We start from the raw sequence: 72089 nt of genomic DNA, 5'->3' as shown, positions 1-72089 counted from the left end.
GAATTCTCCTATAATAATAGTTAACACACTAGCATAAATGTTGTCCCGTACAAAGCACTGTATGGACGAAAGTGCCGAACTCCAGTATGCTGGGTAGAAATAGGAGAAAGTCAATTATCAGGACCCGAGATTGTTCAGGAAACCACCAACAAGATAACCCAAATCAAGGAAAGACTGAAAACAGCTCGAGATCGCCAGAAGAATTATGCAGACAATCGACGCAAGCCGCTGGAATTCCAACTTGGTGATAAGGTACTATTGAAAGTTTCTCCTTAGAAAGGGATAGTTCGGTTCGGTAAGAAGGGAAAGTTAAGTCCAAGGTACATAGGACCATTCTCAGTTACTCAGCGAATTGGACCAGTTGCTTATAAATTACAATTACCAGAAAAGCTAGCCGGGGTACATGATGTGTTTCATGTATCTAATCTCAAGAAATGTTTATTTGACGAATCCTTGGTAGTACCTCTTCAAGATATAGAGGTAAATGAAAAGTTAAAGTTTGTTGAGAAATCTCTTCAAATTAAAGATAGAAAGGTCAAGTTCCTCAAGCACAAGAGATCGGTGCTGGTCAAAGTAAAGTGGGATTCAAAAAGAGGACCTGAGTACACATGGGAACTGGAATCAGAGATGAAGCGGAAGTACCCTTACCTATTTCAGTAAATCTTGAGGACGGGATTTTAGTTAAGGTGGGGAGGATGTAAGGACCTTCAAAAATGTCCCACAACAATCCGTAAGTAGAAACCCAGACCCCTGAAACCCTAATCCTTATGAAAAATCAAGAAATCAAATTTTATTAGTTGGTCACGAGCCGCGTAAGAGCTAAGTAGAGCTTCAAGGCCACGTGTCAGACACGTGGCAAGCCTACCTCATGACACGGCAGCCCTAGCCGTAGCTAGGAGTGGCCCTCGCGGGCCGCGTAGGATTCTCTTCAGGCTTACGCAGGCCGCGTAAGACTCAAAAATCAGCTATAAATTCAACGTTGCATGCCCAGTCCATTCTGCTCGCAAATTTCCATCAAAACAGCTTCCATACTATATGAATTTTACATTTTAGTGGTGAAACGCTGCTACGATAAATGGAGTAATAACTCGATCACTACTATGATACAATGTCCGGTCGATTGAAACCGATCCGATGGATGTTTAAGTGCTGCCCGAATTTGGGCTATACTTTGTCATTCGTTGTGAGGGTTTTGATTTCGTGAGATTATCGTAAATGTTGTATTAAGTTACTAACCTAGTTTCGTGTGCATTGTTATTTAACTAGGTTACCAGACTTAATCAGTAGGCAAAACTCTGTCCAACTAAACTTGCAATGTGAGTCATTCTCTTTTTATCAAATTGCTTTACAAAACCCTAAATGTTTTCCAGTTATACTTTGCAGTGATTAAGTCTTTGCTAATCTTTAATTACTTGCAGTATGTGGGGGTTTTGTGCACATTACTACTAATGATTTATCACTCATAGGTGGGCGAGCCTAATTATTGATATGTCCACAGTCATAGATCCGGTTGAGTGACAACTGGACCAGATAATTATAACATAGGGACAAATGTGAAAGCTCTTAATGCTGTAAATTGTAACAATGTATCGTTTTGTGCAAACTGAATGACTCGCCAGTATTTCCCCGCTGATAAAATTTTTTTAAACATGTTTCAGGTGATTTACTTTGAACCAGGAAAAGTGTCGCGTAGCACTACCAGCTTGAAGAAAGTGGCTCAGTAAATAAATAAACATGTTTTTGTAAACAGGGGAATTTCCCAGTGAAATTCCTCTATTGTAAATTACGGGGTTTGTCCCGTAATTTGAAATAAAATAAATGGGTGTTTTCAGTTTAAATGATCCTGTTAAAAATTTCCGCTGCCTAATTAAACACCAATACCACGGGTTTCTGTCCGCGACTTCTGAATCGGGTGAAACCGGGTCGGGGGCCGTGACATTACGGACAATGATTCTAGATGAAGCACACAAATCGAAGTACTCTATACATCTGGGATCAGATAAAATTGTAACGCCCTGCTTTTTCATACTTTCCATAATTAGAAAGCTCGCCTTGTAATGCTATTTTTGGAAATCTTGTATTATTGTAGTCGTCTTTTCGTTGTAAAATCCGAGACTTGGATCATAAATAAAATTCGTATTTCTTTAAATTCACCATCTACATATTCATACATGTTCATACGTTCGAATTCATTGTACATCGAATCCTTATTTGTAATTCATATTTATACGATACTTATTCACGATGCATGTCTATGCTTGTCCTTAAATTGTTGATACCTAAAAACCCCTAATAATATGCTTATTATACAATGATTAATCATCTAATATGTGACATATACTTGTCACTTACAAACATGTTACATACTTGTACATTACACTTTTTACCTAGTTAAATCATATTTTATGTCATATTTCACCTTGTTACAAGTTAGAGGAAACATTGTTGCATATTATTACACAACTTAATTAACAAAATTACTCATTATAATGTTTTAAAAAAATAAAAAAATAAAGAAATATGGCAGCCCCAATTCAGCAAAATTCAGCCCCATATAGTTGGGTTTTGTGGGCTAGTTTCAAGGTGTAACCCCTTCTAAACACTTACAAAGCCCAACCCATTGAAACCCTAATCCTTCCCCCTATAAATACCACTTATAACCAGCCTCCCTACCACTTTTGGAACACTAAAAACTCTCAAAAGTTCCTCCAAACCGTAGCTGAAAGCAAGGGTTCGAGCAGATTGACACCCCTTCACGAAAATGAGCATAACTCACTCAATTCTTATCCGATTCACTCGATTCTTTTTCCTACTACTTTGTATTGACCTTATCTACGTTTCCATTTTTCACAGTAAATAAGTCCCTGGAACTCCAGCAAAAAGGCTCCAAAGTCCACTGATTGTTTTTGTTTTCATGAAATCCTTGTTATTTCTTACCAAACTTGAGTCTATCTCATCTCAAACCTATGTCCTAATGCTTACAACACTTTAGTGGTTGGTTAGGCTTAAAAACAAGGTTGAGACACTTAAAAATCAGAGGATTAAACCTCATAAACTTGGTGTTTTGTTTAGGGTTTTTAACCCACAAGTCATGTCAAACTTTGTCTTTGATACATGAGTGATTATGGAACAACTTGGGTTGTCCAAACATACAATCCTCACATGATTTGATGATTTCTCTTAGTTAGTGTGTATATTTCTTATTCTTTATTGTATGTTCATGACCCTCCTTGGTTGTTTTTTTTACATCAAGTGTAGTGGTGAACACATAGAGGTGCCTAAATGGAAGAGTTGATCTTCCTACCTCCTACATGATTTCTATGACATTTAGAGGTACCAAAATGAAGATTTTAATCTTCTACCTCATGCTTGAACTATTGGACATATATTATATAACCTAAATATATTATTCGAATAATCGAATCTTTGATGATGAACTAGTGTTCATATGTCGGGGTACTAGATTACATCATCCTAGACTATGATAACTTGTCACGATTCTAATGGAACCTTGTTCCATGAAAACATCTAAACTCCTTTGAGTTTCCTAGTGTCAAGAACAAGCATCATATGTACTAAATGATTATTTTCCATGTTATTCTCATATCTTATTTTTATGTTGTTTTAAACACCGAATCTCGACTCTAAACATACTTGAACTTTAACCCTTATACATTCGGACTCTAAATCTCTACTCGTCAACAATTGAATAATCGGAAAGCATATGCAAGCCTTGTGAGTATACTCGTATTTCCCCCTTTTTACTTTTACCACTTTTGGGGTATAGCATGTTTACTTATCAAAAACTTACACATGAACATTTTGCCTAAACACATGAACATTCCTATAACATGCTTGTATACGTGATGGCTTGATACTTTAAACTTGGGTGAAACTTATGTGTTGAATTTATCATTAACTTCGTACGAGCCAAACCGTGACATATGTAGCGCTATAGGATTAACGACCCGCCCTTTATCATCGGTAATGTCATGAGCATATTGCGTTTCCTTGGTTTGATATGTTAGACACATGCCATGTTTAAACGTTTATCTTGAATCACATGCTTGCTATGAGGAATTGTTTGAAACTTATCTTTTACTATGTATGTATCAAACTTGTATACTCGCCTTTGCTTTTGCATTGAATTGTATTTTAAACATGTTACAGGTTGATGATGACGATGCTATGAAAAGAAGTAGCGTTGATGCCTAGATACACATATAGACGTTAGGTTTAATATGTCGTATCAATTTTGCTTATGTTATCATGTATTTCTTTTGAAGTTGTTGTTACTTGAGTTTATGTAATGTTGACAATTGAAAGTTATGAAATGAAATGGGAATTATTTAATTATCGTCGCAAATAGTGTTATGATGTCTCGAGCAATCTTCACACTTCGTCTCATCCCGATGTTTCCGCCATTGGTTGGGGTGTGACAGATTGGTATCAGAGCCATAACTATAGGGAATTAGGAAAAGTAGGAATGCTTTAGCCTAGTCTATAGTTTTAGAGCCTTATTCTTATGTTTTACTTGAAACTACTTGCATGCTACCTTATTTGCTCTTATTCATTCTCTTTTGATCTTTTAAGCATATATGGCGCTTATGTGTTAACACTTGACATGCTATACTTGCTTTATTATGTGCTAATACATGTTTTATTATCCCACTCATTATGTGCTATTCTTAATATGCTTCATTGTGCGTTTATATTTGTTGTTTATTCCTTTAACATACTCTTTCCCTCATGCATTTTACTCGACTATTCTAAATCCGTAAACACTCGAGACGAATTCACCAAAATAGGCGTGAAACCCACAATTTGGTGAACGACTCACAATCTACCTATTCTTCTTTTTACACGAGATATCGCCATTAAGCTAGGAGTGAAATCCACATCTTAATGTTAAATCTCAAATTTCAAATTCTAGTGGACCCTCGTCAACATGTCGAAATTAAATTTTGACCTGACGAGTACCAACCACACTTAGGATACGAAATTGTCAAGTTAGGGGTGAAACCCGCACCTTGTTGACTAGTTCCACTCCTTGATATTTTGTTTTTCATAAATCCCGCCAAGTCTCGAAATTTCGATTGATTTGGGACATGTAGTAACCGGAAGGGTAAATACCGTTAACCGACTTGTCGGCGAGAGTATTTTACCTATTAGGTCAAAGCATGCTCCTCAAATTCGAAAGACTTTTCGACCACTTTGGTTAGTCAAAGTTCCGTTTTGGAACCATCCAAATTTTGATCAACATGTGTTTCTAATATTTATTTTATACGATGCAATCTTTTAAACTCGAGTATACTTTCGATTTCTCTTTTCACACACACAACATATCGAACCTTTTCCATACATTTATATATATGCATGATTTCATATAATTTAAATTCATATTCCTTGTAACGACGAGTGGAGACATATCATTAAGATTGGAGTGATTTCCTTACCTTGACGATTAACTCCACTCCCCTTTTCTAAAAAAAAAACGACATCACCAACGAGTTAGGGGTGATTCCCTTACCTAGGTGATCGTTACCAAAACGTCTCTTCAAAATATCTTATTATGCAAACTCGATCATATTTTATACCCAAATTGTTTATCATTATTCAAAATACCCACTCATACCGATTTCAAAATGCATTGTTTTATCAAACGTACTTCTTATTCTACAATCTATTTTCACTCAACTCATATACGCGAAATTCATAATCATGTCTTAAAACGTTTTATTGCTCGAACTTCAAAACCTTACGAAATGCTACCTATCAATTTAATCGGCTCAATGAAACTCTTGCCCATGAACTTCATATTCGACTTAATCACTAAAACATGCTCACCTTCTACTTTTAATCAAAATCCAACCAACCTTTCTCAAATACTTATAAGATCTTATAGAAGTTATATGATTGTTTTACCAAATACCCTTTTCAACATCAACAAATCATTTGTTAATTTTTTTAATCACTAAGTCCTTTTGCTAAATTTCTCTTCTAAGGATCCTAGTTTTCACAAGAACCTCCTAAATTCATAATTTCTTCTTTGATGAAACGAACTTACTTTTTAACGAAAACCTTTTTCCTACACCAATTTACAAAACACGTGGGCAAGAAGACTTCATAGGGACCGACCATTTTTCGGATTACGTAAACCCTTTTAAACAAAATCAACATTTCTATTTGTTACAAAATACGTTATGCATAACCAACGAGTACTTTATGTTCCTTTACATATACAAACTATATTCTACCTTTCAAACCAGGCTCAATCTAATTTTGATTCGATAAACTCAACGTTTTATTGGAACAACTATACATGCACATCGTCATACACGTTTTAGTCGATATCTCGCGATAACACCATTTATATCGTTCGTATCTACATACTTAGCCTTTCTAATCCGCAATGCCTCAACGTACACCATATACGCAATATTTATTTTTCATACCTACACCTATGTTCATACGTTTTATGCTTGTACTCATACATATACTACTTATACGTTTTACGCTTCTGCTTGTACACATACTACTTACACGTTTTATGTTTATGCTCACACATACATGCGTATTCATACTTAAACTTATGCTCATACTTTCATCCTTACTCATGATTCATACATTCGTACCTATACGCGAGCGTAACCTGAGGGATTCGCTTGCGTGGGTCCCACACATACTTAAGCATGGACTTGCTTATATACTATATTCTTGTACGTACACATTCTAAACTTTTTATGTATACCCCGATTCATACACAACTAGTACAAGCTATGCGGATCATGCGACGATCAAAATAATCACGGGTGCACACGGGATTATAGTGATAGGCGTATGAGAACCATAGAGTGTGCTACTGCGTATGGTAATACACGGAACGTAACATGACACCGAAGACGAAACGGACGTAACATGGTCAAAACATGGTGGATACGCCGCTCGTACTTCCTCTATAGAAGTGTTTTCACCATGTTACCAAAATTTCGTAAAACGTGCCATGGGAAATTCAGTGTTTTACAGACCTCTTGGACCTAATACAAGCTTTAAGCAACTCACAAACACATTATGCCCGATTATCCATGACGAGACTTCATCCTTAACATGCTACTTTCATCTATCTAATGCCCATATCATTCGTATACTTGCGTTCATTTAGTGTCAATTGTTCGCCCCATGCTCCTATTTCCTTCCTTTCATACGAACCTCGTTCACAATCAAGCTCGTTTAAGCATTCAAATCCTAACTTATCTTATTACCCTTAGAACTTTCTAATTTTTAGCTATTTCGAATCGTTTTACCTATACCTGTTTACCCCTGCTTATGCCTCAAACCAATTTCGGCTCGACAAATCATTTTACAAACTTATCTTTATCTTCCCGAAATATCGTACTTTTCAAAACGTTTCAAAATCTCAAGTCTCGAACTGTTACCAAAACTCTTTAAATCTACCTCTTAAATAAATTTCGGGACGAAATTTCCTAAAGGAGGGGAGACTGTAACGCCCTGCTTTTTCATACTTTCCATAATTAGAAAGCTCGCCTTGTAATGCTATTTTTGGAAATCTTGTATTATTGTAGTCGTCTTTTCGTTGTAAAATCCGAGACTTGGATCATAAATAAAATTCGTATTTCTTTAAATTCACCATCTACATATTCATACATGTTCATACGTTCGAATTCATTGTACATCGAATCCTTATTTGTAATTCATATTTATACGATACTTATTCACGATGCATGTCTATGCTTGTCCTTAAATTGTTGATACCTAAAAACCCCTAATAATATGCTTATTTATACAATGATTAATCATCTAATATGTGACATATACTTGTCACTTACAAACATGTTACATACTTGTACATTACACTTTTTACCTAGTTAAATCATGTTTTATTTCATATTTCACCTTGTTACAAGTTAGGGGAAACATTGTTGCATATTATTACACAACTTAATTAACAAAATTACTCATTATAATGTTTTAAAAAAATAAAAAAATAAAGAAATATGGCAGCCCCAATTCAGCAAAATTCAGCCCCATATAGTTGGGTTTTGTGGGCTAGTTTCAAGGTGTAACCCCTTCTAAACACTTACAAAGCCCAACCCATTGAAACCCTAATCCTCCCCCCTATAAATACCACTTATAACCAGCCTCCCTACCACTTTTGCAACACTAAAAACTCTCAAAAGTTCCTCCAAACCGTAGCTGAAAGCAAGGGTTCGAGCAGATTGGCACCCCTTCACGAAAATGAGCATAACTCACTCAATTCTTATCCGATTCACTCGATTCTTTTTCCTACTACTTTGTATTGACCTTATCTACATTTCCATGGGTTTTTCACAGTAAATAAGTCCCTGGAACTCCAGCAAAAAGGCTCCAAAGTCCACTGATTGTTTTTGTTTTCATGAAATCCCTGTTATTTCTTACCAAACTTGAGTCTATCTCATCTCAAACCTATGTCCTAATGCTTACAACACTTTAGTGGTTGGTTAGGCTTAAAAACAAGGTTGAGACACTTAAAAATCAAAGGATTAAACCTCATAAACTTGGTGTTTTGTTTAGGGTTTTTAACCCACAAGTCATGTCAAACTTTGTCTTTGATACATGAGTGATTATGGAACAGCTTGGGTTGTCCAAACATACAATCTTCACATGATTTGATGATTTCTCTTAGTTAGTGTGTATATTTCTTATTCTTTATTGTATGTTCATGACCCTCCTTGGTTGTTTTTTTTTTTTACATCAAGTGTAGTGGTGAACACATAGAGGTGCCTAAATGGAAGAGTTGATCTTCCTACCTCCTACATGATTTCTATGACATTTAGAGGTACCAAAATGAAGATTTTAATCTTCTACCTCATGCTTGAACTATTGGACATATATTATATAACCTAAATATATTATTCGAATAATCGAATCTTTGATGATGAACTAGTGTTCATATGTCGGGGTACTAGATTACATCATCCTAGACTATGATAACTTGTCACGATTCTAATGAAACCTTGTTCCATGAAAACATCTAAACTCCTTTGAGTTTCCTAGTGTCAAGAACAAGCATCATATGTACTAAATGATTATTTTCCATGTTATTCTCATATCTTATTTTTATGTTGTTTTAAACACCGAATCTCGACTCTAAACATACTTGAACTTTAACCCTTATACATTCGGACTCTAAATCTCTACTCGTCAACAATTGGATAATCGGAAAGCATATGCAAGCCTTGTGAGTATACTCGTATTTCCCCCTTTTTACTTTTACCACTTTTGGGGTATAACATGTTTACTTATCAAAAACTTACACATGAACATTTTGCCTAAACACATGAACATTCCTATAACATGCTTGTATACGTGATGGCTTGATACTTTAAACTTGGGTGAAACTTATGTGTTGAATTTATCATTAACTTCGTACTAGCCAAACCGTGACATATGTAGCGCTATAGGATTAACGACCCGCCCTTTATCATCGGTAATGTCATGAGCATATTGCGTGTCCTTGGTTTGATATGTTAGACACATGCCATGTTTAAACGTTTATCTTGAATCACATGCTTGCTATGAGGAATTGTTTAAAACTTATCTTTTACTATGTATGTATCAAACTTGTATACTCGCCTTTGCTTTTGCATTGAATTGTATTTTAAACATGTTACAGGTTGATGATGACGATGCTATGAAAAGAAGTGGCGTTGATGCCTAGATACACATATAGACGTTAGGTTTAATATGTCGTATCAATTTTGCTTATGTTATCATGTATTTCTTTTGAAGTTGTTGTTACTTGAGTTTATGTAATGTTGACAATTGAAAGTTATGAAATGAAATGGGAATTATTTAATTATCGTCACAAATAGTGTTATGATGTCTCGAGCAATCTTCACACTTCGTCTCATCCCGATGTTTCCGCCATTGGTTGGGGTGTGACAAAAATGTACCAAGACTTAAAAGAATTTTATTGGTGGCCCAACCTTAAAGGGACATTGCTACCTATGTCGGAAAATGCCTTACATGCGCCAAGGTTAAGGCGGAATATCAAAAACCTTCAGGGTTGCTGCAACAACCAGAAATCCCCGTATGGAAACGGGAACAAACCTCGATGGACTTCATTACTAAGTTACCCCGAACCACGAGAGGTCACGACATAATTTGGGTAATTGTAGATCGACTTACGAAGTTCACACATTTCCTACCTATCTGTGAGAAGGATAACACTAAGAAGCTAGCCGAAATATATCTTAAAGAAATTGTGGCAAGACACGGAGTGCGTGTATCTATCATATCAGGCCGAGACGCTCAGTTCGTGTCAAGGATTTGGCAATCATTCCAAAAGGCCTTTGGATCACAACTAGATCTTAGTACAACCTTTCACCCTCAAATGGACGGCCAAAGTGAACGGATAATACAAACTTTGGAGGATAAGCTACGAGGCCGCATCAAGGCGGCTCGCGATAGACAAAAGAGCTACGCCGACAAGCGACGCAAACCATTATCTTTCGAGGTCGGAGACAAGGTATTGTTGAAAGGCTCGCCTTGGAAAGGCGTAGTAAGATTTGGTAAACGTGGAAAGTTGAACCCATGCTACATTGGGACTTTCGAAATCCTGGAAAAGATTGGAACTGTAGCTTCAAGTTAAAACTACTAGACGAGCTCAACAGTGTACACGACACGTTTCACGTGTATAATCTCAAGAAGATTCTTACTCAAGAAACGGTTGTCATCCCAGCGGACGAGATACACATTAACGAAAAAATTTAAGTTTACCGAAGAACCTGTTGAAGTTACGGACAGGAAGGTCCACAAGACATGGAGGAGTCGTATAAAACTTGTTAAAGTTTCTTGGAACTCGCGTCTTGGTCCCGAGTATACGTGGGAACGTGAAGATCAAATCAAGTCCAGGTACCCACATTTGTTTCAAGGCTCCCCTGCAACTGATAACATGACTTGAATTTCGGGACGTAATTCTTTTAACGGGGGAAGAATGTGACAACCGGCAAAAATAATGGTAATTCCGTACAACTTAAACCCTTGACTTAACATTTAATTGCGTTCATTACGATTTAGTTATTATGTGATTAGGTCGTGTAAAGTCTAGCAATCATAGGACATGGTAAAAAATGTTAAATAATATCAATACATTCGCTGGGTCGCGAGAAAATTGGAAACTATGTCCAAATATGTTGGCAAAATGTTGAAAACACTATTCACCGGAACACACTATTCATGCCAGCAAGTTCCGAAAACTGTCCGACCGAGCGATGAATGACATGAATGCACTTTATAGCTGAAAAATAAAAATCCCTAATTAGGGATGCCAAATACTTAAACGCCTTAACTTTCCAGTAAATGCACATAATTACGATTTGTCCGTTCCGCGCTAAACGGCAACAAAATAAAATGTCCGCGACACTAAAATTCAACAGTTTAACGTCCGTAGGACTTGTAAATAATATATTACACCCTAAATAAGCTTTGGGATATTTATGGGATATCCGAAACACAAGCTTCCGGTACTACGACGGTACACTCACAACTTGTCCGATTTCGCGCCGACGAACTAGTTAGTGGTAATTTTTACCACTCTAATGCCTAAGCTAACAATCTAGTGAACTAGTGAGCTATCTTTTGGCGTCAAAAATATTGTCGTGACATTAATGGTACAAGAACTTATCTAATTCTCTAAACCCCTACACATTTACAAGCAACCAAAACCCTCATCTTTGCTCTCTTCATTCTCGGCTCAAGAACACCCCATTAACCCCACCTTCATCCACACTAAAACACCCCATGTTAACCTTAATTTAACCATTTCAAGACCATCTAAGCAAGGTTAAAGCATGGAGCTTCATTAGGGACTTGATTGGAGCTTAACCTTCTTCTTAATTTTCCATTAAGCTTGTGCAAAGTTGTAAGCCCATCATTTACCATTTTTAAGCTTATTATTATGTACAGATTATAAAAGTACTTGTTAATCATCTTGAAGATTAAGAAAAGTCAAACTTAAAAACCCTAATAACATCTTAATAACCTACTAAATATGAAGTATTATGTGATGATTATGTGTATTAGTGTTGAATAGTTAGTATGATCAAGTTGATTTGGTTAAAGTGATTTAAACGCGTTTTTAAAACGTGGGAGAACGCCATAGTTTAGGGGAAACTATGGCGAAATTTTCTAAAAATCTAATCGCGATTAAAGTGTGATTAACGGGGTGATTAAAAGGGTTAAACATGATTAGTGACCTTAATCGTCATTAAGGAAGTTTCAATGAAAAGGGTTAAGCCCTAATCATCCAAGAGTTTTTATAAACACACACACACACACACACACACACACACACACACACACACACACACACATATATATATATACTAGTCCGGTACCCGTGCGATGAGGCGGGGGCGACACTTTGCATTGAGACCCTCGTTTCTGGTAGTTTTCTTATTCGTATAATATTTATTGTAGCATCATTCTGTCACACCCCGGCCGCGTAAAACAACAAATCGCGGCGGAATTGTCGGGGAGTGTTGTAACAGAATCATGGTTTCAAAACACACGGAAATTTGAAGTTTCGTTTTATTAAACATTAAATATTTACATCGTCTGGAAATCTAAATAAACAAGTTTATTAGGTTACTAAGGCCTCGTCCAGTCCTAAGTGAGTATGCATCCTAGCAATCAACATCATTCAACAATACCTGAAACATATGTGAAAACAAAGTCAGCAAAGAAATGCTGGCGAGTACATAGGTTTTGTGAGAGTGTCAGATTCATGGCTCGTTTATACGTTGGAACAAATTGTGCAACCTCGTTAATTGTCATTAGAAAGCCTTGTTTTGTAAAACGTTTGTATCGTAAAATGAATAACCGAATCAAAATAGTTTGGTTATAATTTATAAACCTCGAAGCCATGAATCTTAACCCAAAACATTTGTTTTCGTAAACCAAATCATAAATCATTCTCGTAATAAAATTCGTATAGTTTATATCGTTTCGAAAACCTCGTTTGTGTGACATCGCTTCCAATTGTTTACCCAAATTGTTTAATTCGTTAAACATCGCTTTAGTCGCTTAAATCATTCTCGTGTTAGATCGTGAAACCACTTTTGGTCGTCTCGCTAATAACATTCAAACCTGTGTGACTCGTTTATTGTTCAACTCGTTTTCGCATTAACAAACCTCCAAAGGGTAAGTTAACAATCATCAAATTCAGTCGTTACCCACCTAACCCACACATAACCATGGGTCCGGTCTGATAACGGGATTTGTCGGATCCTACGGTACCACCTAATACTGGTCAGTTTGGCCGAAATTAATGAATGTCATTTGTTATGTAATTACAACCAACAAGCTCGTTCACATTATCGAAATCCTTATTAGTTTAATATAAACCATCTTACTCGTTGTGAAACCATCGTTAAAACATCGAAATCATTTTGATACATATGAATCACCCCAAAACAATTGAAAACAGTAAAATAGGGGAACTATGTACTCACCTTCGGGTGCGTTTTTAAATGTTAACACTTTCCCTCAATTGTTTATCCGCCCTAAATTAAATAAGAATGATTTTTAATAATCAAAAACCACACTTTGACATGCAAAATACTACTTAGGTCATTTCTGTTTTAATATATATGAAACTGGTCTGTTTTCGGACATTTAAATAAAATGGTTAACTTATTTAAAAATTCCCAAATTTTTAAAGAACATCTTACACGAACCAAATATTCTTGTGTAAAAATATCGGGGTCTAGTTCATTACCACTATTTTATAAAAATTCATTTTCCTTACTGCAAATCAGATTTGTTACTTTCTGATCGCAGTCTACGGAATAATTCACTAAAAATTAACCGTAAGTCCGTTTAATGTAATTCCAGTTGGAGGATCACGGCGACAACAGTGACCATCTACAGTACAAATTTCATGATCTAACCCTACACAGAATTCTGGTTATGACTGAAAACAAGACGCACATTTTCAGCAGAAAAAAATTCAGCTTAAGCTGCTGTTACGGAAAGACACTTTAAAAATAGTAAACGGAGTCCAAAAATTATGATTCCAGTGTTATTAGAACCGTATTTTATAATAACATATTATAGAGTTAAGAAAATCAAGTTTATGTTAAGTTACGATGCGGTTACAGCCAGTTAAAGGCGGCCGGAAAAGCAGATCAGCAAGCTGTTTTCAGTCTTTGAACATTATAAAGTGTGTTCGATTGATTCCGTTAACATATTTAGCGATCACAACAATACTTACAGCAGATTATTACTTATATATTACAGATTTATCATTCAATATCATATTTCATTCATCATTCTAACACTACTTCAACATATGTTAGATGATGTTCAAGATTTGGATTAAGTTTCTTTAGAGTTCCTATCTTTTGATCTTTAACATCATTAACCACCTAAATAACAAGTAAAATACAAGGATCTTGTTGATGCACGGAATGTCTGTTGACTGCGTCTACAAAAAGTCTGAAGTCAAGATTGGTCAACAGGGGGTCAAACTGTAAATATTATGTAAAATAGAGTTAGGTTCGCTTGTGTATATAGGGAAAATGATTGTACATCAGCTAGACAATTACAGTATGCTAAAGATTTGGAAAGACAAAATGAGTTAAACAGTCTCACTAACGATGTGTCGATAGGTTTTCGTACATTTAGTAGATTTATTCGGGATATAAACCTAAAATTTCAAACTGGTGAAATTCGTGGGGAACACTACTTGGATATATAGGTAACCCCTGAAATCTCGTTTGAAAGGTCTCGTATTCTGATATACTAGGTGTTTGTACTCTATGATGTCTGGGGTATTATTCCGGGACTTCTGCTGAACGGTAGTTCTAACCTAGTCCTTGGCTAATACTTTATCCAAAAATCTTGAAATATAGCATGAAGCCCTCAGCTGATTAGACAATAAAATTGATAATCAGTTGTTGTAGCTAAAAAGATCCTCTAAAGGGGACACACTGCAAAGTCGAAACTGATATCTGTTGGTGCAGTTGTCTGTCGACTACATCTTCGTTCGAGTCTTAGGGCAGAGCTGATTGTATAGTGAACAGAAAAAGAGAAAACTTGTTTTAGACATGATCGCTTATATGGATTAGATGTTGGACCGCTCATAGTGACTTATTCTTGGATCGCTTGAGTGGTAGTCATGTGGATCACTCATATGGACTTGTCCATATGAGCGGCCCATAACTCCTATATATATGGACATATGAGCGGTTCCAGTTAGACAGTTAGAAGTCCGTAGGTGTGTGTGAAAAGGCGAAGCTCTGCCCGTTTGTCTCCAAGTACTTGTAATTTGACAGTTAATCAATAAAGGAGACGTTAAATAGTGAAATCAAGCTTTACGAAGACTAATTCAATGAATTCCGCCTCTGGATTAGTCTAAGTGCTCTTCTGAACGACTCATCGGGTTAGAATTCGATCCTACAAGTGGTATCAGAGCTCAGGAGGAAGAGTTCTTACCGTTTAGCTCGATTTTCGCTCGAAATTCTCACTTCTACACCTTCTTTTTCTGATTCGAAGAGATTTCACGGTCGAAATTTACTGAAAATCTCAGGGATTGTGCGCAATAGTACCGTGACAAACCCTGGAAAGTTTCAGATCAAAATTTGAAGTTTAAGTGGGTCAAAATTGGATTTGAAATTGTTGGACCGCTCGACCGAACTGCTCTTGGACCGCTCATTAGAACAAACCTTAGATCGCTCATTCGGACGGATTAACCTTGGATCGCTCCAAATTAAGTACCTTGGATCGCTCATTCAAACAAGTGGGATCGCTCGATCGAACAAGTTCTTGAATCGCTCGAACGGATAATTCCTGGTCCGCTCGAACAACAAGTCTGAACCGCTTATACGTTTGATTGTGGATCGCTTATTTGGACCATCAGGAACCGCTCGAAAGAACAATCTTGGCTCGCTTATTTGGACATCCCTCATCTGGTCCGCTTGTCTGACCAATTGTTGATTCGTTTTTGTGATCACTAAAGATTTGTCGGGATTTTCGTTAAAATGACAATGAGGTTTGATGAGCAGGAAAACAATGATCTTGAGAGAATGAATAGTTGGTATCGAGGATATTTTAATAGTTCTTATCAGAAAATATCAAAAGAAATTTGGTATGAACGTTTCAAAGTTTTTTTGAGTAAGAAAGATGAAAAATTGGATGATTTGGAGAAACGTTTTGATCGTTTGATAGACTATTTGAAGGAAAATCAAATAGTGATATCAGAAGCTGAGATGGTATCAAAGTTCGCTAATGGTTTATCAGTTGAATGGGATGATTGTTTGAAAGATTTGAAAGAAAACTCTAATTTTTCAAAATTAACTATGAATGAATTCATCGGCGAACTTAAAAATCACGATTATGAAAATCATCAAAAAAAGAGAGAAATATTGGATAAGATAAAAATAAATTTAGAAAATTTGAGTTTAAAAGTGATCAAAGAAATAAACAAAAGAATCAATGTTTGTTTGAAAACAAAAGGAAATTCGATGTATGATATGAAAAGAGGCTGTTATATTGATGATAATAGAAATCCTCTTGATCTTGTTACAATCTTTGGTACAGGTACATATAAGATAGAGAAAGAACAAGTGCCGAAGGTTGAAGAATCTGTGATGAATGAAACTTCATGTTCTGAAACAGTATGCTTCGAATGTGACAACTTCAAGACTGATAATGACAAACTCTTGAAGGATGCGGAAAGTTTGACATCGAAGGTCAAGAAGTTGGAAGACGAGAAGCAAGCTGATATTAAACAGATTCTTATGGTTCAGGAAAATTGTGAAAAGTTGAAAATTGAAAATGACAAATTGTTAAGTAATCTGAACAGTTTGACATTGGAAAACAAGAAGTTGAAAGAAAATGAAAAGGTTTTTGAAAGCAAACAGAAATCATCAGAAAATGAAGATTTCTGGATAAAATTGGAGAACAAAAATCTGAAAGCTAATGAAGTGAAAATTCAAGAACAGATAAATGTTTTGGAAAATGAAAAATATGTTCTTGAAAATTTGAAAAATGAAAATGAAAATTCTATCAAGTGTCATCTTGAAAGAATCTCTCAGCTTGAAAGTGAAGCTGAGAATTCGAGGAACAGAATTGATGAACTTGAAAAGAAGTTGATCGGTTTTGTGACTTCATCTGACAAGTTGAATATTCCTTGTCCAAAACCAATCAACTCTGTTCCAATAAGTGACGATGTCACAAACTTTGACTCTGTCAAAGTTGAAGATTGTGATGTAAAATCTGATGATGAACATGTTAAAATTGAAAAACAAAAATTGTTTTTAAATTTAAAAGAAAAATTTCAGAAAACTGTTCTACAATCAACTGAAAAAGGTGAATGTTCTAAACAGAAACCTTTGAAGAAGAAAGTGGAACAGAAACAAAAAGATAATAAAAGTTCATCAGATCGATCATCCAATCAAAAGAAAAAATTACAAAAAGTAAAATGGCAAGATTGAAACTTGGAAATGGGTGGATGTGGGTGTGTGATGGCTGCCGAACAAGAGGGAAGGAGGGAGAGAAGATGAGATTTTTGTGAAGTGTTGTGGTTAGTGAAATGGGTGACTTATGGTCTTACTTATAGACCTTGTTAGTGTTTTAACCATAGGATCATATGTCTACTAGATATGATACACAAGCTTAATAAAATAATCAAAGTGGTAAGAGGGTGTCCCCTCATGGGACCGAATTCGGTTGGAATGGGGGGGGGGTTGGTTTGTTTCTAACTAGATAGTTTAGTGATTTAGATTAGTTAGGAGGTTAAACTATTTATTAGTGTGTTAACTAATATAAAGGGTGTTAGGGTGTTCGGGGACCCTAACTAGCTAGAAATAATAAAATAGTGTGTGGCAAAATTTCAGTGTCCCGGGTAATGTCCGGTTGTCCGGTTAAACACCGTTCCGTTAAAGTGTTTAATTATGTACTGGGTATTTTATTTAGCGTTCAAATCCCGATTTATGGCGTTCTAATTTATTTTTATTATTCTATAAAAATAAACTCGCCAAAATATTACTGAAATAAATTTCAGTTGCCAAGACTGGCTGCGTTGTCCGCCTTTCGCAATAAAAGCACTGTGTCGCGCATAAACACGCGGTACGCGCTTAAACATGAAAAATAACGTTTTAAGCATTTTAATTTATTTTTCAACACGAACCTGATTAAAATAAGATTTTAATCATAATAAAATATTTGTGGGATTTAAATATTATCCGGGTGGTCACCAACGTTCGTTTCGCGGTTTTGTCGTAATTAGTTCTTTAGTTCAAATAAACATGTTTTCGCCATACCGAATCCTTCGAAACTTATTTCTAAGTTATGTAAGGGATATTTAGGGTATGTTTGCTTACGTCACAGTTCCGGAGTGTATGTCGCGTTAAACTGATTGCGTTTAAGCACCAGTTCGCGTATAACCTTCCAGAAAGTGATTTAAAGCTTGAAGTCAAAATCGAATCAAATTGTAAAATCATAAAACACAAGAACACATATAATAACACCAAAGCATATTATTTTATTTATAACCAACATTGTTTTACATTATACAGTGCTTACAGAACACAGTTGTCACAGTCTCCCCTACTTTAGGAAATTTCGTCCCGAAATTTTATTTAGAGGAAACTTGTGAAAGCTTGAAACATGAAGTCAAAAAGATGAAACAACACCGGTTAGGGTTCCGAACTTCTAGTAACTTTAAATAACATTATGCTTGCAAGGTAAGAGGGACACTTATATACAAGTATATGAAGCGTCATTGGTGCGTCCACCGTACCTTCATTACATTGTTCATGTTTCGTTATTGTTGTCACTATTGGTTCTTACACATGATAAATCTTACTATGGTTTCCGTGCACTGAATTTTTATAATTATGTACACGTCCATAATTACGTAATTCCTTGCATAGTCCACACAGTGCATTTAATAAGGTGTAGGGGAAAAACCAAATGAATGAACCTGTGATGAGTGTGACTGGGCCACCATAGGGTCCTTTCAGCTGTATTATCACATGCCACTCTTAACCAGATTCTGAATCAATCTTTAACTAGACCACTCAAGGGTCTATTTTCGAATCATGGAATGGTACTATATAATCCAAGGGTCTTAACTACCACGTAGAAATCCATTAAGGATCTAAGATAGTACCTTTTGAATATCCTATTATGAATCCCTCATATGAGGATGTGGAAGATTCTATGAGGATTTGGATAACGAAAATCGGATCTCATAATAAAAGAGAACACCTAAAAACATAATCGCATTAATCGTTTAACTTGACCCTTAATTTGTTATCTTTGGACACGGGTATTTAAAGCATTCCAGGAATCCAATCAGGGCTCCGATTTGAAATTCCATGGGCTTGCGTCCCAAATCTAGATAACTCTTTTGACGGCTTCTAGCGGTTACAAGATTATCGTGGATTTTCTTGATTTTGTCTGTTGTTTCCAGAATGAGCTCAGGTCCAGTAAGCTGAGCTTCACCGTTCTCATTCCAACAGACAAGTGAACTACGTTTTCGACCGTAGAGAGCTTCGAATGGTGCCATCTTAATGCTAGTATGATAACTATTATTGTATGAGAACTCGATCAATGGCAGATGAGAATCCCAATTACCACCAAAGTCTATCACGCATGCTTTAAGCATATCCTTCAAAGTTTGAATCATCCTCTCGGATTGACCATTTGTTTGGGGATGATAAGCAGTGCTTAGATTCAGTTGGGTTCCCAAAGCAGATTGCATGGTCTTCCAAAAATGAGAAGAAAATCGAGCATCACGATTGGAAATGATATCTAAAGGAACACCATGTCTTGATACAATCTCGACTACATAGATCTTGGCAAGCTTTTCAGCAGAGAAATCCTCACGGATTGGTAAAAAAAAAGGTGAGCAGATTTTGTCAAACGATTAACTACAACCCAGATAGCATCGTGACCTTTAGACGTACGAGGTAACTTAGTAATGAGATCCATTGCAATGTTCTCCCACTTCCAAACCGGTATTTCTGGTTGTACAAGCAAACCAGAAGGTCGTTGATGTTCCGCCTTGACTTTGAGACAAGTTAGGCATTTTGATACATACAAGGCAACATCCTTCTTCATACCAGGCCACCAATAATGGGTATGAAGATCCTTATACATTTTATCAGCACCAGGATGGATAGAATATCGAGACTTGTGAGATTCGTCCATTACTAAGGTGCGAAGATCGTCCTGATTCGGAATCCACAAACGATTCTCAAAATAGAGTAAACCATCGTCTTTCCTTTCGAGTTTAAGCTCAAGTTGAAGCGGTAGTTCGTATTTCAATAAGTCTTTGATCACACAAGATCGTTGAGTTTGAAGAACATGAGATTGAATATCCGATAGAGTTTGAACAGAATGAAGCTTGACTCGTTCCTTTCGACTAAGCGCATCGGCTACGACATTCGCCTTACCAGGGTGGTAGCGGATCTCGCAATCATAATCGTTTAAGAGTTCAACCCAACGTCGTTGCCTCATGTTCAGTTCCTTCTGATGAGAATATGCTGGAGACTTTTGTAGTCTGTGAAAACCACACACTTCGTTCCATAAAGGTAGTGTCTCCAGATTTTAAGCGCAAAAATCGCAGCTCCTACTCAAGATCATGAGTCGTATAGTTCTTCTCGTGAATTTTCAATTGTCTTGACGCATAAGCTATGACCTTACCACGTTGCATAAGAACGCAACCAAGTCCTAGATTCGACGCGTCACAATAGACAACAAAATCATCGTTTCCCTCAGGCAGAGATAAAACAGGAGCATCACAGAGCTTTCGTTTCAGCGTTTGGAACGCTTCTTCACTCAAAAGGTCTATTCTTCTGAGTCAAAGCAGTAAGTGGAACCGCGATCTTCGAGAAATTAGAAATAAACCGCCGATAATAACCAGCTAGTCCAAGAAAAGAACGAACTTCTGTAGGTGTCGTTGGTGTATTCCAATCCTTAATTGCAGCAATCTTGGATGGATCTACATGAATACCCTACTCATTGATAATATAACCCAAGAACTGAACTTCTTTAAGCCAGAATTCACACTTGGAGAATTTAGCCAAAAAGTTGTTCCTTCTTTAGGAGTTCCAACATCAAACGAAGGTGTTTTTCGTGATCGGCTCGAGACTTTGAATAAATAAGAATATCGTCAATGAACACAATGATGAACTTATCTAAATAAGGTTTACAAACCCTATTCATTAAGTCCATGAAGATAGCTGGGGCATTCGTCAAATCGAAAGGCATGACAGTGAACTCGTAATGCCCATATCTTGTATGGAAAGCAGTTTTGGGAATATCTTCTTTGAAAATACGAAGTTGATGATACCCAGAACGCAGATCGATCTTGGAAAAACATGAAGCACATTGCAGCTGGTCGAAGAGATCATCAATTCTAGGTAGGGGATATCGATTCTTAATGGTAAGCTTATTAAGCTCACGATAATCGATACACATTCGAAAAGATCCATCTTTCTTTTTCACAAAGAGAACAGGAGCTCCCCAAGGCGAAAAGCTCGGACGGATGAATCCTTTATCAGACAACTCTTGAAGCTATTTCGATAACTCTTGCATCTCCGATGGTGCAAGACGATAAGGCGCTTTCGAAACCGGGTTGGCATTGGGTACAAGGTCAATATGAAACTTGACTTGACGAACTGGAGGCAAACCAGGCAGTTCATCGGGAAACACCTCTGGATAATCCCGAACAAGCGGAATATCCTGAATACTTTTGCTCTTGTCTTTCTCCTCGGTGACATGTGCCAGGAAAGCAACATATCCTTTTCGCAAATAACTTTGGGCCTTTGTACATGACATAAGCTTCAATCCACCAGATGGTTTCTCGCCACGAACTTCCAGAATATCGCAAGACGGAAGAGGAATATGAACTATCTTATCGAAATAAACCACCTCAGCATGATGTTTGGTTAACCAATCCATCCTCACGATAATATCGAAACTCCCGTGTTACGTTGGCGTGAGGTCGATGGGAAAAAGATGGTTATCAAGGTTTAACTGACATTTATGAATAACAGAATCGAGAACAAGAGGTTTACCAATAGCAACTTCGACAGATAAGGGTTTCCTTGGTTATCTAACCAAGGAATTAAAGTGATTACTCAGATTGCCAATTTCGTTTCTTAGAATGAAACGAGCACTTAGCATCTTCGAGGAAATCATGAGCGATCATATGAACAAGAGAACTACAAATACGGTTCTTTTGGTGTAAGATCATAGGGTATGCCATACACACATGCAACTATATTTGTACATCGGAATTGCAAATAAAGATTTATTTATAAACAAAAATTGATTGTTTCCGAGTTCAAAGGAAAACACTAGAAACATAACATAAGATTCGGATTATTCAAAGCAGCAGCTTCTTCTAATCGGCCAAATGCTCATCCATGGGTCGGATTTGTATTGACAAACTTTGGGCATTTGTTCCTGAAATGACCCATTTTGCCACAGTTGTAGCAAGTACCAGGCGGAAAACGAGCTCGTGCTGGATTTGCTTGAACAACAGTAGGATTTGCAACAGTTTTATTTTGGATCGCATAACGACATGTTTTGACCAAATGTCCCCATCATCCACAGTGGGTACATTTGAAACATGGTGTTTGATCTGGATGATGACCATTGCATTGATTGCACAAGGGAGCAGTTCCCAAGTACGGCTTCTTGGCTGGTTGTGCTGCCACATGGCTAGGTTTTGCTTGATTTGGTGTAACGGCTACGGGCTTCTTTGGAGCCTTACGCTTCTTTGACTTTTTCGGAGGCTCGGCTTCTGCTTTCTTTGATGCTTCTTGGGTGGCTTCATTATTGAGACGAGACATGGCGACAGCTAATTCAACAGTCTTCAGGATAACTTCGCCTCTTTGCTGGGCAAATTTGGCAGTTTGCTCGGACATTTGAATGTCGTTGCGACGATGAGACATTCTAGAGGAATTGAAAGACATAGGAGAAAACAAGTGAAACGTTATCGGATAATTAAAACAGAACAACAACGCATAAAAGGTGCGATCATATGTTTGTTACTTAAGGCAAACAAACATGATGACGTTTAATCAAAGTAAACGGGTCACATTAATGTATCACCGAAGATATGCTCGCCTATAAGTGAACACTCACCCCAAGAGTTCCCAGGTAAGAGTGACCGGTCTGATACTGCGGATTTGTACAAACACTCTAGCCTTAGACAGAAAATTCAGGGTACAGACATTCACTCTTCCAGTTTGCACGTGTTCACACTATTTAGACCCAAACTTTGACAAGATTTGAAAACTTAAAGGGTTCAAAACCTTACAATAAATCATCCTAGAACAGATGATTGGTTTTCAAAACGGATTCGAAATTTGTGTTCTTGTTGTGGTTATCACCTAAGGATAGGTGATGGTATTGTTTTAAGATCTAACACAAGAAAACTCGCGTTAGGGTCCTAGGAAGGTTATAGACTAGGTCAAAGTATTACTAATAACCTAATTCCCTATAACCATGAGCTCTGATACCAACTTTTCTGTCACACCCCGACCGCGTAAAACAACAAATCGCGGTGGAATTGTCGGGGAGTGTTGTAACAGAATCATTGTTTCAAAACACACGGAAACTTGAAGTTGTTTTATTAAACATTAAATATTAACATCTTCTGGAAATCTAAATAAACAAGTTTATTAGGTTACTAAGGCCTCGTCCAGTCCTAAGTGAGTATGCATCCTAGCAATCAACATCATTCAGCAATACCTGAAACATATGTGAAAACAAAGTCAGCAAAGAAATGCTGGCGAGTACATAGGTTTTGTGAGAGTGTCAGATTCATGGCTCGTTTATACGTTGGAATAAATTATGCAACCTCGTTAATTGTCATTAGAAAGCCTTGTTTTGTAAAATGTTTGTATCGTAAAATGAATATCCGAATCAAAATAGTTTGGTTATAATTTATAAACCTCGAAGCCATGAATCTTAACCCAAAACATTTGTTTTCGTAAACCAAATCGTAAATCATTCTCGTAATAAAATTCGTATAGTTTAAATCGTTTCGAAAACCTCGTTTGTGTGACATCGCTTCCAATTGTTTACCCAAATCGTTTAATTCGTTAAACATCGCTTTAGTCGCTTAAATCATTCTCGTTTTAGATTGTGAAACCACTTTTGGTCGTCTCGCTAATAACATTCAAACCTGTGTGACTCGTTTATTGTTCAACTCGTTTTTCGCATTTACAAACCTCCAAAGGGTAAGTTAACAATCATCAGATTCAGTCGTTACCCACCTAACCCACACATAACCATGGGTCCGGTCTGATAACGGGATTTGTCGGATCCTATGGTACCATAACCTAATACTGGTCGGTTTGGCCGAAATTAATGAATGTCATTTGTTATGTAATTACAACCAACAAGCTCGTTCACATTATCGAAATCGTTATTAGTTTAATATAAACCATCTTACTCGTTGTGAAACCATCGTTAAAACATCGAAATCGTTTTGATACATATGAATCACCCCAAAAAAATTGAAAACAGTAAAATAGGGGAACTATGTACTCACCTTCGGGTGCGTTTTTAAATGTTAACACAATCCCTCAATTGTTTATCCGCCCTAAATTAAATAAGAATGATTTTTAATAATCAAAAACCACACTTTGACATGCAAAATACTACTTAGGTCATTTCTGTTTTTATATATATGAAACTGGTCTGTTTTCGGACATTTAAATAAAATGGTTAACTTATTCTAAAAATTCCCAAATTTTTAAATAATATCTTACACGAACAAAATATTCTTGTGTAAAAATATCGGGGTCTAGTTCATTACCATTATTTTATAAAAATTCATTTTCCTGACTGCAAATCAGATTTGTTACTTTCTGATCGCAGTCTACGGAATAATTCACCAAAAATTAACCGTAAGTCTGTTTAACGTAATTCCAGTTGGAGGATCACGGAGACAACAGTGACCATCTATAGTATAAATTTCATGATCTAACCCTACACAGAATTCTGGTTATGACTGAAAACAGGACGCACATTTTCAGCAGAAAAAATTCAGCTTAAGTTCTGTTACGGAAAGACACTTTAAAAATAGTAAACGGAGTCCAAAAATTATGATTCCGGTGTTATTAGAACCGTATTTTATAATAACATATTATAGACATAAGAAAATCAAGTTTTTTTGTTAAGTTACGATGCGGTTACAGCCAGTTAAAGGCGGCTGGAAAAGCAGATCAGCAAGCTGTTTTTAGTCTTTTAACATTATAAAGTGTGTTCGATTGATTCCGTTAACATATTTAGCGATCACAACAATACTTACAGCAGATTATTACTTATATATTACAGATTTATCATTCAATATCATATTTCATTCATCATTCTAACACTACTTCAACATATGTTAGATGATGTTCAAGATTTGGATTAAGTTTCTTTAGAGTTCCTATCTTTTGATCTTTAACATCATTAACCACCTAAATAACAAGTAAAATACAAGGATCTAAGTGCTTACCACTAGCATAAGGCTAGAGAGTTCGAGTGTAGAAAAGTGGTGGATAAAAGAAAACGAGGGCGGTCCTTCGACTTCCGAACGCACCAAGCTTCGTTGTTGACCTTCTTGCACCTTGGATTGTATGTAAAATGGCAAGATTGAAACTAGGAAATGGGTGGATGTGGGTGTGTGCTACCGAACAAGAGGGAAGGAGGGAGAGAAGATGAGATTTTTGTGAAGTGTTGTGGTTAGAGAAATGGGTGACTTATGGTCTTACTTATAAACCTTGTTAGTGTTTTAATCATAGGATCATATGTCTACTAGATATGATACACAAGCTTAATAAAATAATCAAAGTGGTAAGAGGGTGTCCCCTCATGGGACCGAATTCGGTTGGAATGGGGGGGGGGGTTTAGTTTGTTTCTAACTAGATAGTTTAGTGTTATTTAGATTAGTTAGGAGGTTAAACTATTTATTAGTGTGTTAACTAATATAAAGGGTGTTAGGGTGTTCGGGGACCCTAACTAGCTAGAAATAATAAAATAGTGTGTGGAAAAATTTCAGTGTCCCGGGTAATGTCCGGTTGTCCGGTTAAACACCGTTCCGTTAAAGTGTTTAATTATGTACCGGGTATTTTATTTAGCGTTCATATCCCGATTTATGGCGTTCTAATTTATTTTTATTATTCTATAAAAATAACTCGCCAAAATATTACTGAAATAAATTTCAGTTGCCAAGACTGGCTGCGTTGTCCGCGTTTCGCAGTAAAAGCACTGTGTCGCGCAGAAACACGCGGTACGCGCTTAAACATGAAAAATAACGTTTTTAAGCATTTTAATTTATTTTTTGACACGAACCTGATTAAAATAAGATTTTAATCATAATAGAATATTTGTGGGATTTAAATATTATCCGGGTGGTCACCAACGTTCGTTTCGCGGTTTTGTCGTAATTAGTTCTTTAGTTCCAATAAACATGTTTTCGCCATACTGAATCCTTCGAAACTTATTTCTAAGTTATGTAAGGGATATTTACGGTATGTTTGGCTTACGTCACAGTTTCGGAGTGTATGTCACGTTAAACTGATTGCGTTTAAGCACCAGTTCGCGTATAACCTTCCAGAAAGTGATTTAAAGCTTGAAGTCGAAATCGAATCAAATTGTAAAATCATCAAACACAAGAACACATATAATAACACCAAAGCATATTGTTTTATTGATAACCAACATTGTTTTACATTATACGGTGCTTACAGAACACAGTTGTCACACATTGTGATTGGATAGACGTAATAAGCATTACACATGTCTAGTAACTAATAAATTTAGCATTTAACCTGGCAATGTTTCAAGAAACCACTGATGCAATACAGTAACACACGAATAAGGAAAATAAGCTTATATCATCATACACAAAACTCCGTCTAGACAAAAGTTTGGAAACAAGCTTATATCATCATTTTCAGACACAAAACACTATCTTGAAAAAAGTTTCAGTACACTGCAATATCTTATTCATATCAGCACATGGATATCCTAATTTAACATATAACATAAAAAAAACCTTGATTCCATCGCAAAGAACACTTTGACGTCAAACGCGAAATGACGAAGAAGCCAACGGATTAAAGGCGGTGACTCTGACTCTGTCGTGGCAGAAACTGTGGCCCGTTCACCATCTATTGCAGCCAGAGGTTAGATTTCCAACAATATTCTCTCTTCTCCTCTCTCTCTCGGAATACTCTCTCCGGTGACAGAGATCATAATTGGAGCGAGAACATAAATCGGATCCTGAAAAATGGATAACTTATAATCCTAAAAACCCCATCTTAGGAACTAAAAGATATGACTTGCTCCAATCTTGAGTTGATTGTGCTTCTCTCATCCGTGCTCTCTCTTTCTCTTTCTTTATATTGTGTCTTTGTGTAACTAACTAACTATGAGGGGGAGAATAAACAGCAGGTCATGGAGATGGACATTATTGTTAGTTTCTTTTGAATTTTGAATAATCTTTTAAATTGAATTTTTGTTAGTTTATGGTGACATTTCACATTTGACTAATTCCTTAAAATTAGGAAGTTTTTTTAAAATTTAACTAAAGTATAAAGAAATTGTTTAATCAATTATTTGACAATAGTTTTAGTTTTTAAAATTTTAGAATGAAAATGCTATAGAACCTATTATTTAACTCATTAAATGATTATATAGTATAGATTAGTTGTTATATTCTTCTATAATCACTTGTACATTAAAGCATTATCGACGTGTACCTTTTAATCTGTGCGTCGATATTGAACAAGACAACTACCGAAACGTCGACAAAAATGTGTAGGTCGTCATGCTATCTTTATATTTTGTTTAAACAATACAATTTATAAGATATGTCAAGAATACGTAAAAAAAAATTATAAGTTTGTTGTGGAGGGGTGAATTGTAACTAATTATCTATAATTTTGTTAAAACTTCAGGGATTTAAGCGTAATAAGTTTAGGGGCTAAAAAATAAATAGAGTTTAAAAGACCAAACTACCCTTATTTTAGGGGTCTTTCTATAAATAAAGGGGGGAAAATTTCTTATTTTTTGGGTATCTTAAAATACCCCTCCCTCATGTATTATAATATAGTATATAGATACTAAGTAAAATGAGTAGAAATAATAAATATATGTTAATATAATTTTTTGGTAAATTTATATATTTTAAATACTCTATTTGGTGTATAATATTTGTACATTATGTGTATGTATTACTATTAGGAGAATACTAACAAAGTACCAAATACATTACATATGAAAAATATGTATGAAAAATATACAAATACACCATACTCGAAAACCTCGTAAATACTTACAAGAATTTGACGACGATCACGAACCTTCGTGTATACATAAAACGCACACTTATGTTAGGCCATAAAACAAGATGCGGACAACGGACAAACGAACATCGGACGAATCATTTTATAACTATATATATATACCGACAAGATAATAATATATTTCCCCGACGTTAAACGGACATATCGTCATCTCGAGGAGTTACTACGACCTTTGGACAAGTTTGACACAAAGATATATATATTAAATGACTACGACAACGCGTCAGAAAATAATATAATTTTTAGACACTTAGCTAATATATATAATAACGATAACAAAACCGGAAAGTTAATATGTAAATGACGCTAAGTATAAATATACAAACTACAAGTTTACTAATATGTATATTTAATTAACCTATACTTAGTAAAAGTTTACCAAAAATACAAGAATACAAAATTTGGGCTTATATAATTAATATTGGGCAAGGCCTAATTTCCTAAATACATGGGCAAGGCCCATTTCAATAAATACATATGTAAAGCCCATTTACAATAAAGACTTGGTCTAGGCCCAAATACAATAAGAATATGGGCTAGGCTCAATAACTTAAAGACTTGGGCTAGGCCCAATTACAATAAAGACATGGGCTAGGCCCAATGACATATAGACTTGGGCTAAGCCCAATAACACAAGAAAATGGGCTACGCCGAATGACAAAATATATATATATATATATATATATATATATATATATATATATATATATATATATATATATATATATATATATATACTGTAAAAATACATTTTTAAATACAAGGGATGTACATGTACACGAATACGTGTAAATACTACGTAAATACCAATAAATATACACAAGTACAAGTATATATAAAGTATATGTATACGTATAAAAGACTCAAGTACATGATGATGTACTCAAATACACTTATTGAAGTGTACTCTCACAAGAATGCCGTACACGTACGTCAACGTATTTACGATGTTAAAAATGAATATTTTTAACACTCATATCTCTAAACGGTATACAGTTATATTTGTGTAACAAATATACAGTCTCGAATCAAAGCATATACACGAAACAAATGCCAACATATTATTAAAAATACACAAGGGTTCCAAAAACAAAGCGAATATAATAAAGTTCAAGACGAGCAACGAGTACAAGGTCTAGAAGAGGCCAAATTGTCTAATGAGTTAGAACACTTGCAGGTTGACTCAGGCTTTTAGAACACAGTTGCTAGCACTATCTGCTAGACGCAATATTGTGAGTTCATGTCCCCCCTTTCTTTTAAACGTTTTCGGTTTTATAACTCTCAGGGGGGAAATACATGTTAACAAGGGTATGGTTAAGCTATGGAATGAATTATTGGTTCACGTGCGAATAGGCGCAAACTAGGGCACCATTAATCCTGTTAAGGACCAAGGAACAAATGGGGTAGATCTATCGGGTACGGACGAGCCCCACTCACGGGTCCTTGTGAGGTCACTTAGAGTGCTTTTGTGTCCCAGTCGAGGTTAATGGCACATAAAATCGTCTACCGGGTTGAGTGCTTCCCCTGTCAACACACATATTACTGTCCTTGCAAAACACTAATGATCATTAAATTCATAGACGCTTTACATACCAGCTTTCGATACTCGAACTTTCAAATGTTTTTAAGATTCATTTGATGCATGCGAACTTAAAACACATGAACTCGCTCAAATGTTGTTCATGTTTTTAAACTTACATGTATTTCAGGAAACTAAAGGGATCTTGGTGCGACGGGTTATGAAGTTCCAGGTTTATTATGAAGACGATGCCATCTGCATTTTGGAGGGTTTGATCCATATATCCCATCTTCGAATGGGACATAGCATGCAAAACCTTGTTATTTTAAAAACTTTATTTTGAACAAGTCTCGTGTGTAAAACTTATTAACGTATGTCGTCTTTTCTACAAAACAACTTACAACTTATGTTGTCTTGTACTTTAAACAACTTATGGTGTGTATCTTTTAATTATGTCAATGGGTGAACATTGTGTGTTTTAATCATATAGTTGTTTACTTATATCGTATGCGATGAAAACTAATCAAGTTCACACGTGCGCTTCCGCTATCGAACGGGTGTGACATGGTGGGAGTTGGCTACAAAATCCATTTTTCCTACAAATAGTACGAAGTCATAAAACACCATAATTTCAGCCATAAGACGCACTCAAAACCCATAAATAACAAAGTGAAGATTTACTAAAACGCCATATTTGTGGGTGTTGTGTTGTGTTTTGGATGATAAGGCTTTGATTTTTGAATGACTAACATTAGTTTATTTTATGTTGATTATCATGTTGTGTTTTATATTCATAGTTATACAATGGTGTGTTTCAAGTTTTTATAGACGGTTAGGGCTTGGGTTTGGATATTGTGTTTTAGTGATTTTCACTCTGTATTTTTATGGGTTTTGAGTGTGTTTTATGACTGAAATGTGGTATTTTATGACTTTATACAATTTGTAGGAAAAATGGACTTTGTAGCCGAACCCTACCTTATACACACACACACACACGTATATAGGGTGGGGTTCTAGAGAAAAAAGTAATGTATTTGTGAACTAAGTGAACAAATCCTAACCATTGATTTACATCTTTAAACCGTAAAATACACTAGTATATTTTTATTATCAAATCCCGGCTATTGATTTATACTTGTGTATTGATAATTAAGAGCTAAGATTAGTTCACTAGTGTTCCATACACTTCATATAATCTAAAAAACCGCTGTAAAAAAACAATTAAAAGTGTTATAGATGAGTTACAAAAAAATGTGAACAACTGAAAAATGTAACAAATTCTCGCTCCTCCTCCACTGTTACGAAAAGTGTGTCAGTATCATAAAATGTCTCAGGTCTCAGTAAAAATATTAAAGCGAAACAGTGTAACACATGGCAGCATAATGTCCATCTATTAGGTTTTCAGAGTTTTTGTAACTCACATGAGATTTCTCCCTATAATTCACCTATATATATGTTTAGGTTCTTGTAAAAAGGGTGAGTTTGTGAGAAATATTACGAGGACGACACGTGGCATTAAATTAATTTAATGGATTAAGGGCAATAAGGTAATTAACTTCAAAAACCAATTTAATTATAAAATAGATTGTAATCGCTTTAAGAGTTATTTTAGGAAATAATTCTTTTTTTACGTATCAATAACAGATCATGGTGTTATAATATCTGAAAGTTTTTTTTGCTATTTTACAGATATAAAACACCATACAGATCCCAAAAACACCACAACTTGAATTGTAATACTGTAACGGTGTTTTAACATCTAGAATAATTGTATTGTTATTCAGTGTTTTAACACTATCTGAGGATGATTGTATTGCTAGAATAACATACCTGAATTGACAATTTTAACACAAAAAAAAAAAAAAGCGGTCACAACTTTTTTAACAACTAGTATATATAATGAAGTCCATGAAAATCTAAAAGGAAAGAATAATAAGACCACATGGTATAGGTGTCAAAACACGGTGTTGTTGTCAGTCCATACCCACAAAACTACCTCGTGTCCAGCGTTGTGTTTGGGGCTTGAGGATTTCCACCGGCGTGGGGGCAAATGTGCGGGTGAGGTGGAGGCTCTTGATTGGTGGGTGTCGTTTAAGTTTGTTTTGATTGGTTGATGTTTTTATTTTATTTTTATTTTTTTATTTTCTTCCATGCCATTTTCTCACCCATGCTTTTTTTCTCTACGTCACCACGTGGTTACCACGTGTTCTCCACGCCCTTCCTTCAAGCCCTCCATGTCGGAAAGAAGAAAATGAATAGTATAGGGGGCTAATATGTAACTTGGTGTTCTACATAAGCACCATTTCTTTGTAACCCTAGATGATGAACACAATACAATTCTCAATACAATTCAAACCCCATTTACTGTGTTTGTTCCCTACACTAGACAACATGGTATCAGAGCAGTGTTTCTGATTCTGGAACACTATTGCTCATCATCTACAATTTTTTCAAGCCAATCCAACCTCAAACCAGAAAACTCGACAATCAAAACCAAAATCAAACTCTAAACAAATCGAACCTGCAATCTGCTGTCGTGTTCAGATTACCGTCGCCACTAACCTCCGACCGCCGTAAAACTCCACTGAAAATCGAACCTGCAATCTGCTGTTACATTCTCTACCGTCGCCACATACCTCCGGCCACCGTTAACAGAAAGTCATCATCTTCAGAATTCGCTGCCGCCATATTCACCGTTGTCAGTAAACCCTAGTTTTTTCAGCACACCTTGTTTATTCAGCCGCACATCAAAAAACCGGAACCCTAATTTGTCCAACAATTCCGCTGCTCAGCAAACCCTAAAACCTCTCAAATTCGCTGCAACCAGCCGCTCTAAATTCGCTGCAACCAGTCGCACACTTGTGTCGTTGAAATTGATAAATACGAGTTCGAATCTTGGAGTGGATTTGATAAATTCGCTGCACCCTAGACGTCTCTGAGCGGATTTGTTCTCTTAGAGTGAACTCAAATCTTGAACGCGAGTTCAAGTTACCTAGCGTATTTGATAAATACGCCGGTAAGCGAACGCTATTATCTGGCGTCGTTTTTCTGGCGAATTCAAGTTACCCAGTTTGTGCCGGCGAATTTACGGGCTTTCAGCGAAGTTAAAAAAAATTGAAAAAAATGGAAAGCAATCATGGGAAAAATAGTGCTTGGATATTTGATTCTGGTGCTACTGACACCATGACGTTTAAACCATTGGACATACGTTCAATGAGCCAACCTCAAAAAACTAAATCCATACAGCAAACAACGGAACGATGCAACTGAAAGGAGGAGGAGTAATTGAAATTTCACCAACTATGAAATTGTCAAATTGCCTTTATGTTCCGTCCTTATCACACAAATTACTGTCAATCAGTCATATTACCAAAGAGTTAAATTGCACGGTACTAATGCACCCTACTTTCTGTCTCCTACAGGATATCAGGACGGGTGTGATTATTGGACGTGGTACTGAGCGCCAAGGATTGTACTATGTGGATGAAGTGGCTCACCAGGGTACTGTGATGTTGGCTCATGGAACTGATAACCGGGAAGCCTGGCTATGGCATCGACGTTTGGGACATCCATCCCATGGTTATTCGCACCTTTTGTTTCCAAAACTCTTCCCTTCAAATGGGAAAATAGATTGTGAAACCTGTTTTCGCGCCAAAAGCCATCGACACCCGTTCAAACCTAGCAATACGAAAGTTGCTTCACCTTTCTCGTTAATCCATTCTGATGTGTGGGGTCCTGCTCCTGTGATGGGGGGCAGGGTCTTCGGTACTTTATATTATTCGTGGATGATTGCACTCGCATGACATGGGTATATTTTTTAAAAAATAAAGCCGAAGTTTACGAAAAAATTGTCATGTTTTATGCTATGATTCAAACTCAATTTCAAACTCAAATCCAAATCCTTCGATCCAACAATGGGGGGGGGGGGAATTTGTCAATACATCTATGAAACAATTCTTTACAACCAAAGGATTAATTCATCAAACCTCTTGTGCCCATACCCCAGAACAAAACGGTGTTTCCGAACGGAAAAACCGTATTATTCTTGAAATGACTCGAGCCCTTTTGATCGAATCTCAAGTCCCTAAATCCTTCTGGCCGGAGGCAGTTGCAACCTCGTGTATTTGCTGAATCGGCTTCCCACAAAAGCTCTTAAATTCAAGACTCCCTTAGATTGTTTGTCTAAATCTGCCAGAATTCCCCATCCTCTTACACTTGAACCTCGAATCTTTGGGTGTACCGCTTTTGTCCATATACCCAAAACCAACCGAAACAAACTTGGCCCATGTGCTGAGAAATGTGTATTTGTCGGCTATGGGATCGATCAAATAGGTTACCGGTGTTATAATCCAACAACTCGTCAAATGTTCACCACAATGAATGTTGACTTTCTTGAAACAAAATACTTTTATAACACCTAACTCAGCGGTCAGGGGGAGAACGAATGTATAGACCCTCTGAGTTGGTTAACCCACCTTCCCTCGTATGAAGAAGTAACAACAGAACTTCCTCACAGTACTGCGAGCCCTTCAAACGCAGACACACAATATGCGGAGCACAGTACCACTGAAGAAAGTCCATCCAATGTGATGCCTGAGGTAAGAAATACTGAGAACCCTGAATGTTCTACGACTTTTAACTATGGGACAACAGGGGAACATATAGAACCGACAACTAGAGAACATGTTGATCCGGTTGTTGAAGAACCGACAACTACAGAACATGTTGATCCAGTTGTTGAACAGGTTGATCCAGTGGCTGAACATGTTGAAATAGGTGCAGTAGAGACAACCAGAAGATACTCTCTTCCACCTAGAGCCAATAGAGGAGTTCCTCCAAAACGGTACTCCCCAGAGAGGGAAACCAGAAATTCAAGATATCCTGTAGCTAATAAGGTCAACGGGAACTTATCTAACAGTGCGAAAGCATTTATTGCTTCACTATACACTGAACAGATACCTAATTCCGTGAAGGAAGCTCAAGGTAAGAAGAAATGGGAAGAAGTAATGGAAGTGGAGATGCGTGCTCTTATGAAAAACAATACATGGGAGAAGTGCATTCTTCCTAAAGGAAAGAAAACTGTTGGATGCCGGTGGGTGTATTCGATTAAATATAAACCAGAGGGTTCCATTGGAAGATACAAAGCCCGGCTTGTAGCCAAAGGGTACACTCAGACGTATGGGATCGATTACTCTGAGACATTTTCTCTGGTTGCAAAAATGGATACCATCAGAGTCCTCTTTTCCGTTGCAGCTAATAAGGATTGGCCCCTTCATCAATTTGATGTTACAAATGCATTTCTTCATGGAGACCTAACTGAAGAAGTTTACATGGAAGCACCTCCAGGTTTTTCAGGGGGTTTTAAAGATGGGGAAGTTTGTAGGTTGAAGAAATCTCTATATGGCCTAAAACAGTCTCCTCGGGCATGGTTTGGAAAGTTCACCTTGGCATGAAAGAATACGGGTAACGCCAAAGTAACGCTGATCATACCTTATTCCTCAAAAGGAGAAACGGCCTCGTAACTTGCTTGATCATATATGTGGACGACATGATTATCACCGGGGATGATGTAGAAGAAATAGCCCAGCTGAAAAGGAATTTGTTTTCAAAGTTTGAAATGAAAGACCTTGGGAATCTCAAGTATTTCCTTATAATTGAAGTTCTCAGATCTAAACGGGGGATTTTCATCTGCCAAAAGAAGTATGTTCTTGATCTCCTGGCAGAAACTGGGTTGATTGACTGTAAACCAGCTGATACGCCAATGGTGGTGAACCACAATCTTCACATGGAGCTCGATGGAAAGCTCGCAGACAAAGAAAGATACCAACGGCTCCTGGGCAAGTTAATTTATCTTTCCCATACTCGCCCTGATATAGCTTACGCTGTTGGAGTGGTAAGTCAGTTTATGCACCAACCACAAGTTGCCCACATGGAAGCTGCTCAGAGAATTCTAAGGTATCTCAAGGGAACCACAGGCCATGGTGTATTGTTCAAAACAAATGGGCATTTAACTGTTGAGCTCTACGCTGACGCAGACTGGGCAGGAGATAAGGGAAACCGAAGGTCTACATCAGGGTACTTCTCCTTGGTTGGCGGAAACCTTGTTACCTGGAGAAGTAAGAAACAGAAGGTGGTTGCTCTGTCAAGTGCAGAAGCAGAGTTCAGAGGTATAGCTCGAGGGTTAAGCGAAGTTCTTTGGATCAGAAGGCTGCTAGAAGACATTGGTTTTTCACAAAAGGCTCCTAGTAAAGTTATGTGTGACAATACTGCTGCAATACAAATATCAGAAAACAGTTCAACATGATCGAACAAAACACGTGGAGGTAGATCGACATTTCATCAAAGAAAAGTTGGAAGGAGGAATCATAGAGCTCCCGTATGTAGCATCAAAAGATCAACTCGCAGATATCCTCACGAAGGCAGTCAACGGAAACGCGTTTAATAGCTGTTTGAGCAAGTTGAGCATTGGTAACCCCACTACTCAACTTGAGGGGGAGTGTCGGAAAGAAGAAAATGAATAGTATAGGGGGCTAATATGTAACTTGGTGTTCTATATAAGCATCATTTCCTTGTAACCCTAGATGATGAACACAATACAATTCTCAATACAATTCAAACCCCATTTGCTGTGTTTGTTCCCTACACTAGACAACACTCCACACCGTGCAGTGTAAAACATACAAATATAAAGATTCCATTATACAGCAATCAATATTTTCTATACAACACAAATGAGCCTAATTACTGCCTCATGCAAGAAAAGAGAACACATGTCAGTGTGAAAGACTGTTGTGTTTTCGATAGAGGAGCTCAACCAAGGCGTAGAGTCAAATCTCAATGGAAGTGGTTCAAAATGGTAGGCTAAGTATGTCTCACGAGTTGAGGTGCACCACAAATCAAATATCTTCAACTAAAGACGTAATCGTCGGTACATGAAGGTCGGTGGTGAAAAAGGGGTGTGGCCGTGTGAGTAAATACTTCACCGCGGATCATGGACATATGTTACTGGGTGCTTAGTGACCAAAGAATCAATTTTTAATAGTGGTGGTTGGTTTTAGGATTATTTCTATGTATTCTACTTGTCTTTTAATAAAAAAAATTGATTCTCTGTAGATTTGTTTCTATTTATTTATATTTCGTCAATAATGGTTTATTAATTATTAGAATCTTATATTATTTCGTTCAGAAAGTTCAGTTTCATCAGTTTTCTCTAACAGATAACATATTTTATCGGATGCCACTTCAAAGAAAAGTAGGTTTTGGTATGCTGTCGTTGTTTGCCACTTTATATGTAACTTTTATGTGTAACCTCACAAACATATCTTCAATATCATGTCCTCAAACAAGGAATTAAGCTACGAGATCCCTCATCTAATTCGTGTCTACAAAGATGAAACTATAGAGCGGCTGATGGTTTCACCTTACGCACCCCCATCGTTAGACGACCCAATCACCGGAATATCCTCGAAAGACGTGGTCATTTCCCCCGACTTTTCTGCTCGTATCTACCTCCCCAAACTCACATCAACAAGTTTCAAAAAGCTCCCCATCTTAGTCTACATGCATGGAGGTGGGTTTGTCTTGGGATCAGCTTTCACTCTACTTGAACACAACTATCTAACCACAATGGTTTCTCATATCAATGCACTTGTAATCTCAGTGGAGTATAGACTAGCCCCAGAAAATCTACTGCCAACTATTGGTTCAGTTCTGTTTATACATGAAGGAAAACAATAAAACATACCTGTCACCGCAGACAGTGCAGAGGAGAATCCAGTGAGAGAAGACGACATGGAGTTCGACATCTTTGTCAAGGTGATCTGGTTCCTCCTTAGGATGCTAACTGATGATGGGGCTAAGAAAAACCGAAAAGGGATATCGGTTTAGGAGAGGAGGCCGAACTTATTGATGTTATGGCTAATGGGGTGTGTGTAATTGTGTAACTGAGTAACCCCTTAACCTCCACATAATTCTCCTTATATAAGCACCCAGGAGGAAACCTAATTAGTTAATAAGGGTAATATGGTCCATCAACAATTACCAACTAATTATCTTAATAGGTTCTAATATATTTTGATCTCTATAATGTAAATGATTATGATGGCTATAGATTAAATATTAATACATAATATATTTAATCTTACATTCTCCCACTTAGCCGAGTAATCATTTACTATGAGTATTAGATAAGCCTGATCAGGAGTTAACACTCATTTTAGCCTTAAACAAGTACCATAGCAGAAAAATACAGCCGTTGAATCATTATGCGACTCAGGACCCCCATTAATCATACTATAGCCTTAATTTAAAACCTAATCGTCATGATCAAAATATGCGTAAGCCCTTTGTTTGATTTGTAACTTTATTTGTCTATATGCCATTATACCGGTTGAACATATTCTAACAGACATACAAAATCAAACTTGAGGAAATTTCATTAATCATAAAACATAAGCTAGTACAATATGCTCAAATAAGGTCTTTACATAATCCCATATTCTGAACATGTTCTTCATAAACCTTAGGAGGGAGACCTTTAGTCATCGGATCCGCAAGCATATCCTTCGTACTAATATACTCGATACAAAGATTATTTTCCTCAACTCGTTCACGTACAAATAGATATTTCGTATCGAGATATAAACCAGCTCCTGTCGAACTGTTACTGTTCGAGAAACTAACGGCAGCTGAATTATCACAGTAAAGCTTCAATGGTCTAGAAATGGAATTAACGATTTTGAGTCCAGTGACCAAATTTCTAATCAACATTCCATGACAGGTTGCGTTATAGACAGCAATGTACTCTGCCATCATTGTGGAAGTTGTGGTCAACTGTTGTTTATGACTTTTCCAAGAGATAGGGCCGCCTGCTAACATAAAGATATAGCCCGAAGTGGATTTCTTGTCATCTTTGCATTTGGCAAAGTCAGAATCAGAATAGCCCACCACTTCTAAATGATCACTTCTTCTATAAGTCAGCTTATAGTCTTTCGTCCCTTGCAGATATCGAAGTACCTTCTTAGCTGCTTTCCAGTGATCTAGGCCAGGATTAGTCTGATAACGGCCTAGCATTCCAGCAATATAAGCGATATCTGGACGAGTACAGACTTGAGCATACATCAAGCTCCCGACTACTGACGCGTAAGGTATCTGGCTCATTTGCTCCTTCTCAACCTCTGTTGTCGGACACTGGAATGAACCGAAAACATCTCCCTTAACTACTGGAGCGACAGAGGGTTTGCACTGTTGCATGTTATACCGTGTAAGAACACGATCTATGTAGGCCCTTTGGGACAATCCTAAGATCCCTTTGTTTCTATCTCGGTGAATTTCGATGTCAATGACGTAAGAAGCATCTCCGAGATCCTTCATGTTGAAGTTATGCGAGAGTAAACGCTTCGACTCATGCAACATGTCTAAACTATTACTTGCCAATAGAATATCATCTACGTAAAGGACAAGTATAGTAAAGTCGCTCCCACTCATCTTGAGGTAGGTGCATTGATCCACTTGATTCTTTATAAAACCTTGCTTCTTCATGACTTCATCAAACTTGAGGTACCACTGACGTGATGCTTGTTTCAACCCGTAAATGGATTTCTTTAACTTACAGACTAGATGCTCCTGACCTTCAGGTTTAAAGCCTTCAGGTTGTTTCATGTAGACATCTTCGTCCAAATCTCCGTTAAGGAAAGCGGTTTTAACGTCCATCTGATGCAGCTCTAAATCGAAATGAGCTACTAGGGCCATGACGATCCTTAAAGAATCTTTACGAGAGACAGGTGAAAACGTCTCTTGATAATCAATTCCCTCTTTCTGAGTGTAGCCCTTTGCAACCAATCTCGCTTTGTAGCGTTCAACGTTCCCATTCAGATCCAGTTTTGTTTTGAACACCCATTTGCATCCTACGGGTTTGACTCCGTTGGGTAATTCTACCAAATCCCAAACGTCATTTTTCTTCATGGATTCAAGCTCATCAATCATTGCTTTATTCCATTCAGAAGACTGATCACTGCTAATGGCTTCATTGTAAGAGATAGGATCATTGAGCTTTCCGGGATCCATTTCAGTCAGGTAGGTAACATAATCATCCCAATTAGGAGGCCTTCTTTGCCTGGATGACCTCCTGAGTGGATTATCGGGTTCAGGGTTGTCTTGGTTTTGAGCGTTTGATGTGCCTTCGTCATGAGGTATAATGGGTTCTGATTGTAGAGGTAAATTTGCAGTTGGTGCAGTAGCATCAGGAACAGTAGTTGCATTGGGTACAAGAGGAGTAATCGGAGTAATGGTAAGCGACGAGTCTCTCCCCCCCGCGTCTTGTACTTCTTGCAATTCTTCGTAAGGGTTGGTACTGCTCCCACTGACCTTGAAATCCTCCAGGAACGCGGCACGCTTGGTTTCAACAATACGGGTGACATGGGAAGGACAATAGAAACGATAACCCTTAGAGTTCTCAGGATACCCGATAAAGAAACAGGTAACTGTTTTAGGGTCAAGTTTCCTTAGGAAAGGATTGTAAAGTTTTGCTTCAGCAATGCAGCCCCATACTTTCATATATTTAAGACTCGGTTTCCTTCCTGTCCAAAGTTCATAAGGAGTTTTAGGGACAGACTTAGAAGGAACTCTATTGAGTATATGAACAGCTGCTTTTAACGCTTCAGTCCAGAGGAATAATGGTAAATTAGTGTTGGCTAACATACTGCGCACCATGTTCATAAGGGTACGGTTTCTTCTTTCAGCGACACCGTTCTGCTGAGGTGTACCAGGCATGGTGTATTGGTTCACAATCCCCTGGCCCTTACAAAACTCATAAAATGGACCAGGAGCTTGACCCACATCAGTATGTCTTCCATAATATTCACCGCCTCTATCTGATCTCACAACTTTAATCTGACGATCTAATTGCTTTTCAACTTCAGCCTTATAATCTTTAAAAGTTGCTAGAGATTCAGATTTCTCCTTAATAAGATACAAGTACATGTAACGAGAATAATCGTCAATGAAAGTGATAAATGAAGTATGTCCTGTTATGCCAGCGATTTAGTAGGGACCACTAATGTCAGTGTGAATGAGTTCTAATAAATTAGAGCTCCTAGTGGCACCTTTCTTATTCGCTAATGTTATTTTACCTTTAAGACATTTGACACATGTTCCAAAATCAGAGAAATCGAGAGGAGGTAAGACTTCATCCTTTACGAGACGATTTAATCGTTCTTTTGAAATGTGGCCTAAACGCTGATGCCACAACATGGATGAAGTCTCTAAGTCTCGTTTCTCTTCCATCTTTGTGAGTGATTCATTAATGTTATATGACAACAAAGATTTGGAAAAGTTATCTTCTAGTTCTAATCTATAGAGATCACCATCCAGAATACCAGTACCATAAAGAACATAATCATAATGGATAGAGAGTTTGCGATGACCATGGGAAACAATAAAACCGTCCATGTCTAACTTTGGTCCTGATACAAGGTTCCGAGTTACCTCAGGAACATATAAGGTATCATAAAGTTTAATACATAAACCAGTTTTCATAACTAATTGTAATGTTCCAATGGCCTTCACTTCTAATTCTCGATCATCCCCAACCTTAAGCGTTCTTTGGTTTCTTTCCAGCTTCCGGATTGAAAGGAATCCCTGAGTAGAATTGGTAACATGAACCATAGAACCAGAATCAAACCACCAAGAATTAGCAGGAACACTTAAATTATAGGACTCAAGTATCATAAAATAATCGTTACCTTTCTTAGCCAGCCACTCCTTAAAGTCAGGGCATTCCTTTTGCATGTGTCCTGTCTTTTTACAGAACTTGCAGCGGATACTGCCTAAGGAGTTCTTAGAGCTGGAAGGTGCACTTGTATTAGAATTAGGATTAGGCCTTTGGACTTTTGAAGCATCCTTCCTATGATAATTGTTCTTCCTTTTCTTAGAATTGGAGGTAGTGAAGTTTGCAACATCAGTATGGCGATCCATCCTCATACGCTCTTCCTCCTGTACCCACATGGCGACCAGCTCACTCATCGTCCATTTTTCCTTCTGAGTGTTGTAGTTGATCTTAAATGCTTCAAAAGACGAAGGAAGCGAAGTAATGATGAAATGAACAAGGAAACCATCACTGATTTCCATTTCCAGCCCCTTCAGCTTATTGGCCATGTCATTCATCATCATGATATGCTCGCGAATGCCGCTCCTCCCATCATACTTAGTTGTCACTAGCTTGAGAATAAGAGTACTAGCGTGTGCTTTAGACGTCCCCTTGAACTGCGCCTCCATAGAAGCCAAGTAGGTTTTAGCATCTTCAGAATCAGGAATAGCTCCCCTGATAGCATTGCTTATGGACTGCTTCATAAACATGAGACACATGCGGTTACACCTAGTCCACTTTTCATGAAGTATCTGTTCAGCAGCAGTACTCTGAGTGGTAAGGTCCGCTGGCTTATTATCCCTAAGAGCGTAATCAAAATCCAACAGCCCAAGCGTAAGCATGAGAGCATCCTTCCATGCAGCAAAGTTATCACCAGTCAAAGATGGAATTCCCTGATTGGGCGCTGATAGTGGAAATAAGATGAGCAAGTTATGATACTAAGGAAGAAGTCCTAATGTGATCTAAGGGCATGTTAAACTAAGGCAGGCATAAATAATGACCATTTTAGATTATGAAGCTGTGATAATGTCTATTACTAACATCAAAATAATAGACTTAGTTAAAAATTCTACTTAAACGAAAACAAAACAGCTTTGGCCAGAAGTGTAATCATTTAAGCATATGTGCAAAGTGGTTGTAACAAATCAGCTTTGGCCAGAAATTGAAACAATCACTTTAGTTATGCACTTGCTAAGTATGCCATCTATGAAAGAATTAAATCAGCTTTGGCCAGATATTAAAACTTTCATGCTTATGATGCACACTTAACATAGCTTTCGTAATACTTGAACGATAAGTAGATGTATCAAGTCAGCTTTGGCCAGAAATGATACATCAGAAGCTCATTCAAGTTAAGCTATTTTGGTTTTGCAAAACATTATCTGATTCTGATTAATTAACTAAATAATTACAAAACCAATTATTTAATAGCAAACCACCCGTTAGCGCGGATCGAACTAAACAGCCTAAAATAATGAGGTTTCGAGTCAGGTCTCGACTGAGTTATGAGATCTCGAGTCGTGATGAGGTCTCGAGTCACAACCACGGTCTCGAGTTATGACGTTATGGTCTCGAGTCGCAACCTTTGTCTCGAGTTATGACGTTATGGTCTCGAGTCGCAACCTTTGTCTCGAGTTATGACGTTATGGTCTTGAGTCGAGACCATTAAGCCCTTATGATTTCGAGTCGAGACCTTATGGTCTCGAGTCGAGATCTGTTGGTCTCGAGTTGTGATGGTTTTAATGACCTGATGATTTCGAGTCGAGACCTTATGGTCTCGAGTCGAGACTGATGGTCTCGAGTCGTAATCTGATGATCTCGAAGCTTCCTGTCAACAGCTGTTAATTGTGATAACATAACTGAAAATTCGAAATTAAGGGATTTTTTTGTGATATTATTTCCTGTTTTAAAATGATCTAATTTTATCAAGTATTTCGTAAATCATAATCTGTTTATCTTTTAACAGTTTTCGGAAATTTTAGAAGACAAAATCAGATCAAAACAGGAAAAACACTTAATAATCCGAATCATATTCCAAAATATAACAGAATTTTTCGAATTTTCCTAAGAACATGATGAACCCTAAAAACATAAAATACTTAAACATTCATCCGAAATCTGGAATTTATTTACACATTTAAACATGTTTCTTAAACTGATGATTTCGGAACACTTATAACGAATCAATACATGATCCGTGATTTGTTTAACAGATCCGAGATGAACGTCTCGGATGATAAAACCGAAAATTTTATTATGGTTTTTTAAATCCTGTTTTCCAGTTTTATTCCAGATTTATGGATACAAAACAAAACTGACTAATCAACATATGCTCTGATACCACATGTTGGTTCAGTTCTGTTTATACATGAAGGAAAACAATAAGACATACCTGTCACCGCAGACAGTGCAGAGGAGAATCCAGTGAGAGAAGACGACATGGAGTTCGACATCTTTGTCAAGGTGATCTGGTTCCTCCTTAGGATGCTAACTGATGATGGGGCTAAGAAAAACCGAAAAGGGATATCGGTTTAGGAGAGGAGGCCGAACTTATTGATGTTATGGCTAATGGGGTTTGTGTAATTGTGTAACTGAGTAACCCCTTAACCTCCACATAATTCTCCTTATATAAGCACCCAGGAGGAAACCTAATTAGTTAATAAGGGTAATATGGTCCATCAACAATTACCAACTAATTATCTTAATAGGTTCTAATATATTTTGATCTCTATAATGTAAATGATTATGATGGCTATAGATTAAATATTAATACATAATATATTTAATCTTACACCAACAGCTTATGAAGATTGCTGGACAGCACTTCAGTGGGTTGCATCACATTCAACAAGTGATGGACGACATCAAGAGCCTTGGTTGGTTGACTATGGAGATTTTGATAGACTGTACATTGGTGGGGATGGTTCAGGTGCTAATATAGTCCACAACTTGTCTTTGAAAGCAGGAAAAGAAAGATTAAATAATGATGTGCAAATATTAGGTGGGTTTCTAGGTTGTCCATTTTTTTTGGACTTCAAGACTTGTGATGAGAGTTTGGCATATAAGTTTTGGATGTTATCACATCCACATGCTCATGGTGGGATTGATAATGCTTTGATTAACCCGTTTGTGGACCGGAGATTTGAGGCAGATTTTGGTTGCAAGAGGCTGCTAGTGGTGGTTGCGGAAAAGGATTCGACCAGGGAAATTGGGATAAAATACTTTGAAACTGTTAAAGAAAGTGAGTGGGATGGGGAGGTTGAGATTTTGGATATTGAAGGAGAGGGTCACTGCTTTTATGTTCTTGATAGTACAAGTGAAAAGGCCAATATTTTGATGAATCATTTGGCTTGTTTCATTGTTTGAGTTTGTGGTTGATAGCATGTTTATTCAATATTATTTTCTTGATCCAACTTTGTGTTAAAAATGTATAAATAATTCATCAGTTTTATATTTTTATACTTCTGTATTTTATGTTATTTTTCCTAATAATAAGTGTCATTTGTACATGTGAGGTATGGGCTGCTTCTTATTGGATAATTATAACAAAACTATTGTGTTGGGCTTGATGATGGACTAGGCTTGTTGTACGGTTGCTGATGATGGGTGAAGTTTCAAGAACCGGTTGCTGATGATGGGTGAAGTTTCAAGAACCCTTATATAAATGGCAGTTCACATTATTTTGTGCAGAGATTTATTTATTTTTTATTTTTTTTAACGGCAAATTTGGATCACTGACGGACCACTGGAGTATCATCGTGCCACCAGCGGAACCACCCGATCATATCCATCTCCACTAGGCATAATGCCTATACACCAATTCAGGAGGAAACCTAATAAATATGGGAAAATACCCCTTGTGGGAATCGAACCCAGGACCTATTGGTCCCAAAGTCTTATCCCACCCCCAAGATGCCACTAGGCTATAAAGCCATGGACATTTTCTTTGTTCAGAGAGATTAAGAGAGAAAATGAGCTGGGATATTTTCTTTGTTCTCTCATTTTTTTCATCTCTCTTGTGGCGAATTAGGGTTTCTAACTGTGAATCATTCTGATTCACAGTTGTAGTGATTCTTGTTGTTCGTTTTGTTAGGAGCATCTTGTTGATGATCTTTTGAGAGTTATAGAGTTGTGTATTGCCAGTTCATTTGTGTATATTGTTCAGTGTATTCATTCTAGGGTTAATGATATTTTGGTTTGGGTATTTCTGAGTTCTTATACACTTGATGCCATATTTTTTGACATGGTATCAGAGCCTTAAGGCTCAGAGTCGATTAATCTTTCGCTGATTTGTGTTCGATTTTGACATTGGGGTTGGATCTTGGTGATTCTGTGTGCAAAGTTTCAGATCTGTTGATTCCGAAGGTCAAGATTGGATGATTAGTTCTTCCGATTTGAAGATTTCTCAGCATATTTATTATCTCTCAGCATAATAAGGCTTCCGGACTCCGTCTTCATTATTGTCGTCATCCTCTGTCACTACCGTCTTTGGCTTCAGAAATCCAGTCATCATGACGGCACAAGCAAGAGAAATGAATTTTTTTTCAAACAATCTCTTGATTTCCGGCGGCGAATCTCCGTCAGATCCGGTAACCGATCTTTCAGAAAATGGCCGATAACGTTGCCGGTGAACACGAACAACATGAGCACGAGCCATCATTTGTTGAATCTGTCACGGAGAAGATCTCTGAAACGTTTCACAAAGAAGATTCATCGGATTCCGACGGTGAAGCTAAGAAGAGTTCACCGGTTACCGATCTCAAGGATAAGGTTTACCGGCTGGTTGGAAGAGAGAGGCCTGTTCACAAGGTGTTAGGAGGCGGCAAAGCTGCTGATATATTTTTGTGGAAGGACAAGAAAGTTTCTGCTGGCGTTCTCGGCTTTGCCACTGTGATATGGGTCCTTTTTTAATTGGTCGAGTATCACTTGCTTACACTAGTTTTCCATACTCTTATATTAGCACCGGCTGTTCTTTTCTTGTTGTCTAATGCTGCCAGCTTCATCAACAAGTCTGCACCAAAGTTCCCAAAAGTTGCTCTCCCAGAAGATATTGTTCTTGGTGTTGCTTCTGCTATCAGGACTGAAATCAACACTAGTTTAGCAATCCTTAGGAACATTGCTTCTGGCAAAGATTTGAAGAAGTTTCTTGCTGTGATTGCTGGTTTGTGTGTGACAACCCGAGTTTTCAAGGCCTTTACTCAACACGTTACTTGTTTCACATCATCTTTTCATAATTGTTTCTGTTGTAACTTGTGCATATTTGGTGAATTGTTGAAGTATTATGATGTAGAGTGGTTTAGTAAATAATTTAGGAATTATTTAGGTTTGGTAACCTCTTGTATAAGGTTCTTCGTCGGCATGTTCTTCATCATCTTTGATCCGACGAACTATGTTCTTCGTCGAGGTGATGTTCACCAAGAAGGGCCCTCGGCCCATATCTCTTCGTGGCCCATGAGGAGCCGATAGTAATTATGATTGTGAAACCTTTCGTAACCGGCAAAAACATACATGTAAAACCCTAGAGTTTTTCTCTCCCTATTCTTTATGCGATGGCAGCAAGCGGAGGTTTTTTTTCGTTGGCTTTCAATCAACAACAAATTCGATCATCTTGAAATCAACACATCATCGATATTATATACATTTTTTTGGCGGCAGGCTTCCTCCACGTGAAAAGATTAGCAGCCAAGATTATCTTTGGAGATGAGTAGGAAAAGTCAACACAATTCTCGGTGGAGGGGATTGGATACGCAGTCATCACATGCTTGTGGGACCTTGAGGGTTTTTCTAGACATCATCATCATCTCGGCAGTGGGGGGATACACACAAAACATCAACATCAAGTGGAGTTTTTGAAGAAAACATAATCACCATCGCGTGGCCATTATCAACTCATCATTATTATTATGCTAGGCCCAAACCTCCCTTTTCCTTATGTATACGTAAACACATTAGTTGTGTTATACAATTCTTTGCAAACAATACAAACCCTAGTGTACCCTATCTTCCTTCTCACGATCAGGCTACTCCTTCGAATCGCTTGTGCCGAGAATAACCTATCTCCTGGTTAGTATAATTCTGATGATTCTAATCTTGTTTGGTGTGTGATTAAGGTGGATATTACTATTTAGGAATGCATGTGTAGTATTATTGTTATAATGATCCACGCTTGATATGTGTGTATATATATATATATATATATATATATATATATATATATTCTCATTATGTGTAGTATGTTAATTCTTGTGAATGATCTTGTTTATGTATGTTACTGGTTTACTTGTTTTATGTTGTGTTGGTACATGCTAGCTAGTATATGGATTATAAAAGATTGCTACGTGTTAATGTTGGTGAACCAAGAACGTATATGTTACTGAATATTATTGCTGAATTTGGTTCTGATTTATCTTGTGTCGTGGTTCATATAAAGAATTGTTCTTGTCTGGGGTGTGCGACTATATGAATTATTAATATGTATGATTGTTTCCAACATTGGTTTATGATACGGAGTCATGTGGCTGATGTAATCGAATTAGGGGTATCATATTAGTGGCTGATGTAAGTGAATAAAGTAAGGGTTTCGAGTATAAATTCATGATAATTATTCACTAAAAAGATGATGTTAGGAAACTGTTTGAAAATTGTGATGATTGTGATAACTATGGGACTTGGGCCGATGATATGTGTGCATAATTAAGTTGGGCTATTATAAATAAACTAATAAATTCATGTAATTTAAGTTGGCCCGATTAAATGGGAGTAATAAACATGATAGTGAACTACTTGATGTGGGCTATGGTGTAATGTGAACTTGCGTTATGAATGTAATGATAATCTGGATATTTCCTATGACTTAAGTAATGATATGTGCTAAGTTTGTTGTTACTTGAGTACTGTGTGCAATAAATGTGCTTGATGTGAACAATGAATACGTGGATTATTTGTACATGAAAGGTGTGGTGCATATGCATGTAGAACTAACTGTTATCGGTAGGGCTGGCATATCGTGTATACCCGTACACGATAAGACACGATAAGACACGATACACGAAATCCCATACACGAACACGACACGATAACTTATCGTGTCCTTTTTTTCAAACACGAACACGACAAGATATACACGAAAATTACCTGTTAATACCTGTTAACACGACTGTTCGACTGTTATACATGAAAATTACATGTTAATACCTGTTAACACGAATAAAAACATGAACACGACATGCTATCTGAGAGTTACAGAGGGAGTTTAGGGTTTTATTTATTTATTTTTTTTTAATTGAATGAGGAATGAAAATAGAAAGAAATTAAGGAACCCACACGCACATGGCTGATAAGTTTTATTTAATTTAATTTCTTATCGTGTACTAACGGGTATTAACAGGTAAACAGGTATTTGACCTGTTTATACACGAAAATTAACAGGTAATCTCGTGTCTACCTGTTTGGTACATGATACCTGTTAAGGCCATACACGATACCTGTTAACTTTGTGTAGGTTCGTGTCGTGTATTCGTGTATTCGTGTAAAATTGCCAGCCCTAGTTATCGGTAACCTTTTTAGGACGTGTTTGTTCAACTGAATAACAAGTAACTAATCTTACCGAGCAAAACAAGGTGAGTTCACACTTTCTATAAGGCATGGGATTCCCGGTGGTTTGGTAGAAGCTAAAACAAAACCTACATATTCACCTCTAACAGAATATGTACCTCCGTCCTTGGTTGGGAAGGACGACAACATGTAACCTACGTATTCTCCTTGGGTATATTGCGTACCTCCGTCCTCTGTTGGGAAGGACGACAACACATAACTTACTAGATAAAACTCTATCATGAAGTCCCTCATTTTTATATCGACTTAATCGCCGGGCCAATGGCGAGCGGGTCATTAGTTGATATCGCTATTAGGGTTGACAAGCCTCACACCGTGCCGGGAGGACGGGCGTGTACTAATGGATCTGGGCACTTAGTCAATGACGATAGACATTGACATAGGGCACAACTTTCTCAGTCAGTTGTCGATATGGTAATGGTCTAGTGGTTCACATGGGGAAGCCCCCACTGGTTATGGTTTGGGAAACAAGGAACTGATTAACTACTGGTTTTCGAATGAACTTATGATTTTTGGAACAACTTTAAAATGGACAACCAACTGTGAACTCACTCAACTTTGTTGTTGATTCGCTGTTACATGCCTTGCAGGTCTTTAGGTGCATATTGTTGGAACTTGCTGTCTGGGAGGCTGGAGTGGTCATGGGTCGAGATACATGGAATCACAACACAGGATTAATGGTTTTTACATATGGATTATAAACACGTAACGAATGAATTATGCTTCCGCTGTACACTGTGAATTATATGTAACATTGTAACACTTAATGTTAATAAATGAAAGTTTTATTTAAATTTACCTATGAGTTCAATGTGATTGGTGGCTAGATCCTGGTATGTCACACGCCTCGCGGGGGTTTCTGCATGTGGTATTTTGGGGGTGTGACATTGTGGGTGCTATCAATTTTGGGAAGCTGCTGGAATTTCTTGACCTTGTTATACACAAACTTTGTTTTGCTGCACACGGTGCCTTATCTATATGATAGATATGAGGACAAGGTTGATGCATATGCTAAGAAAGCAGAGGCCGAGATCAAGAAGCAGTATGCAATATTCAATGTTAAGGTTTTGAGCAAGATTTCTGTTGGGACATTGAGGCAAAAGTTTGCGTAAAGATGATCTAGCGGTGCCACTAGTTTCAGATGGTTCTAAATGAAAGGGGATATAATTTTGTATCCTATTACCTGTTGGATTGATTTGCTACTATCTCCTCTAAATTTTTTTCGTCCTTATTTGCTCCTGGAGTACTCGGTAAGAACTTCTTTCATATTTCTTTTGTCTTAATCACCTGTTTTATCTGATTTATTCTTATTTTTGGCTGGGTTAGGGGTGCCAGCACTTGATTTGATAACAGGGAGAGCCATCCCCTGTTTTTGTGTGTGCATATACGTGTTGCATAGTTCTTCCTCATACTTTGTACTGTTGTGGTTGGTGTTCTATCATTGTGAGTTATCATACTTCTGTTAAATAACTAGATCAAATATTCTTTACACTTTCACTGTGTGGATCTTTCAAAGTCTCTGGAAGAAAAGTTTAGATCTAGGTTTGTCTTAAGTTGAAATCTGTTAGGTCGTTTGGATTTTGTTATCAATGATATGATCGTTTAGTTCCGTAGAGATTTGGTTAAGGTACTAAAGTGTTGTGTAATTGGGAGTGTTTTGTCTGTTAAAACTGAAGTTTTCGATTGTTAATTGATTGATTTTACAAATTTGACATGTGCAGCTTGATTGTCTAAATGCGTTGTGAAGGTTGATTATCATAGTAATAATCAGGGTTTGTTTATGAGGATTAGTTCTGTTTAGCATGAGACATAGTTTGTGAGGCTGATTATCTGTTTCAGCGTACTATTACTTCAATCTTTATGCTATGTTCTATGTGTGTTGAACTTTGTTGTTGATCCTAGTTGCTAGTAGTAACAATCTTGAATTTTGTTATTAGCACATGGTTATTATGTTTCTAAATGATTTGTTCATACATGTTGGGCCATGATCAATGTGCTCTTTGATTCTAAGAATCTGATATTTGTTAGTGGTTCATGGTTGTTTTTCAAGTGAGATATTTACTTCTTTCTCGTTGCATTGTTTCTCTCTAGGGTTTCATATTGAAACTGAGATTTAGGGCGCGTTACTTGTTCTTGTATGTTCAGATCTGTAGTGTGTCCGTTAAGTCTTGTTGAGAGTTAAAGCAGATCGTCGTGTTGATAATCTGTATGTGTGAGACTGAATGTAGATCTGGCTGATTGAGTCTTATCTTGTAAGGTTATACTATCTTGAAGATATGTTCTTCGACAGTCTTTGTCTTTATCTCACTGGTCGTGGATTCTTCATGTTTTGAGTCCGACCGTAGTGAGGTTTTTGTAGGATCATTGTGTTGGTGATCTTATTTGTTTCTTATTTATCTCTTTGAGACTTCATTGACGATCGTAGTGTTGTTAGTTCACTGGTCTAGGTGATGCTTGTTTTTTTTACACTGGTCTAGGGTCTTTTGTAGATTCTTCGTGTTGTTGAGTCTAGTCCCGTTAGATCGTAGTGTTGTTTTCTATCAGTTCTTCGTGTTGTTGATCTGGTTTTATACAGACTTGTTCTGTAGTTGCATTGGTTTAGAGCTGTTGTTAGTTTCTTGTATTGATTGAATCTAAGCTCTTTAAGACCGTAGTGCTGATTTGTATCAGACTTTTTTATGTGCAATTTGTGTTGTGTGGTTTGTGAATTGACTGTATCTTGATTGGTTTTTTTGTTTATCAAATCGTATCATGATGGTTTGTTTGACCCGTATGTCATGTTTTAAATGTTGTCTTGGACTGTCGAAGTGCCTCCTGGATGTAGTCCTGATGTCTTATTGTTCATGATCTTGTTGAGTTATTGAATGGTTAGTTGAACCATGTGGTTTGAGTGTTTTCTAATCCATTTGAATTGTCAAGGTTGGTCTCAAGTGTTTTTACAGCCGTGCATATTCTCTTGTGTGAGATGTGGTTTTTCGATTACAAATCGTGTGATTTTGTGTCTAATCGAAATCATTTGGTTGTGTCTTATAGTCTGGTGTATGTGATATTTTTCTCATTATTGCCCGACTTGTTTCTTGAATCTTGTGATTCATTGTTTTTAAAAGTCATGTGACTTTTGTCTTTGTCTTATTATAAATGTTTATGATAGTCTCTTATTGAATCGTGTGATTCAAGTTTGTTGTGAGGTTGTAAAAGTTTTTTTCTTGAATCAAATTAGTTTTTATGTTCTTCACAAATTTTTTTGATATATTTTTTGTGAAGTTGTAAAAGTTATTGGTCAAATCTATATAGTCTTTATGTTCCTTTAAGTATTGTCTTTCAGGCTTGGTTCCCTGAATTCTTAAAGTCGTGTGACTTTATATGTTAGCAGACGTGTATCTGATTCTGTTATGCAGTTCGTCTGGTGTTGTTTCCAGAAAGTCTACCATTTTCTATTAGGGTTTCACTCATATGTTTATGCAGTCTCTTTCTCATATCGATCTAGGGTTTGAGCATATATTGGTTCGTAAACCTGTTAGTTTTCGAGTGTTGTGTAAGAATAGATCGTCTTGTTGATTATCTAAGTGTGAGCTATGTATTTTTGTTAAGTGTTTTAGATTTTTTTAATAAGATTTGATCTTGTAATTTAGGTTTGACTTGCAGTGATATGATTTTTCGTTGGATATGTGAGGATTACTTCAAGTTGTGATGTGATGTTTGACATTTTTTGAGTTTACTCTTTGTCAATGGTGAATATAAAGTTTACTATTTGATTAAGAACACGTTTAGGTTTAATGTGTTGGGAGAAAGTTATCATTACAGGCCTTTTATGTAGCTAGCGTTGTGTCTTGGTTGTGTTATAAGTGGTTTCCTTACTAACACTTAGCTTTAATCTAGTCTTATTTTTATATGTTACTTAAAGTTGTCTCTCAATCGTTGTTTTTCATCTCTTACTTGCTTGAAAGTTATATTGTAAAATAAACAAAACAACATATGAAGTGTTATATCTTCAAGGTTTATTTTTGAATGGTTGATTTGAAAGAATTAAACGGTTTAGCTCCTTAGTGTTATATCTTCAAGGTTTATTTTTCCCTTACATATAAACGTCTTTGTCTTATTATAATTGTTTTGTAAATAAAAATAAGTGTTTTTAACAGGTTTTTTTGTCTTCGTTTGCAAAGTTTTTTTACTTAAATGTATCGTTTTAGAAAAAAAAACCCGTTTGTTTTGACACTGGTCTACAACAAGCATTTGTCTAATAAAAAGTATTATGGTCAGCCATCTCTTAGGGAGTCTGGTGTTGGTTGAGCTATGGAGTTTTTTACTTAACTTGTTCTCTAGCTCCTGGTTGGGTTTACATCAGCTTAATGCTTTGCTGGCAATGTTTTTTTAAGGACATGGAAGGAATATTAGCACAACTGAAGTTTTGCCAAAGTGCCTCAACTGAAGTTGTATTCTTTTCGAGCCCATATATTTCACTGTAAACCATGTTAATTTTCATGTTTGTTGCGTTCGCATTCTCATTAGCCAGATTTCTATTTCTCGTGCTTAAAGCGGAAAAGGTGTTTTCCATTCACGCTTCATAGGATGATTTGGGCATTCTAAGCAATTGATTTTTTAAAGATGTGGAGTAAATGTTTAGAGAAGTTATTGAGATCAATGGGCATCATGTTTGTGGTGTTTAATTGTCATCATTTCACAGGTGTTCATGGAAGCTCTTTGAAGTTGCTTTGATATATTTTAAGGGAAAAAATTACAAATTAACTTGTGGATGTCTACACTAAAGGTCTACTGCGACAACAACATGATCATATGTCTCTTGGTCTTATAAACATGTTTGAAATATAAAACCGAGGGGGTGTTAAAAATGTATAAATAATTCATCAGTTTTGTATTTTTGTACTTCTGTATTTTATGTTATTTTTCCTAATAATAAGTGTCATTTGTACAAGTGAGGTATGGGCTGCTTCTTATTGGATAATTACAACAAACTATTGTGTTGGGCTTGACGATGGACTAGGCTTGTTGTACAGATGCTGATGATGGGCTGATGAGTGAAGTTTCAAGAACCCATATATAAATGGCAGTTCACCTTATTTTGTGCAGAGATTAAGAGAGAAAATGAGCTGGGATATTTTCTTTGTTCTCTCATTTTTTTTCATCTCTCTTGTGGCGAATTAGGGTTTCAAACTGTGAATCATTTTGATTCTTGTTGTTCGTTTTGTTAGGAGCATCTTGTTGATGATCTTCTAAGAGTTATAGAGTTGTGTATTGTCAGTTCGTTTGTGTATATTGTTCAGTGTATTCATTCTAGGTGTGACACCTGTGTCACTTCAACCATCATACAAATACCAAACCAATGAAATATTGTATTTCATAATTGGGATTTGTATAAATATGTGTATCGTTTGCACATGTCAATTCTTGTTCGATTTCGAGCTCTAAATCGCTTTCTGGAAGGTTATACGCCAACTGATGCGTAAATATAACCAGTTTAATGAAACAAACACTCCATAACAGTGACATAGGCTTAACATACCTTAAATAACCTTTACATAACTTAGAAATAAGTTTTGGATGGTTTGGTGTGTTGAAATTAAGTTTATTCGATCGCATGGACTATTTGTGTCAAACTGCGAAAGTATGTCGATTCGTGTGGTAATGAACATTCCGAAACTTGATCATAAGTTAAACATACCATAAATATCCTTTACATATCTTAGAAATAGGCTTTGAGGTGTTCGGTATGCTAAAATAAACATTTTGGTCATTCAGGGACTAAAAGTATCAAAAAGTGCATAAGTTTGCATTTTCGCGCATATCTTACGTTCTGAATATATATCCGAACATCCAAAAATGTATATAATCATTAAAATATTTTATTTTAGTGATTGGCATGATAAAAATTCCATTCGTCGCTTAATTTGGATCGTTTTTGCGTTCGTTACGACTTCCGTCGTAATTAACCGAACAACGCAACCATACGACCAAATGAGCCGACATCCGAGATGTTTTTGAGCATATTTTAAGTTCGCTATACTTAACTTTATTTTAGAGCCTTGAAATGGGGTTAACGGGGCTTAAAAGTGCCAAAAATCAAGTCTTACAAGTGCAGGGACCATTTTTGAAATTTCTTGTAGATACATTGAACTTGGTCCATTTTTGAGGTTTTGATGGTTTTAACCCATGGTTTTGCACCCTATGGGCTGGTATTTGATGGTTTTACATGTTCCCATGGTATTCTAAAACCTTGGGCCCAAGTGTAATGTCACACCCCGATTTCCACGTGTATCACCGGTGGGCCCGGTGGGGGATTACCGTGACGTAGTTGGCAACAATATAGTCAAACCACAATATATAAATGCACAGCGGAAGCATAAAGATAAATATAATTCAACCATTTACTGTAATATCAATGTATCACAAGTAGTTGAATTGTATCCACATGATGGATCAAAATAAATGAAAATGTAGTTCAACAGATAAGACATCAAGCTTGCGAGACTTCTTAATGATGCTATGGAGCTAATGCCAGCCAATTACGTGTAGTACCTGCACTTAATCTTTTTGGGAAAATACGTCAGTTTACACTGGTAAATACATTCAACCTACTCTTTTGTAAATGTTTAATAAAATTGATTTGAATGCACGAGGCACAAATTCTTTTTATAACTTGGGAGAATTGTTTAAAATTATAATCTTGTGAACGAATTACATGTTCCTTCTTTGCGTTCAGTAGCCCGGATCATGCCGGGTTAAAGATCAATAGACACACCACATTGCGTAAAACCGAGGCGGGTAAGCCATCGGCTACGTCTTTTAATAGTATAGACATCATACCGGGTGTACGCCTACACCCGAGAGTCAAGGTCGTGGCCATTTCTTCGAATGATGCCAAGGATATCCGGGACATGGTCATTAACCCCCCAAAGGCTTTTAAGTAACAAGACTGTTTAAATGAGCCGATCAAACTATTCAATTAACCACCTAAGCGATGGAATTATTTGATGCTCAATCAAGCGGTATTTTATATACCGTAACCTAAGCCCGTATAAGGGAAAATAAGTTAAAAGTATTTACCTTGGCAATGTATATTCCTTAATCAATTAAGTCACTGATATCTTTTACTGGGGCTCCTTATTCTGGAACGAAGGTTTAAATTAACCTATTAGAATCCTAACGGGTCTTTATATTAGCCGTAGCCTAGACCGGTTAGTTTCGAGGGATAGACACGGTTAAATCGCGTGAAAGGCGAAAACCGAGAATGGAATGTGATTCTGACCCAACAAGTTCGGAGACTTGTTTTTTATGGGTTTAATATTCACACTCTGGATTTTGGGGTCAAAATGATATAGTTTGTCCCGTATCGGCTAATTTATGTAAACTAGTTACATAAGCCGAACCGTGCGCGCAATAGGCGCAACGGATAACCGTAGGAGTCCTACACTATTTTCCTAAGTCAATATACTTTAAAGAGGTTGTGGTATCAGTAGGATACCTTCCATAATGCCCGTAACGAGTTTTAGTTCATTATTCGCCCCGTAGGGGTTTTCCGGTCATTTTAAAGATTTTTAAAGGGTTTTCTGAGTTCTACAGGAAACCTGAGTTTCCCGATCAGTTTGATAAGTCTAAAATACCTTATTTATTATTTAATATCAGTAGCAACTGGAATCGAGTCAAAAGACCTTGTAGAACTCAAGTTTTAGCCGAAAAGGGCATATTCGGTATTTACCGAACCGTAGCCATAACCGCAGGTTATGAGCAGGTTAAAATTAATTAAAAATCTTTAAAAATCCCAAAATATTATTTTAATATAGTGGGTAAAAGTTTTGGTGACGGAATCTTGGTTTAGGTAGGCGTTATGCTAATTGCGCCGTTTATTACAAAAGTTTTCTTATAAATGCGCTATTTAGCATAACTCCCATTCTAGACCTCGGATTGGCGTGAAACTTTAGGGACATGCTTAGAATTTAGTAAGCAAGGTTATGGTCCCTTCACGTGTCCGAAATACTCGTTTTATTTTAAAAAGGGCGTTACGGTCAACTTTTAAGTAATTAACGGAAATGCATAAAAGACTCGGATAAACAATGAACCGGTCACAGAGGGTGATACCAACACGTGACCTGGTCCTAGGAGAGTCCTAAGGCATATCTACATTGTACTAAAACGGGTCAGAACTGAAGTCAAAGCAAAAGTCAAACTTTTGCGACATTCGGCTCCGAACCGGGTCAATATAGCAAATGGCCGAATCAAACGAGTTTAGACAAGTTTATATACTTAATATCATGTTTTATGATCATCAAAACAGGTTTCATAGCATATACATTACAGATTATGCACAAAGTTGCAAAATGACTTTCTGTTGACTTTTTGGGTGCACGTTTGACTCGACATTTGACATAGTTAGAATGGTGATCATGGGGAACCCTTTCAGGGGTTTATTACCCACATAAACACCAACACATAACTACCTTTGATTCGACATAAGACTGAGCCATTAAGGATTTATCGCAAAGTCAATCGTTAGTTACGACGGATTGACTTTTAGGCTAATTTAAGCAAAAACAAAGCCATAAAAGGTTTGGCATACTTACAGAGACTTGTGCACGACTTAGAATGTTGAGAGAAAGCTTTGAGAGCTCCAAGTATGATCAGAAGAGTGTGTTTGAGGTGTGTTTAAGTTGTGAACATTGGAGGTCTATTTATAGTGCAAGAAAAGCCTCAAGATCATCACACATCAGTCTATGAGTGAGTATGGATGATGGGCAGGTGGCCCCTGATGCTAGGAGGCAAGTAGAGGGCACCCATGCTGCACTTATTGTCCAAATGATCGTTCACAAGTTCAAAAGGCATGCAAAGCTAAAGTTTCTGCATCTGGGCGTCCCACGCGGCCCGCATGGGAGATTAGGCAAGCTTTAACGCGGGCCGCCTGAAGTTTAAAATCAGACGTGGTTAAAGAGGTGGCTCGCGGCCCGCCTCAACTTACTCTAAAAGCTTATGCGGCCCGCGAGAGGTCAAGATTTTCAGATTTTTAAATCTTTTGTAATCATGATCAGAATCTGGTAATTAATAACGAAATCTTTCGTAATTATTAACCTGACCTTTCGGGTTTGAAGGGGTAACTTTGCGATTTGGCCCTCGATTATTTACAACTAAGGACCTCGTGTTATTTACCCGCATTGTTAAGTCCCCGGTTAGTTTATTAATTATTTGGAAAGCCTTAACTTTCAGTGTTGACGCTATTAACCCTTCTCGTACGAATTTGATCATAACTTTCTCGTTTTAAAACGGAACTTCGCGGAATTTATACAGTATATTCTAGTGAGCGTATTTTACTGTTACAAAGCCTCGGGTACGTCAAAGGGTCACTCAGAGGTATAATTAAACATGTTGACACAGTTAACCCCCGCAGCTTGTAATCTCCCACTTTCTTCTGCGTTTCGCTTCCGTACGATCCATGATTTATTCGTTTGAAGGTACGAGCACCATTTAGGGTTACTATACAGTATACTTACCCTTGTTTGACATTTATAACCCTCGAATTTATATACTTTCAAGGTTCGTCAACATTAGTCCTTTATTTAATATGAAACGCCACGTGTAAACTTAAGACACGTGTCAATACATTATTGGACACAAAATTTCGAGGTGTTACATCCTCACCCCCTTAAAATAAATCTCGACCCGAGATTTACTCAAACAAATAGGGATATTTTTCTTTCATCGTGGATTCAACCTCGCACGTGAATTCGGGACCTCTACGGGCATCCCATTTAACTTTAACTATCGGCACATGTTTTCTTCGGAGCTTTTTCACCTGTCGGTCTTCAATCGACAAAGGCTTATCCACGAACTTCAAGCTCTCATCTATATGCACATCCGTGTGTGGGATCACCAATGAGTCATCAACGAAACACTTCTTTAGATTGCAGATGTGGAACACATTATGAATTCCATTGAGCTCTTCTGGTAAGTTTAATTTATAGGCAACCGACCCGACCCGTTCGATAACCTCAAAAGGTCCTATGTATCGCGGGCTCAGTTTACCCTTCTTACCGAAACGCATCACCCCCTTCCAGGGTGATACCTTTAGTAACACTTTTTCACCTACCTCAAAGTGAAAATCCTTACGCTTCGGAGCAGCGTAACTTTTCTGCCTATCACGGGCAGCCTTGAGACGTTCCCGGATCTGGACAATCTTGTCCGTTGTCTCGAAAACTATCTCTGGTCCTGATAATTGGACCTCTCCTACTTCCGCCCAACAAACAGGCGATCTACACTTCCTACCGTATAATGCCTCGAAAGGCGCAGCCTTTATGCTGGTGTGGTAGCTATTGTTGTAGGAGAATTCGATTAGGGGTTAGTTCTTATCCCAACTACCACCTAAATCGATAGCACATGCTCGCAGCATGTCTTCTAATGTTTGAATAGTACGCTCACTCTGACCGTCTGTCTGAGGATGGTAAGCCGTACTAAAGTTCAAACGTGTGCCCAAAGATTGTTGAAAACTCTTCCAGAAATGTGACGTGTACCTAGTATCCCTATCAGAGATAATAGATACAGGTATGCCATGTAAGGCGACAATCTTATCAACATATAACTGGGCCAATGTATTGGAGCTATAAGTCTCCTTGATGGGTAGGAAATGAGCTGACTTAGTCAGTCGATCGACTATAACCCATATGGTGTCGTTTCCTTTGCTCGTTTTTGGTAACTTGGTGATAAAGTCCATAGTTACACACTCCCATTTCCATTCAGGAAGTTCAGGCTGTTGTATCAAGCCAGATGGCTTTTGATGCTCAGCCTTGACTTGCGCACAAGTCAAGCATTTGGCAACATAGGCGGCTACAGACTTTTTCAAGCCTATCCACCAATAATTTGCCTTTAAATCCTGATACATTTTGTCTGCTCCAGGATGGACAGAATATTTGGAACTATGGGCTTCCTGGAGGATGACATCCCGTAGTCCCCCATAGATAGGAACCCATATCCGCCCATTCAATCTCAAAAGTCTATCCTTGTGAAGAGTTAACTGCTCCTCAGTCACTCCTAACTTTTCCTTAGAATAATTAGCTTCCAACACAGCCTCTCGCTGTGCAGCTAATATCCTTTCAATCAAGTTGTTCTTTACTTCCATCCTCCTTGCATTGATTCGGATGGGTTTCATCCTTTCTTTCCGGCTCAAGGCATCAGCGACTACATTCGCTTTGCCGGGATGGTACCTGATCTCACAATCATAATCATTCAGGGTCTCCATCCAACGGCGTTGCCTCATATTTAGCTCCTTCTGATTGAATAAATGTTGAAGGCTTTTGTGATCTGAATAGATCACAAACTTGATTCCATATAAATAATGCCTCCACAGTTTTAGTGCGAATACAACGGCACCCAGCTCCAAGTCATGGGTGGTGTAATTCTTTTCGTGCACCTTCAACTGCCTTGAAGCATAGGCAATCACCTTGCCTTTCTGCATGAGCACACACCCCATGCCAGTGTGTGACGCGTCGCAGTAAACTACGAACTCTTCAGTACCTTCCGGTAGCGTCAACACATGAGCGTTGCTCAATCTTTGTTTCAAAATGTCAAAGGATTCTTGCTGCTTAGGGCCCCAAATAAACTTTTCCTTCTTCTTGGTAAGAGAAGTTAAGGGCGCAGCAATCCTTGAGAAATTCTCGATGAATCTTCTGTAGTATCCTGCCAATCCTAGGAAACTACGGATCTCTGTGGGCGTCTTTGGCTCTTGCCAATTCATGACCGCCTCTACCTTAGCGGGATCCACCTGGATACCACGCTCACTTACGACGTGTCCAAGAAATTGGACTTCTCTTAGCCAGAATTCATACTTGGAGAATTTGGCATAGAGTTTCTCGCGATGTAGCAATTTGAGAATACATCGTAGGTGTTTCTCATGGTCAGCTTCGTAGATGAGAATGTCGTCGATGAATACGATGACAAATTTGTCTAAATACGGCTTGCAGACGCGATTCATGAGGTCCATGAACGCAGCCGGTGCATTTGTGAGCCCAAAAGGCATCACTAGGAACTCGTAGTGACCGTAGCGAGTCCTAAATGCTGTTTTGTGTACGTCTTCATCTCGGACTTTCAACTGGTGGTAGCCCGACCTCAAGTCGATCTTCGAGAAATAGCTAGCCCCTTGCAATTGATCAAACAAATCGTCGATCCTTGGCAATGGGTATCTATTCTTTATCGTGACTTTATTAAGTTCACGATAATCGATGCACAGACGCATCGATCTGTCCTTTTTCTTTACGAACAGGACAGGTGCTCCCCAGGGAGACGAACTAGGCTTGATGAAACCTTTTGCTAACAGTTCATCTAGCTGGGTCCTTAGTTCCTTCATTTCTGTCGGTGCTAGCCTGTAGGGTGCTCTAGCAATAGGAGCTGCTCCAGGAATGATATCTATTCTGAATTCCACCTGTCTATCTGGTGGCAACCCAGGTAGGTCTTCGGGAAAAACCTCTGGATACTCCGAAATGACAGGAATGTCCTCTATCCTTGGTTTGGGTTCTTCGATAATCACTTGTGCCATATAGATGACACAGCCTCTCTTTAAGCACCTTGAAGCTTTGAGCATGGATACGTTCTCGGGTAGTCCATACTGCGTATCCCCTCGAATGGTGAGCGATTCGCCAGTCGGGGTCTTTAGCACAATTTGTTTTCTATTGCAGACTATCTGGGCCTGGTTGTGCGCTGACCAGTCCATGCCCAGAACGATATCAAAACCAGCTAGATTAAAGGGTAGTAGAGATAGAGGAAAAGAATGGTTCTTAATGGATATCATACATCCCTCTAATATATTGGAGACAGTTTCTACAGTGCCGTCTGCTAGCTCTACTTCATATTTCACATTCAGGGTTTTGATAGGCATGTTTAGCAACTTGCAAAATTTTTGGTCTACAAAGGATTTATCAGCGCCTGAATCGAAAACTACTCTTGCAAATATATTATTCACGAGAAAAGTACCTGTTATTACGTTGTCGTCTTGCAGGGCTTCCTTTACATCCATTTTGAAGACTCTGGCGTTATTCTTTTTGGTTTCCTCAGTCTTCTTGGCAAGCTTGGGGCAGTTGCTCCTGATGTGCCCCTTCTCGCTACAGTTGTAGCAGGTCGCGTCTTTAATCTTTTTACAGTCCACCGTCTTGTGGTCTTTGGACTTGCACAGTCCACAAGCATATGTCTTAGACTGTGACTGTGAGTTCGGCCCAAGTCTGCACTTCCCAAAGTGGAATTTCTGGCAGTTCTTGCATTTGGGCTTCTCTCCCGATTGTTGCCCATCTTTTCTCGACTCGCCCCCTCTCTTGCCATCACCGTTTCCACGGTGTTTCTTTCCTGACCTCCGCGAGGTATCATCCTCACGCTTCCTCTTTTCAGCCTCCTTGTTCCTCTGCGATCTCAGTCGGACCGCGTCCATCGTGAGGGACAAAGAGAGGTCAGTCACGGACCTGAAGGTCGTTGGCCGAGAGGCCTTCACACTAGCCTTTATCGCGGGTTCTAACCCCCCGATAAAACGAGCAATCCTCCTTGGTTCCGGTAGATAAGGAACCAAGCGAGACATCGTATTGAAGCTCGTCAAATAGGCCTGGCAGTCCAGATTGGTCATCACCAATGACACGAAATCGGACTCTATCTTCTCTACCTCATGCTGAGGGCAGTAATTTTCCCTGATGAGAGAAACGAATTCCTCCCACGTCATGCTATAAAGCACAGCTTTTCCTGAGGCCTGAACCAGCGCCCTCCACCAAGCTAGGGCCTCGCCCTTAAATGACTGTGACACAAACTTCACTACATCCCTCTCAGCGCAGCCACTGATGTCCACCACTGTGTCCATCTCGTCCAACCAAGTCATACATTCAACTGCACCCTTCTCCCCCGTAAAGTCCCGGGGTTTACAAGATACGAAGTACTTGTTTGTGCAGCCCCTGGCCCTGGAAGCATCGGTATACTCCCTCTCGCAACGAACGCTATTCTCGTTTGACGAGTGGTTGTCGTCATCTTTCTTGGGCTTGGATGAGTGGTTATCGTCATCCTTCTTAGGTTTGGATAGTGGTTTGCTGTGGGATTTCGATTGTGTCTTTGGCTTTGATGGTGGTTTGGAAATTGTTCTGCTTCGGGACTCTGTATACTGTCGATCCAGAGCTGCTTGCACAGCATTGTCGACAAGTGCCTTAAGTTGAGCGCCCGTTAGATTTATCTGGGCATTATCATAATCTTCTTCATTTGTATGATTACTTCCTCCAGTAGGATTTGCCATAGTAGCTTGTATCTGCTGCAGAAGATAACGAAAATTCTATTTAGGAGTTTATTATCGAATTGTCTTTTATGGCAATTCATTAACCATGGTAACGGAGACCATATCCGATTAATTTATTACTCACTTTTATTTAGGATTTGAACATACTTATCCTAATTACAATTAATATTGCTAGTGGCAAAAAGCCTAGTCACGAGGACGTTATATTATTAGCCGAGATTACAGAGAATCAAGGTATGAAGGTTCGAACCGTAGTCCTTTTACTCCTTCTGACAGGGAGTCCTAAACCACCACTGTCTTTTGTCTTATTATGACAACAATTATGGCCCATAGGCACTACATCACTAATGGATGTTTGATAATTCGGCCCTTAGGCACTACATCACTTATGGATGTTTGTTAATTTGGCCCTTAGGCACTACATCACTTATGGATGTTTAATAAGTGATCATCTTTATTGATGATTTAACCAATGATTTATTATATCATTAATTTGGGCTTTGGAATCCTTTAAAGGATTCTTGTGTAAGAATGACGTGTGTGACTTTAACGAATCACATCTGTCATGATTTGTTAACATGCTTACAGAGGTTAACAGGGAATCAGAATCTTTTCAATTAGGTCTTACCATCTTGGCCGGATCTTAAAAGACACCTGGCTAGGTTTCACTCTAAGATTCTTTATTTAGGCAGATCAATTTAAAAGGAATGGTTTTGATTTATTTCATATATAGTGATAACAAAATGAAATTCATAATATAACATTCCATAATTTTAATACAATTACATATCGCCCTAAACGGGACTTTTAAATAGTACATACCCACATAGAGGTTTAAAACAAGAGACAAGTCCACGCAGGGACTAATATAAGATAAGTGTCCATGCAAGGACTAAAAGATAAGTCCACGTAGGGACTGAAATACGATAAATGTCCACGCAGGGACTTCTTTTAAAATAAACATTACATTAGAACATACATAAGGACTAATGGTCACGTTTCTTCTTCTTGCCCTTCAGTAGGTTTGCTAAGCCCTTGAGGAATCCTCGGTGGCTCTTACGTTCTTCCTCGAAGTCTCTTTCCACACGGCTCAAACGGTGGAGTATTTCTTCTTGTTCAGGAGGAGAGAAACGTGGTTGTGGCGCCTGTTGCGGAACTGGAGGTCTGGGAGGTGCTGGATACCCATGTGCTGAGTAGTCCGGTACTCCCATGTTCCCATGAGCTCCGTCGGGATAGCGCGCATTATACCTAGCCGACACCACATATGGGTCGCGCTCATAATTGTAGTTGTAATGTGCTTGTGATGACGGTTCAAACGGGTTGTAAGCCGTTGGACCCGTGTAAGCAGGTATGGGTTGGTCATACCCAAATGGTGGCGAATTTGGTGCAGCTGGTGCGGAGTTCGCCTCCTGTACAGGACTTGAAGGTCCTTCTTCTTGTAGTGGCGGATAGTGGCTACTACTAGAGTGACGAGGGGTGCTGAAGTGGAAATCCCCTCCTCCTCGTGTGGACATACTAGCATTTGTCCTCCTACGCCTTGGCGGATCAGGCATTACTGGCTGTACCGGTGGCGGAGGTGGTGGCGTAACTGCCACGAAGCGTGAATCCTCAGAAGGATCTTGCGGATGTCGCGGTTGTTGTGATGTCTGCTGAGGTGGGGTGTAGTACCACTCATGTCGGTCAAACAACGCTTGGAAGCTATCTGGTCCCTGATAGGGTGTGCCATGGAAGGATGACCCATCAGAGACTTCTATTGGATGCGTGGGCGTACCACGAGCAGGTTCTGTCGGATCAGTATCCTCGTCCATATGATCTTCGGAGAAATGATCTTGTGGCCCTAACGGAACAAAGCCTGAAGGTTCCTGGATGTAGTCAGCTGGATTAAACTGACCTCTGAAGTATGGAGTAGGGTCGTCAAAATTTCGGTGTGATACCGAACGCTGTAGAGGTATGAAGGAGGGTTGCGGGTTGTTGGGGTCATTCTCGGAATTTGGCCCGAATGAGTGCCGGTATGATGGCGTCGAGCTGTGCGAGGTGGAATGCCTCGCAGGTTCATAAAGGTCTCTTCGCCTCTGCGGTTCTTCACTCCTTGTAGTTGAAGGAGCTCTCGTATTTGAAGGCCTGGCTTCGTGATCGTGGTGAGTAACGATCTCTCCTCTGCCTCTTCTTCCCCTTCCTCTTCCTCGGAAAATCACTGGCGGCATATTTCCTGCTTTCAAAATCCTTAAGTAAAAATAATAAAAGAAAAGACAAATTGGGAATAACAATTCGAATTTGTCCTATGTTCTTGTCTAGACTCAAGTATGTGCAATTGTGTCATTGAGATTAAACACATTAGGATAGTGTTTAATTCACTCAATGTTGGCTCTGATACCAACCTGTCACACCCCGATTTCCACGTGTATCACCGGTGGGCCCGGTGGGGGATTACTGTGACGTAGTTGGCAACAATATAGTCAAACCACAATATATAAATGCACAGCGGAAGCATAAAGATAAATATAATTCAACCATTTACTGTAATATCAATGTATCACAAGTAGTTGAATTGTATCCACAGGATGGATCAAAATAAATGAAAATGTAGTTCAACAGATAAGACATCAAGCTTGCGAGACTTCTTAATGATGCTATGGAGCTAATGCCAGCCAATTACGTGTAGTACCTGCACTTAATCTTTTTGGAAAAATACGTCAGTTTACACTGGTAAATACATTCAACCGACTCTTTTGTAAATGTTTAATAAAATTGATTTGAATGCACGAGGCACAAATTCTTTTATAACTTGGGAGAATTATTTAAAATAATAATCTTGTGAACGAATTACATGTTCCTTCTTTGCGTTCAGTAGCCCGGATCGTGTCGGGTTAAAGATCAATAGACACACCACATTGCGTAAAACCGAGGCGGGTAAGCCATCGGCTACGTCTTTTAATAGTATAGACATCATACCGGGTGTACGCCTACACCCGAGAGTCAAGGTCGTGGCCATTTCTTCGAATGATGCCAAGGATATCCGGGACATGGTCATTAACCCCCCAAAGGGTTTTAAGTAACAAGACTGTTTAAATGAGCCGATCAAACTATTCAATTAACCACCTAAGCGATGGAGTTATTTGATGCTCAATCAAGCGGTATTTTATATACCGTAACCCAAGCCCGTATAAGGGAAAATAAGTTAAAAGTATTTACCTTTGCAATGTATATTCCTTAATCAATTAAGTCACTGATATCTTTTACTGGGGCTCCTTATTCTGGAACGAAGGTTTAAATTAACCTATTAGAATCCTAACGGGTCTTTATATTAGCCGTAGCCTAGACCGGTTAGTTTCGAGGGATAGACACGGTTAAATCGCGTGAAAGGCGAAAACCGAGAATGGAATGTGATTCTGACCCAACAAGTTCGGAGACTTGTTTTATATGGGTTTAATATTCACACTCTGGATTTTGGGGTCAAAATGATATAGTTTGTCCCGTATCGGCTAATTTATGTAAACTAGTTACATAAGCCGAACCGTGCGCGCAATAGGCGCAACGGGTAACCGTAGGAGTCCTACACTGTTTTCCTAAGTCAATATACTTTAAAGAGGTTGTGGTATCAGTAGGATACCTTCCATAATGCCCGTAACGAGTTTTAGTTCATTATTCGCCCCGTAGGGGTTTTCCGGTCATTTTAAAGATTTTTAAAGGGTTTTCTGAGTTCTACAGGAAACCTGAGTTTCCCGATCAGTTTGATAAGTCTAAAATACCTTATTTATTATTTAATATCAGTAGCAACTGGAATCGAGTCAAAAGACCTTGTAGAACTCAAGTTTTAGCCGAAAAGGGCATATTCGGTATTTACCGAACCGTAGCCATAACCGCAGGTTATGAGCAGGTTAAAATTAATTAAAAATCTTTAAAAATCCCAAAATATTATTTTAATACAGTGGGTAAAAGTTTTGGTGACGGAATCTTGGTTTAGGTAGGCGTTATGCTAATTGCGCCGTTTATTACAAAAGTTTTCTTATAAATGCGCTATTTAGCATAACTCCCATTCTAGACCTCGGATTGGCGTGAAACTTTAGGGACATGCTTAGAATTTAGTAAGCAAGGTTATGGTCCCTTCACGTGTCCGAAATACTCGTTTTATTTTAAAAAGGGCGTTACGGTCAACTTTTAAGTAATTAACGGAAATGCATAAAAGACTCGGATAAACAATGAACCGGTCACAAAGGGTGATACCAACACGTGACCTGGTCCTAGGAGAGTCCTAAGGCATATCTACATTGTACTAAAACGGGTCAGAACTGAAGTCAAAGCAAAAGTCAAACTTTTGTGACATTCGGCTCCGAACCGGGTCAATATAGCAAATGTGTCACACCCCTAATTTCCACGTGTCACCGGTGGGCCCGGTGGGGGTATGGTGACGTAGTTGGCATCATCATAGACAAACAACACAATATAATAATGCACAGCGGAAGCAAAGATAGATTCATTTCAACTTTAATAAATGTAATATTAAATATCACTAGTAGTTGAAACGGATCCACTGGCGGATCAAAATAAAATACGATATTGTTCAACAGTTTTATTGTCGTCCAAGCTTGCGAGACTTATTGTGGACGCTCTAGAAGACAGCCAGCCTAGTACGTGTAGTACCTGCACTTAACCTTTTGGGAAAATACGTCAGTTTACACTGGTAAATACAAATTAACTGACTCATTTTAAAAATGATTGAAAATTGATTTAAATGCACATAGCATAAAATATTTTTATAACTTGGGATAATTATGCAATATAATCTTGTGAACGAATTACATGTTACTTGTGCGTTCAGTATCCCGGATCTTGTCCGGGTTAAAGATCAATAGACACACCACATTAAAGAGTTATACACTGACAGATGTACGCCTACACCTCGTGCTCTGGTCGTGGCCATCCCGTAAGATGATGCCAAGGATATCCGGGACATGGTCATTAACCCCCCAAAGGCTTAAAGTAAAACAAGACTGTTTAAACAAGCCGATCAAATTATTCAATTGAACACCCAAGGGTACAAGATTTGTACGCTCGATCAAGCGGTATTCTATATACCGTAACCCAAGCCCGTATAGGGAAAATAAGTTAAAAGTATTTACCTGAGCAAGTATGAATCACAATTGGCAAGTGAGGGTAGCTTTTACTGGGCCTCCTATTCTGGAACAAAGGTTTATAATAACCTATTAGATTCCTAACGGGTCTTTATTTAAGCCTAAGCTTAGACCGGTTAGTTTAAGGACGATACGGTTCAATCGCACGATTAAGCGAAGACCGGATAGAATGTGTTTTAGACCCGACAAGTTTGAACACTTGTATAATATGGGTATACTAAATACATTCTGGATTTTGAGACAAAAATGATAACGTTTGACCCGTTTCGGTCAATTTATGCAAACTAGTTACATAAACCGAACCGAGCGCTAAAAGAGCGTTACGGGTAGCCAAAAGAGTCATATGCAAGTTCCCTGAGATAATATGCTTTAAATATGATATAATATAAGCAAGTTATGTTCTATTATGCCCCGAATAAATTTAAACTCAATTTATGCCTTATAAGGGCATTTTGGTCATTTAAAAGGTTATAAAAGAGTTAAATTGGAAATCTGAGTTACAGGTCGGATTTATACAGTAAATATACTTAATTTGACATATTATAACAGTAGGGTATGACCCATATACAAAACTTATCATTTAAAATCAAACTATGCACCTTAGGGGTATTTTGGTAATTTCACAAGGGCTAAAAATGTCAAAACTGGAAATCTGAGTTCAAAAACTTATACTTACTGTTATTTTATAAAAATATGCTAAATACATCAGTAGGTATAATCCTTATATGTTTAATATGGGTATAACGCATACTACGCGTTAAAAACGCTTAGAAAGGCGATTTAGAGCCGTTTCCGGGTTTTCAAAGGAAAGCTGATATTTTTATATTTTCAGAATGCTCAAAATATTTTATTTAACAAATAAAATCAGTAGAAAAAGGTTTGGGGTCAAAAAGATTTATAAAACTCATTTTATGGCTTAAAAGGTCAAAACCGGTATTAACCGAATTAAACTTAGAGACCTATGATACGATCAGCCAAAAATTAAATAAAAATCTTCAAAAATCCCAAAATATTATATAACATCAGTGGGTAAAAAGTTTTATATCAAAAAGTGAGCTTAAATAGGTTATACGCTAATTACGCCGTTTACTTAACATAAAGCTTTCAATTTACGATATCGGACATAACTCTAAATCTGGACCTCCAACTGATATCAAATTTTCGGTGCAAGTTTATAAATCAGTAATAAAGGTTTCTACTCTTTCATTTTTCCAAAAATCACGTTTTATAGCAAAAAGGGCAAAATAGTCAACTTTAAGCATAAATCGGAAACATGCATATGAATCGGTTAAGCATGGACTCAAGTTGTAAAAATTCCAGAGAGTTAATCTTAAATAAAAATGGTCCAAACTAAGCTCCAATGCAGATCTCAAACATGCATGCACGGATCCGAATCGAAAGTCAAAGAAAAAGTCATTTTATAAGACTTTCGGTTCCGATCCGAGTTTATACTAAAGATTGTCGAGTTGATCATGATAAAACATATTCTTACATTCATTACAAAGTTATTTTTGATGATCAAACTGATTGCATGTCATCTACATTACCATTTATGCTAGATTTTGCAAAAACACTTCCTGTTGACTTTTTAAGAACATCTTTGACTCGACAATAATCATGCTTAGAGTGGGAATCAGATAATACCCTTTTGAGGGTTTGTTTCCCACATAAATACCAACTTGTAGGTACTTTCAATTTGAGAAATGACTGAGCCATTTTTGTTTAATCGAAAAGTCAAACTATAACTATGACGGATTGACTTTCGGCTAATAATCAAAGCTAGAACGAATTAGAGAAGGTTATGAATGCTTACAAGAGTCCTAATAAAGCTTAGAGATCACTATGAGGTTGCCTTGTCGTCCAGAAAGCTCCTGAATAGCTCTTGTGAATTTTTGAAAGTTGTGTGTGTTCTTGGTTACTACTCAAGACCCAAATTGTGAAGCTTTTGATCTGATTTATGGTGTTTCAGAGGTTATGAGAGGCTCATAGGTGTCCATACATGCATGGGATCCGATTGGAGGGCTTGGGAGGTGGAGAAAGCTGGCTTCCACTTGCAAAAACGGACCCAAACCATGCTATTCGCGAATTTCTGCATCTGGGCACGGGTCGCGGCCCGCTTAAGGTTGCCCAGGCGGGCCGCCTGGGGTCTGCAGGCCCAAAAGTTGTTTAAATGTTGCAGTTTTGGTCCCTGTTCTTTAGTTACGAGGTTTTGGCCATTAATCTTGACCCTTAGACCCTCAAATCTGATTTTTAGGAACCTTGGGACATTTACCAACATGGTAATGTCCTCGGTTAACTTTGCGCTCACCCGAAAAGTCATGAAATTCGACGTTGACGCTTTTAACCCCTCAAGTACGGTTTTGGCCATAACTTTCTCATACGATAACGAAACTTCATGAAATTTTTACCACATATTCTAGTGAGTATATTCTAGCATTACAAAGCTTCGGGGCTGCCAAAAGATCACTCAGAGGTATAAATTCAACATGTTGACACTTTTGGTCCCTGTAGTTTGTAATTCCTCACTTTCGTGCATTTTCCGCTTCGTATGATCCATGATCTATCCGTTTAGGGTTATAAACACCATGTAGGGTTATTCTAGAGTCTATTTATCCATTGTTGACACTTTGGACCCTTATGTTCCATAGTTTTCACTGTTTGTCAACTTTAGTCCCTCTAAAGTATATTTTCACATATTCAAAGTCTATGACACGTGTCAATGCATTATTGGACGAAATTTTTCGAGGTGTTACATCCTCACCCCCTTAAAAGAAATCTCGACCTTGAGATTTACTGAAACAAATGAGGGTATTTTTCTTTCATCGAGGATTCTACCTCCCATGTGTATTCGGGACCTCTACGGGCATCCCATTTGACCTTAACAATAGGTATGTACTTTCTTCGGAGCTTCTTAACCTGTCGATCCTCAATTGACAATGGTTTTTCCACGAACTTCAAACTCTCATCTATGTGTATATCCGTATGCGGTATGACCAGTGATTCGTCAACGAAACACTTCTTCAGATTACAGATGTGGAACACATTATGAATAGCGCTAAGTTCTTCAGGCAAGTTTAACTTTTAAGCAACTGACCCGACACGTTCCACAATCTCGAAAGGTCCTATATATCTCGGGCTTAGCTTGCCTTTCTTACCAAATCGCATCACCCCTTTCCAGGGCGATACTTTAAGCAACACTTTATCACCTACATCGAAGTGAAAATCTTTGCGCTTAGGATCCGCATAACTCTTCTGCCTATCCCTGGCAGCTTTCAAACGATCGCGAATCTGAACGATCTTGTCCGTCGTCTCAAAGACGATTTCTGGTCCTGATAGTTGGACATCTCCAACTTCTGCCCAACAAATGGGCGATCTACACTTTCTACCGTATAAGGCCTCGAAAGGCGCAGCTTTTATGCTGGTGTGGTAGCTATTGTTGTAGGAGAATTCGATCAGTGGTAGGTTCTTATCCCAATTACCACCCAAATCGATCGCACATGCACGAAGCATGTCTTCCAAAGTTTGAATAGTACGCTCA

The 72089-nt window shown here is 37.9% G+C and overlaps 1 protein-coding gene and 1 pseudogene across 1 annotated transcript; both read left to right on the top strand.

Annotated features, from left to right (window-relative positions):
- The first annotated feature begins 37239 nt into the window (after positions 1 to 37239).
- LOC110885244 (2-hydroxyisoflavanone dehydratase) lies at positions 37240 to 44917 on the top strand. The gene is made up of 2 exons (XM_022132926.2): positions 37240 to 37609; positions 44352 to 44917. The coding sequence occupies exons 1-2, from the start codon at positions 37240 to 37242 to the stop codon at positions 44915 to 44917; spliced, it is 936 nt and encodes a 311-aa protein (XP_021988618.1).
- A 1227-nt stretch (positions 44918 to 46144) lies between these two features.
- LOC110881857 lies at positions 46145 to 50277 on the top strand (annotated as a pseudogene).
- The last annotated feature ends 21812 nt before the right edge of the window (positions 50278 to 72089 follow it).

The sequence above is a fragment of the Helianthus annuus genome, chromosome 10 (assembly GCF_002127325.2).
Source record: "Helianthus annuus cultivar XRQ/B chromosome 10, HanXRQr2.0-SUNRISE, whole genome shotgun sequence".
Classification (NCBI taxonomy): Eukaryota; Viridiplantae; Streptophyta; class Magnoliopsida; order Asterales; family Asteraceae; genus Helianthus; species Helianthus annuus.
This window is presented reverse-complemented; position numbering and strand designations above follow the sequence as displayed.

Bases quoted from the DNA above. Each gene is read 5' to 3' on its own strand.
- LOC110885244 (XM_022132926.2), top strand. From the start codon at position 37,240: ATGTCCTCAAACAAGGAATTAAGCTACGAGATCCCTCATCTAATTCGT. The intron at 37,610-44,351 runs GTTCAGTTCTGT...TTACACCAACAG, and splicing joins AAATCTACTGCCAACTATTG to CTTATGAAGATTGCTGGACA.